Here is a 72,089-nt window from a genome sequence, read left to right as displayed (position 1 = left end):
TGCGGAATAGACGAAGGCTGGCGAAAGATGAAGTGACGATGCGCGTAGGAAATGGTTCCAAGGTTGATGCAATCGCCGTCGGCACAGTTTCACTTCAGTTACCATCAGGATTAGTTATGAACTTAAATCATTGTTATTTAGTGTCTGCGTTGAGCATGAACATTTTATCTGGATCTTGTTTATTGCGAGACGGTTACTCTTTTAAGTCAGAGAATAATGGTTGTTCTATTTCTATGAGTAACATCTTTTATGGTCATGCACCCAATGTGAGAGGATTGTTCATACTGAATCTTGATAGCGATACACACATACATAACATTGAGACCAAAAGAGTTAGACTTAACAATGATAGCGCCATATTTTTGTGGCACTGCCGCTTAGGTCATATTGGTGTAAAGCGCATGAAGAAACTCCATGCTGATGGACTTTTGGAGTCACTTGACTTTGATTCACTTGACACGTGCGAACCATGCCTCATGGGCAAGATGACTAAGACTCCGTTCTCCGGAACAATGGAGCGTGCAAGTGACTTGTTGGAAATCATACATACCGATGTGTGTGGTCCGAAGAGCGTGGAGGCACGCGGCGGATATCGTTATTTTCTCACCTTCACTGACGATTTGAGTAGATATGGTTATGTCTACTTGATGAAGCACAAGTCTGAAACATTTGAAAAGTTCAAGCAATTTCGGAATGAAGTTGAAAATCATCGTAACAAGAAGATCAAGTTCCTACGGTCTAATCGTGGGGGTGAATATCTGAGTTTCGAGTTTGGTGCTCACTTAAGACAATGCGGAATTGTTTCACAGTTAACACCGCCTGGAACACCACAGCGTAATGGTGTGTCTGAACGTCGTAATCGTACTTTATTAGAGATGCTGCGATCTATGATGTCTCTTACCGATTTGCCGTTATCATTTTGGGGTTATGCATTAGAAACAGCTGCATTCACTTTAAATAGGGCACCATCAAAATCCGTTGAGACGACGCCATATGAACTATGGTATGGCAAAAGGCCGAAGTTGTCGTTTCTTAAAGTTTGGGGATGTGAAGCTTATGTCAAAAAGATTCAGCCTGAAAAGCTGGAACCCAAAGCGGAAAAGTGCGTCTTCATAGGTTACCCAAAAGAGACAGTTGGGTACACCTTCTATCTCAAATCCGAGGGCAAAGTGTTTGTTGCTAAAAACGGAGCTTTTCTCGAGAAGGAGTTTCTCTCGAGAGAATTGAGTGGGAGGAAGATAGAACTTGACGAGGTTATCGAACCTCTCATCCCTCTGGATGGTGGCGCAGGGCAAGGGGAAACCTCTGTCATTGCGACGCCGGTTGAGGAGGAAGTTAATGATGATGATCATGAAACTCCGGTTCAAGTTTCTGTCGAACCACGCAGGTCGACGAGACCACGTGCTGCTCCAGAGTGGTACGGTAATCCCGTCTTGTCAATCATGTTGTTGGACAACAATGAACCTGCAAATTATGAAGAAGCAATGGTGGGCCCAAATTCCAACAAATGGCTAGAAGCCATGAAGTCCGAGATAGGATCCATGTATGAGAACAAAGTGTGGACTTTGGAGGTACTGCCTGAGGGCCGCAAGGCTATTCAGAACAAATGGATCTTTAAGAGGAAGACGGACGCTGACGGCAATGTGACCGTTTATAAAGCTCGACTTGTGGCAAAGGGTTTTTCACAAGTTCAAGGAGTTGACTACGATGAGACATTCTCACCCGTAGCGATGCTTAAGTCTGTCAGAATCATGTTAGCAATAGCTGCATTTTTCGATTATGAAATCTGGCAGATGGATGTCAAAACGGCGCTCCTTAACGGTTTCCTTAAGGAAGAATTGTATATGATGCAACCCGAAGGTTTTGTCGATCCTAAGAATGCTAACAAGGTGTGCAAGCTCTAGCGATCCATTTATGGACTGGTGCAAGCATCTCGGAGTTGGAACAAACGCTTTGATGAGGTGATCAAAGCATTTGGGTTTATACAAGTGGTTGGAGAATCTTGTATTTACAAGAAAGTGAGTGGGAGCTCTGTGGCGTTTCTAATATTATATGTGGATGACATATTGCTGATTGGAAACAACGTGGAGTTTTTGGAGAGCATAAAGGATTACTTGAATAAAAGTTTCTCTATGAAGGACCTAGGAGAAGCTGCTTACATTCTAGGCATTAAGATCTATAGGGATAGATCAAAACGCCTGATAGGACTTTCACAAAGCACATACCTTGATAAAGTTTTGAAGAGGTTCAAAATGGAACAGTCCAAGAAAGGGTTCTTGCCAGTTTTACAAGGTACGAGATTGAGTAAGACTCAGTGCCCAGCAACTGATGAAGATAGAGAGCATATGCGCTCCATCCCCTATGCTTCAGCCATAGGTTCTATCATGTATGCAATGCTGTGCACTAGACCGGATGTTAGCCTGGCCATAAGTATGGCAGGTAGGTTCCAGAGTTATCCAGGAGTGGATCACTGGACGACGGTCAAGAATATCCTGAAGTACCTGAAAAGGACTAAGGAGATGTTTCTCGTATATGGAGGTGACGAAGAGCTCGCCGTAAAAGGTTACGTCAATGCAAGCTTTGACACAGATCCGGACGACTCTAAGTCGCAAACCGGATACGTATTTATTCTTAATGGGGGTGCGGTAAGCTGGTGTAGTTCCAATCAAAGCGTCGTAGCAGATTCTACATGTGAAGCGGAGTACATGGCTGCCTCGAAGGCGGCTAAGGAGGGTGTCTGGATGAAGCAATTCATGATGGATCTTGGAGTGGTGCCAAGTGCACTGAATCCAATAACCTTGTTCTGTGACAACACGGGTGCCATTGCCTTAGCAAAGGAACCACGGTTTCACAAGAAGTCCAGACACATCAAACGACGCTTCAACCTCATCCGCGACTACGTCGAAGGGGAGGACGTGAATATATGCAAAGTGCACACGGATCTAAATGTAGCAGACCCGCTGACTAAACCTCTTCCACGGGCTAAGCATGATCAACACCAGAACTGTATGGGTGTTAGATTTATTACAATGTAATTCGCATGATGATGTGAGGACTAGATTATTGACTCTAGTGCAAGTGGGAGACTGTTGGAATTATGCCCTAGAGGCAATAATAAATATAGTTATTATTATAATTCCTGTATCAAGATAATCGTTTATTATCCATGCTATAATTGTATTGAACGAAGACTCATTTACATGTGTGGATACATAGACAAAACACTGTCCCTAGCAAGCCTCTAGTTGGCTAGCCAGTTGATCAAAGATAGTCCGTGTCTTCTGATTATGAACAAGGTGTTGTTGCTTGATAATTGGATCACGTCATTAGGAGAATCACGTGATGGACTAGACCCAAACTAATAGACGTAGCATGTTGATCGTGTCATTTTGTTGCTACTGTTTTCTGCGTGTCAAGTATTTGTTCCTATGACCATGAGATCATATAACTCACTGACACCGGAGGAATACTTTGTGTGTATCAAACGTCGCAACGTAACTGGGTGACTATAAAGATGCTCTACAGGTATCTCCGAAGGTGTTAGTTGAGTTAGTATGGATCAAGACTGGGATTTGTCACTCCGTGTGACGGAGAGGTATCTCGGGGCCCACTCGGTAATACAACATCACACACAAGCCTTGCAAGCAATGTGACTTAGTGTAAGTTGCGGGATCTTGTATTATGGAACGAGTAAAGAGACTTGCCGGTAAACGAGATTGAAATAGGTATGCGGATACTAACGATCGAATCTCGGGCAAGTAACATACCGAAGGACAAAGGGAATGACATACGGGATTATATGAATCCTTGACACTGAGGTTCAAACGATAAGTTCTTCATAGAATATGTAGGATCCAATATGGGCATCCAGGTCCCGCTATTGGATATTGACCGAGGAGTCTCTCGGGTCATGTCTACATAGTTCTCGAACCCGCAGGGTCTGCACACTTAAGGTTCGACGTTGTTTTATGCGTATTTGAGTTATATGGTTGGTTACCGAATGTTGTTCGGAGTCCTGGATGAGATCACGGACGTCACGAGGGTTTCCGGAATGGTCCGGAAACGAAGATTGATATATAGGATGACCTCATTTGATTACCGGAAGGTTTTCGGAGTTACCGGGAGTGTACCGGGAATGACGAATGGGTTCCGGGAGTTCACCGGGGGGGTAACCCACCCCGGGGAAGCCCATAGGCCTTGAGGGTGGCGCACCAGCCCTTAGTGGGCTGGTGGGACAGCCCAAAAGGGCCGTATGCGCATCGGAAGAAAAATCAAAGAGAAAGAAAAAAAAGGAGGAGGTGGGAAGGGAAGGAAGGACTCCCACCCACCAAACCAAGTCCAACTCGGTTTGGGGGGGGGAGACCTCCCCCCCTTGGCTCGGTCGACCCCCTTGGGGCTCCCTGAGCCCCAAGGCAAGGCCCCCCCTCTCCCACCTATATATACGGAGGTTTTACGGCTGATTTGAGACGACTTTTCCACGGCAGCCCGACCACATACCTCAACGGTTTTTCCTCTAGATCGCGTTTCTGCGGAGCCCTGCTGAGACGAGATCATCACCAACCTCCGGAGCGCCGTCATGCTTCCGGAGAACTCTCCTACCTCTCCGTCTCTCTTGCTGGATCAAGAAGGCCAAGATCATCGTCGAGCTGTACGTGTGCTGAACGCGGAGGTGCCGTCCGTTCGGTACTAGATCGTGGGACTGATCGCGGGATTGTTCACGGGGCGGATCGAGGGACGTGAGGACGTTCCACTACATCAACCGCGTTCACTAACGCTTCTGCTGTACGGTCTACAAGGGTACGTAGATCACTCATCCCCTCTCGTAGATGGACATCACCATGATAGGTCTTCGTGCGCGTAGGAAATTTTTTGTTTCCCATGCGACGTTCCCCAACAGCATTTGCCTCTGATGTTGGATGGTTTGGCCAGGGCATGTGATACGTCCATTTTGCATCAGGTTTTCATGTTGAAATTTATCGCTTCTTGGGCTGTTATTTCACTTCACGGTACAATTCTTATGCCTTTTCTCTCTTATTTTGCAAGGTTTACATGAAGAGGGAGAATGCCGGCAACTGGAATTCTGGCCTGAAAGTGGAGCAAAGTTGAGATACCTATTCTGCACAACTCCAAATGCCATAAAAATCAACGAGGATTTTTTTCGGATTTATAAAAAATACTGGGCCGAAGAAGTGCCATAGGGGCGCGTGCAGGTGGCCACAAGCCTGCACGATGCGGCCACCCCCCCCCCCCCAGGCCGCACCATGAGGGCTTGTGGGCAGCCTGCTGGCCCACTTGCCCCCCTCTTCTGCTATATGAAGGGTTTCGTCTGGAAAAAAAATCAAGGAGGAGATTTTTCGTGGATTTGCCGCCGCCACGAGGCGGAACTTGAGCAGAACCAGTCTAGAGCTCCGGCAGGACGATCCTGCCGGGGAAACTTCCCTCCCGGAAGGGGAAATCGTCGCCATCGTCATCACCAACACTCCTCTCATCGGAGGGGACTCGTCACCATAAACATCTTCATCAGCACCATCTCATCTCCAAACCCTAGTTCATCACTTGTAACCAATCTCCGTCTCGCGACTCTGATTGGTACTTGTAAGGTTGCTAGTAGTGTTAATTACTCTTAGTAGTTGATGCTAGTTGGATTATTTGGTGGAAGAGTTTATGTTCAGATCCTTGATGCTACTCATTACCTCTCTAGTCATGAATATGATTATGCTTTGTGAGTAGTTACTTTTGTTCCTGAGGACATGGGATAAATCATGCTAATAGTAGTCATGTGAATTTGGTATTCATTCGGTATTTTGATGTGTTGTATGTTGTTTTTTCCTCTAGTGGTGTTATGTGAACGTCGACTACATAACACTTCACCATTATTTGGGCCTAGAGGAAGTCATTTGGAAGTAGTAAGTAGATGATGGGTTGCTAGAGTGACAGAAGCTTAAACCCTAGTTTATGCATTGCTTCGTAAGGGGCTGATTTGGATCCACTAGTTTAATGCTATGGTTAGGCTTTGTCTTAATTCTTCTTTCGTAGTTGCGGATGCTTGCGAGAAGGATTAATCATAAGTGGGATGCTTGTCCAAGTAAGGGCAGTACCCAAGCGCAGGTCCACCCACATATCAAACTATCAAAGTAACCAACGTGAATCATATGAACATGATGAAACTAGCATGACAGAAATTCCCGTGTGTCCTCGGGAGCGTTTTTCCTCCTATAAGACTTTGTCCAGGCTTGTCCCTTGCTACAAAAGGGATTGGGCCACTTTTCTGCACCGTTGCTACTTTTGTTACTTGTTGCTTGCTATGATTCATCTCACCACACAATCACTTGTTACCGATAATTTCAGTGCTTGCAGATATTTCCTTGCTGAAAACCACTTGTGAGATCCTTCTGCTCCTCATTGGGTTCGACACTCTTACTTACCGAAAGGACTACAATCGATCCCCTATACTTGTAGGTCATCAAGACTCTTTTCTGGCGCCGTTGCCGGGGAGTGAAGCACCTTTGGTAAGTGGAACTTGGTAAGGAAACATTCATATAGTGTGCTGAAATTTATTGTCACTTGTCACTATGGATACTAATCCTTTGAGGGGCTTGTTCGGGGTATCTTCACCTCGAACGGAAGCACAAATAGTTGCTCCTCAACCTTCTGCACCTACTGAAAATATTTGCTTTGAATTTCCTTCGGGTATGCTTGAGAAACTGTTGGCTAGTCCTTTTACAAGAGATGGAACATGACATCCAGACTTGCATCTAATCTATGTAGATGAAGTTTGTGGTTTATTTAAGCTTGCAGGTTTGCCCGAGGATGAGGTCAAGGAGAAGGTATTTCCGTTATCTTTGAAGGATAAGGTGTTGACATGGTATAGGCTATGTGATGATACTGGATCATGGGACTACAATCGGTTGAAATTGGAATTTCATCAAAAGTTTTATCCTATGCATTTAGTACATCGCGATCGGAATTATATTTACAATTTTTGGCCTCGTGATAGAGAAAGCATCGCTCAAGCTTGGGGGAGGCTTAAATCAATGCTATATTCATGCCCCAATCATGAGCTCTCGAGAGAAATTATCATTCAGAACTTCTATGCTCGGCTTTCTCATGATGATTGCACCATGCTTGACACTTCTTGTACCGGTTCTTTTATGAAGAGAGATATTGACTTCAAATGTAATTTATTGGAGAGAATTAAATGCAACTCTGAAGATTGGGAGCTTGAATAAGGTAATGAGTCAGGTATGAATTTCACGTTTGATTGCGTTAAATCCTTTGTTGAGACAAATACCTTTAGTGACTTTAGCGCTATGTATGGACTTGACTCTGAAATAGTAGCTTCATTGTGTGAATCCTTTGCTACTCATATTGATCTCCCCAAAGAGAAGTGGTTTAAATATCATCCTCCTTTAGAAGTTAATGTAGTTAAACCCACTCCAGTTGAAGAGAAAGTCATTGCCTATAATGATCTTGTTGTTCCCAATGCTTACATTGAGAAACCACCTTTCCCTGTTAGGATAAATGATCATTCTAAAGCTTCAAGTGTGATACGTAGAGGCTATATTAGAACACCTACACCCCCTGAGCAAATTAGAGTTGAACCTAGCATTGCTATGATCAAAGATCTTCTGTCCGACGATGTTGAGGGACATAATATTCACTTTGTAACATCCCAATTTTCCTAATTGGGAATGTTTTACATTGTAGCTAAGCATCTATGCATGTTGATTAAAATAAATCTAGCACGTGAATTTCTTTCGTCTTTTGATTCGCATTTTCCATTTTTCCTCGCACGAGAAAAGCCCGGAGAAATACTCTCTTGCACGCAAGAGAGAGAGCGGAGGAAAATGACCCTCCAAAGAGCGGGCAATTTTTGAAATGTTGGAGCCAAGAAAATCCAAGGATTATTTGCAAAAATATTCGCAAAAAGAAAATAAAGCAAATTGGGAATTACTGAAAAACATTTTTTTAAAGTTTTTATTTTTACTTTGGAAAAATGTTATTCGGAAAGAGGATATTTTTCTGATTTTTTGGTATATAATACCCTATATTAATATTTTGATTTACTTTCCTTTTATTAGTTTTTATTTTCTGTCTCGGAAAAAGTTAGATATTAGGAAACTTTTTTTTCTTTAGAAACCGCCGCCCCCGAGCGCCTTATAGCCTGGGCCGAATCTCCTGCCCCTGGGAATCAATCCCTTAAATGTAGGGCGATCGCCCCATCCCTCCCCTCCCTCCTCTCTCTGCCCGAAGGGCCCCACCTGCCCGAGCCTCCCTCCCCCGTCGGCCATCTTCTACCTCCCCCTTCCTATTCTACTGCGAGACCGAAACAGAGCCCAGTACCTCGGGATTTCCTTCCCCGAGTCCTCTCCCTCCCCTTCCTTATCTCTCCCCCTCCTAGCCTATATAAACCCCCACCCCGAGCCGCCCCCGTTCCCACCCTTACTTCGCTCCGCGCCGCCCGAAGCCCCTGCCACCGCCCTCGCCGGCAGCCCGAGCTGCTTCCACCACCGCCTCCTGGAGCAGCACCACCCCAGCGCCCTCTCCGCTCCGCCTGAGGCCCCCCTTCGGAGGAGGACCACCCCGCCGCCGCCTCCCCGACCTCTCCACCACCCCCCGGAGCTTCCTCCCTCGCCGGTGACCACCACCCCGCCGGAGTACTGCCCCAGCCACGGTAGACTTTCCCCCACCTCTCTGTTATTTCTCTTCTCTTGATTGTAGCCCTTAGATCTCTATTTAGTGGTATAGATTAGATCCTAAAGTACCTGTTCAGTTTAGCTCAGAAAACCAGTGGTTTTTTAGTTCACTTATGTTTTAACCAGTAGTTTTACTAGAGCTAGGCCGTTTGCTCAAAGCTTAGAAACAAACAACCCTCTCGGCCAATAGTAGCCTGCCACGTGTACCCTCTTTTAGTACCAGTTAGCTTTATATTTTTCTGTCTAAATTGCAAAAACAGAAAGTTTCTGTTTTGTTTTGGCCACAACTTTTTATCCCGAAGTCCAATGACATTGATTCTTTTTCCAGTAGACTCCAATTTTCCTGTAGTTTTTAAAAACATATAATTTGTCTATGTTTGAAATTTTCAAATATAAGTTAGATAAGATTTAGTTTAAATCTTGTTTTGCCTATTCCAGGATTTTAAAAAATGATTTTGAGTTGATTCTTTTTGCTACTGCTTCCTAGTGATAAAATCTTACTGTGGTAGAAGTTTCAAAAAACATTAAAGTATTTTTACTGGTGTTTTGAACAGAACCAAGTTTCTGCCATACCGGCACGTGATGAATTCTTTTGCTTAGACTTTAGCAAATCCTTACTCGTGATGTTATTTCTATTTGTTGCTTGATTGAAGTGCTTATGGTGTTTTGTGTTTGTATCGGTAGATCATCCGGAGTGCGAAGCGTGTTACTTAGAAGCGCTCGAGCAAGACAACTATCATCAAGGCAAGTCATTTTGATCATGTTATTTTACCTATGTTTTCGATGCATGGTAGATCACCTTCTTTGCCCAATTGCATGCTGCCTAGGTACTTGGAAACTTTAGCATAAGTTGTAGTATCATGTGGTAGGCACACAACAACCCCGATACTTGGCCCCCGGGACGACAATTTCTTAATGCTATGCTTGAGTAGACGGGTTTTCGGTTGAGTGTATATCACGAGTGATGCGAGGTTGAATAAATAATCAAGACCGGCTAAGACAAGATTTTCAAGACCTCGGACGCAATGCAACTCTGGGTGAAGGACGGTTGATCGGCTCCCTGGAGAACCCAGTGGATGCCCGGGATGCTGGAGAGGCCATGTCATCCTGCGGAAAGCTTCACCCAGGCTCGAAGAGACGGATGGAGACTTCAAGACTCAAGGCTTACCTGCACAGCCACAAGTCATTATGGGCTCTGGCTTGGTTGGACAACGCGGCGACTCTGGACAGGCGGTGCTAGCAGATGTAGAAGAACGGTAGGAATGGATGGGCACCGACAGGGATTCAGAGGGACCCGTTGAAAGACCATGTTTTGATCATCTGGTCTTCAAACACCCTGAAGTGCGAGGACAAACCCGGAGGCGATCAAATCTTGTGGGGAACGTGTGCAAAACTCTGCAGAGTACTCAAACCGAATCGATTAGCCGTGTCCACGGTCATGGACAACTTGAGCCGAAGGCATTGAATTTCCCCTAAACTCTCGACACAACTTATTAATGATGTGGGTGTTAACAACTATTCGGGTACGAGAACTGGTTGGCGGAACCATCTCGTTAACAACAAACATTGTAGTAATATTTTGCTTCCAACCGCTCTTGTTGTAGGATAAAACTGGCTTTATGCAAAACTTAGCTCCACCGGCCAAATATGCATGTAGAGATAGTTGATTATTATTTTTTCCCCCTCTCTTTGATGACTTGCCGGCATATTCAATATGCTGACCTACACGGCTGCAACGTATCATGTTGCAGAGTACTTTTCCGACCAGGAGTGAGGCTACGATCTACGCTCAGCGACATGCCCTTGGAGTTGGATGGACTCGTCTACCTGATGCTTCCGCTAGTCTTCGTTAGATATCTCATGAGTTGGCCTTCAGCCACTTTATTGTAATCCTTTATTGTAATAAAGTACTCTTTATGAGATTTCGATTAATAAAGCTGTGTGATTGCACTCATGAATATATACATTATGTACTGTGTGTGTACCAGCATGATCTTGGGATGGTACAGAAACACCAGAGACTTGACTCGTCTAGGGTCGGGTCGCTACAGAAATGGTATTCAGAGCACACGCTGACCTTAGGACGTAACCTCTAGGAATGGAAAAGCCTTAGGAAGAAAACTATTTTCTCTTATGTCTATAAATCTTCTATTTCCTCTTCTGATCATTTCTGACTTCTCTCCGATTTTCCAATGTTTAGATGGCCACCTTCATCCGTGTTAAGTTCACGGAGTTTTGCCAGCCCAACACCACTATGCCGTTCGGAAAGGAGCTGGTGCAGATCACCAAGGACTTGAGGATTGCTCTGCCGACTATCACAGGGAAGCCAACTTCGTATTACCCGGAGGATTCACGCTACAGGATCGAGGTGCATATTCCCGGAAGGACATTCCAGCCGCGCACTGAGCCGATGGATTTCAAGTTCATCGCACCCAACTGGATTCTCGGAAGGGACATGGCGATCCATTGTGCACTCGGACGTATCAAGGAAGAATACAAAGGCTGCCCTATTTCTCCAGACCTATTCACCGTATCCCGGAGAAACGAAGATGGAGAAATCATCTCAAGCAAGACGAAGGACGCCCTCTTGTCTTATGCCCAGACCTTGGAGAAGTACAACGGGACTCTGGAGCATCATGTGATCAAGGACGCCAGGAAGATCAAGCAACTGCCACTCCGCGAGCTTGAACTAGAAGAAGCAGCCCGGGAAGCCCACTATGAACATGAACTGGAGGTGAAGGACTTTCTGGAGCGGATCGAGAAGCTGAAGACTCGAGTTGCATATCTGGAGGAGGAACTGGACATGGGCGAGAACCTTCATCCGGAAGGAGACGTAGCCCCCTTGATCAGCAACGACGAGAACTATGAAGAAAGCTCCACCGAAGGACCCGTCACCATGCTTTTCTGAGGAGGACACTTAGACTAGACCACCAAATTTACTTTATCGTTATACGTTTTAGGCCGATGTTTAGGATTATCGAATTTTGTATCCCCGTGTGAACCTTGTGATGATATTGAATAAATCTGTGGTGTGATACTTGAGTGTTGCATTCATATGGGTAGTGTAATTACTCTTAGACCATGGCTCTATGCTAATCTCACCCCTCCACAAACATGAGATGCCCCCGAGACGCGCCCCTGAGTCCAACTTTCCGCCGGAACTCACCCAGTTGATCCAGCAACAAAACACCCTGATGCAGCTGATCATCCAGAACGAGAACAATAACAACAACCGTCACCCACCCAGGCCGACAATCTCACCCGTTTCCTGAGGTTGAACCCTCCAACTTTCTCCAGCAGCATTGAGCCCATTGTGGCAGATGATTGGCTCCGCAAGATGGAGCGTGAACTTATCATTGCTGGTTGTACTGAAACTGAGAAGGTGTGTTTTGCCGCGCATCATCTTGAAGGCCCTGCAGCTGCTTGGTGGGAGAACTACACCACCACTTATCCCATTGCTGGAGTCACTTGGGAGCAATTCAAGCAAGCCTTCCGCACCGCGCATGTCTCAGCTGGTGCAATGAGTCTGAAGAAGCGTGATTTTCGCAACTTACGCCAGGGGAATCGCTCTGTGGCCCAGTACGTCGATGAATTCAGCATGCTCGCCCGTTATGCACCTGGAGATGTGGCCGATGATGCGGCCAAGCAGGAAAAGATCTTGGAAGGACTCAATGATGAGCTGAGCATTCAGTTGACTGTAGCCACCTTCAACAACTACCAGGAGCTGGTTGATAAGGCCCTCATCTTGGAGGGGAAACACCAGCAGATGGAGAACCGCAAGCAAAAGTATGGGGTTGGAAAGTTCAACTCCGGCACTCAGCAGAAGCCTCGCTACACCCCCTATTCAGGGAATACCGGGATTGGATCTGGTAAGTTTGGAGGACACGTTCAGCATAACCACCCAGTGCACAACCATGGAGGCCACAACCATGGAGGAAATGGAAACCACCGCAACAACAGCAACTTCAAGAATGGCGGTACTGCCACTCAGCAGCATTCAGCTCCAGCTCAGAAGGATCTGACTCACATCACATGCTTCAAGTGTCAGAAGACGGGACACTATGACACTGATTGTCCCCAGAACAAGCAGGGAAATGGAAACGGCAACGGCAACTCTGCAGCAAAGAAGCCCAATCCTTTTCCACGAGCTTAGGTGAACCACATTGATGTTGAAGAGGTCTATGATCACCCCGATACTGTGGTTGGTAAGTTTTTGCTAAATTCACGTCCAGTATTGGCACTTTTTGATTCTGGTGCAACACATTCATTCATATCAAGGGTAGTTGAGGAAAAGTATAGTTTGCCAACTAGAACCCTCAGCCAACCTATTAAGGTCACCCCAGGAGGCATGATGACAACCGGGATAGGATGCCATGCTTTGAGTCTCAACATTGGGAACCATAATTTTCCCACCGACCTCATCGTATTAGAGTCCCAGGGATTGTATGTAATCCTAGGCATGGAATGGTTGGCCAAGTATGAAAGGAATATTGATTGTGCCCTTAAGTCTATTTTGCTCACCACCCCCGAGCAGAAGCGGATTAAGTACGTGTCTTAGCGCCCGACACGGAGTAAGCGAGTAAACTCTCTCACGGGAGTAGTCCAGGAGGAAGTACCGATTGTACAGGAGTATCCAGATGTATTTCCGGAGGAATTGCCGGGCATGCCACCCGATAGAGAGATTGAGTTCTTGATTGAGCTATTACCCGGAACAACCCCGATATCCAAGAGACCTTATCGGATGCCCGCAAATGACTTGATAGAAATCAAGAAGCAAATTAAGGAGTTGTTGCACAAAGGGTATATTCGCCCAAGTTCTTCACCTTGGGGAGCCCCAGTGCTCTTGGTTGAAAAGAAGGACAAGTCCTTGAGAATGGTTGTCGATTATCGTGCATTAAACGATGTGACCATCAAGAACAAGTACCCCTTGCCGATGATCAATGATCTGTTTGATCAGTTAGTTGGAGCTCGCGTATTCTCAAAGATCGATCTTCGATCCGGGTATCATCAGTTGAAGATTCGTGAACAGGATATACCCAATACAGCCTTCACCACTCGGTACGGCTTGTATGAGTACACGGTCATCTCATTTGGACTGACTAATGCTCCGACATACTTTATGAATCTGATGAACAAGGTATTTATGGAATACTTGGACAAGTTTGTTGTGGTGTTCATCGATGACATACTGATATTCTCCAAGAACGAAGAAGAACACAAGGAACATCTGTGTCTAGTTCTGGAGAAGCTTCGAGAGCATAAGCTATACGCAAAGTTTAGCAAATGTGAGTTTTGGTTGAAGGAAGTCGGATTCCTCGGACACGTCATCTCAGGAGAAGGAATAGCAGTGGACCTGCCAAGGTCACAGCAGTCACCGAATGGGTAGCACCCACTTCAGTCAAGGAGATCCGCAGTTTCCTCGGACTTGCCGGATATTACCGGAGGTTCATTGAGAATTTCTCAAAGATTGCCAAGCCCATGACAGAGTTGTTGAAGAAGGAATCCAAGTATATTTGGACCGAGGAATGTGAAACCAGTTTTCAAGAGCTGAAGAAATGTCTTGTTACAGCCCCAGTGCTGATATTACCGAACAATCGGAAGGATTTCCAGGTTTACTGTGACGCTTCTCGTCAAGGACTCGGAGGAGTGCTCATGCAAGAAGGCAAAGTTGTAGCCTATGCATCCAGACAGCTCAGACCTCATGAGTTGAATTATGCCACACATGACTTGGAACTAGCAGCCGTAGTGCACGTTCTCAAGACCTGGAGACATTTCCTGATCGAAAATAGTTGTGATGTTTACACTGATCACAAGAGCCTGAAGTATATCTTCACGCAGAAGGAGTTGAACCTCAGAGAGAGACGATGGCTAGAGTTGATCAAGGACTATGACATGAGATTGCATTATCACCCAGGCAAGGCAAATGTTGTAGCCGATGCGTTGAGCCGCAAGAGTTATGTGAACACGCTCACAGCGGGAGGATTACCCCAGGAGTTAGTCGATGACCTCCGAGAGCTCAAATTGGAGATAATTCCAAGAGGATTTGTTGCCACACTAGAAATTCAGTCCACCTTGACCGAAAAGATCCGCGAGGCACAGAAATTAGACAAGGAGATAACTGAGATTAAGCAGAAAATGGAAGACGGGAAGGCTAAAGGTTTTCGTTAGGATGAACACGGAACCTTATGGTTTGAGGATCGCATCTATGTGCCCAATGATCCCGAACTCAGGAAGTTGATACTTCAGGAGGCCCATGATTCCCCGTACTCGATACACCCCGGCAACACCAAGATGTATCTGGATCTGAAAGAAAGTTTCTGGTGGACAGGATTGAAGAAAGACATTGCCGAGTACGTAGCAATATGCGATGTTTGTCAGCGAGTAAAAGCCAAGCATCAGAAGCCAGCAGGTTTGCTCCAACCTCTGCCGGTACCCGAGTGGAAATGGGAAAAGCTTGGTATGGACTTCATCACAGGATTACCCAGGACCCGTTCTGGCTATGATTCTATTTGGGTTGTGGTCGATCATTTGACCAAGGTAGCTCACTTCATTCCGGTGAAGACTACCTACACGAGTGCCAAGCTGGCCAAGATATATATGACAAGGATCGTATGTCTGCACGGAGTACCAAAGAGCATTGTGTCCGATAGAGGGACTCAGTTCACATCAAAATTTTGGCACCAACTGCATGAAACCTTGGGAACAAGATTGGAGTTTAGTACAGCTTTTCACCCGCAGACAGATGGACAGACCGAGAGAGTTAATCAGATTCTGGAGGACATGTTGAGAGCTTGCGCACTAGACTATGGGTCTAGTTGGGATGACAATTTACCGTATGCCGAGTTCTCATACAACAACAGCTACCAGACCAGTCTGAAGATGGCCCCTTTCGAAGATCTATACGGAAGGAGGTGCAGAACACCGTTGATGTGGGATGGAGTTGGAGACCGACAACTTTTTGGTCCCGACCTTATCCGAGATTCTGAAGAGAAGGTCAAGCTAATTCGTGACCGACTCAAGATAGCTCAGTCCAGGCAGAAGAGTTATGCCGACAGCAAATGCAAGGAAGTAACGTACGAAGTGGGAGATCGAGCATATCTTCGGGTGTCTCCACTTCGAGGAATCAAGAGATTCGGAGTGAAAGGAAAATTAGCACCTCGTTTCATTGGCCCCGACAAAATTCTTGAACGTAGAGGCGAAGTTGCATACAAACTGGAACTGCCGGAAGGATTGTCCGGAGTTCATGATGTCTTCCATGTTTCCCAGTTGAAGAAATGCCACGCTGAGATGGTCGATGTTCCGTTGAGAGATACAGTGCCCCTAGAGGCCATACAGCTTGACAGAAACCCGTCAGGATTCTCGAGACTGCCAACAGAGTTACCCGCAGCAAGATCATCAAGTTCTGCAAGGTGTTGTGGAGCCACCACACCGAGGAAGAAGCCACCTGGGAACGAGAAGAGGATCTTCGTCGAGACCACCCGCACCTGTTTTCTAGCCAACCCGAATCTCGAGGGTGAGATTCATCTTAAGGTGGGTAGGTTTGTAACATCCCAATTTCCCTAATTGGGAAAGTTTTACATTGTAGCTAAGCATCTATGCATGTTGATTGAAATAAATCTAGCACGTGAATTTCTTTCGTCTTTTGATTCGCATTTTCCATTTTTCCTCGCACGAGAAAAGCCCGGAGAAATACTCTCTTGCACGCAAGAGAGAGAGCGGAGGAAAATGAACCTCCAAAGAGCGGGCAATTTTTGAAATGTTGGAGCCAAGAAAATCCAAGGATTCTTTGCAAAAATATTTGCAAAAAGAAAATAAAGCAAATTGGGAATTACTGAAAAACATTTTTTTTAAGTTTTTATTTTTACTTTGGAAAAATGTTATTCGGAAAGAGGATATTTTTCTGATTTTTTTGGTATATAATACCCTATATTAATATTTTGATTTACTTTCCTTTTATTCGTTTTTATTTTCTGTCTCGGAAAAAGTTAGATATTGGGAAACTTTTTTTTTTCTTTAGAAACCGCCGCCCCCGAGCGCCTTATAGCCTCGGCCGAATCTCCTGCCCGTGGGAATCAATCCCTTAAATGTAGGGCGACCGCCCCATCCCTCCCCTCCCTCCTCTCTCTGCCCGAAGGGCCCCACCTGCCCGAGCCTCCCTCCCCCGTCGGCCATCTTCTACCTCCCCCTTCCTATTCTACTGCGAGACCGAAACAGAGCCCAGTACCTCGGGATTTCCTTCCCCGAGTCCTCTCCCTCCCCTTCCTTATCTCTCCCCCTCCTAGCCTATATAAACCCCCACCCCGAGCCGCCCCCGTTACCACCCTTACTTCGCTCCGCCGCCGCCCGAAGCCCCTGCCACCGCCCTCGCCGGCAGCCCGAGCTGCTGCCACCACCGCCTCCTGGAGCAGCACCACCCCAGCGCCCTCTCCGCTCCGCCCGAGGCCCCCCTTCGGAGGAGGACCACCCCGCCGCCGCCTCCCCGACCTCTCCACCACCCCCCGGAGCTTCCTCCCTCGCCGGGACCACCACCCCGCCGGAGTACTGCCCCAGCCATGGTAGACCTTCCCCCACCTCTCTGTTATTTCTCTTCTCTTGATTGTAGCCCTTAGATCTCTATTTAGTGGTATAGACTAGATCCTAAAGTACCTGTTCGGTTTAGCTCAGAAAACCAGTGGTTTTTTAGTTCACTTATGTTTTAACCAGTAGTTTTACTAGAGCTAGGCCGTTTGCTCAAAGCTTAGCAACAAACACCCCTCTCGGCCAATAGTAGCCTGCCACGTGCACCCTCTTTTAGTACCAGTTAGCTTTATATTTTTCTGTCTAAATTGCAAAAGCAGAAAGTTTCTGTTTTGTTTTGGCCACAACTTTTTATCCCGAAGTCCAATGACATTGATTCTTTTTCCAATAGAATCCAATTTTCCTGTAGTTTTTAAAAACATATAATTTGTCTATGTTTGAAATTTTCAAATATAAGTTAGATCAGATTTAGTTTAAATCTTGTTTTGCCTATTCCAGGAGTTTAAAAAATGATTTTGAGTTGATTCTTTTTGCTACTGCTTCCTAGTGATAAAATATTACTGTGGTAGAAGTTTCAAAAAAAATTAAAGTATTTTTACTGGTGTTTTCAACAGAACCAAGTTTCTGCCATACCGGCGCGTGATGAATTCTTTTGCTTAGACTTTAGCAAATCCTTACTCGTGATGTTATTTCTATTTGTTGCTTGATTGAAGTGCTTATGGTGTGCTTTGTGTTTGTATCGGTAGATCATCCAGAGTGCGAAGCGTGTTACTTAGAAGCGCTCGAGCAAGACAACTATCATCAAGGCAAGTCATTTTGATCATGTTATTTTACCTATGTTTTCGATGCATGGTAGATCACCTTCTTTGCCCAATTGCATGCTGCCTAGGTACTTGGAAACTTTAGCATAAGTTGTAGTATCATGTGGTAGGCACACAACAACCCCGATACTTGGCCCCCGGGACGACAATTTCTTAATGCTATGCTTGAGTAGACGGGTTTTCAGTTGAGTGTATATCACGAGTGATGCGAGGTTGAATAAATAGTCAAGACCGGCTAAGACAAGATTTTCAAGACCTCGGACGCAATGCAACTCTGGGTGAAGGACGGTTGATCGGCTCCCTGGAGAACCCAGTGGATGCCCGGGATGCTGAAGAGGCCATGTCATCCTGCGGAAAGCTTCACCCAGGCTCGAAGAGACGGACGGAGACTTCAAGACTCAAGGCTTACCTGCACAGCCACAAGTCATTATGGGCTCTGGCTTGGTTGGACAACGCGGCGACTCTGGACAGGCGGTGCTAGCAGATGTAGAAGAACGGTAGGAATGGATGGGCACCGACAGGGATTCAGAGGGACCCGTTGAAAGACCATGTTTTGATCATCCGATCTTCAAACACCCTGAAGTGCGAGGACAAACCCGGAGGCGATCAAATCTTGTGGGGAACGTGTGCAAAACTCTGCAGAGTACTCAAACCTAATCGATTAGCCGTGTCCACGGTCATGGACAACTTGAGCCGAAGGCATTGAATTTCCCCTGAAGTCTCGACACAACTTATTAATGATGTGGGTGTTAACAACTATTCGGGTACGAGAACTGGTTGGCGGAACCATCTCGTTAACAACAAACATTGTAGTAATATTTTGCTTCCAACCCCTCTTGTTGTAGGATAAAACTGGCTTTATGCAAAACTTAGCTCCACCAGCCAAATATGCATGTAGAGATAGTTGATTATTATTTTTTCCCCTCTCTTTGATGACTTGCCGGCATATTCAATATGCTGACCTACACGGCTGCAACGTATCATGTTGCAGAGTACTTTTCCGACCAGGAGTGAGGCTACGATCTACGCTCAGCGACATGCCCTTGGAGTTGGATGGACTCGTCTACCTGATGCTTCCGCTAGTCTTCGTTAGATATCTCATGAGTTGGCCTTCAGCCACTTTATTGTAATCCTTTATTGTAATAAAGTACTCTTTATGAGATTTCGATTAATCAAGCTGTGTGATTGCACTCATGAATATATACATTATGTATTGTGTGTGTACCAGCATGATCTTGGGATGGTACAGAAACACCAGAGGCTTGACTCGTCTAGGGTCGGGTCGCTACACACTTCGGTGAAGATGCTGCTAGAATTGCTAAACCTCACGTTAGAGACAAACATAGGCCTGTTGTTGGCATGCCTGTGGTTTCTGTTAAGATAGGAGATCATTGTTATCATGGCTTATGTGACGTGGGTGCTAGTGTTAGTGCAATACCTCAATCCTTATACGATGAAATCAAAGACGAGATTGCACCTGTTGAGATAGAACCTATTGATGTCACTATTCAGCTTGCCAATAGATATACTATCTGCCCTTTGGGAATTGTTAGGGATGTTGAAGTCTTGTGTGGTAAAACGAAGTATCCTACTGATTTCCTCGTTCTTGCTACTGCACAAGATAGCTTTTGTCCCATCATATTTGGCAGACCCTTCCTCAATACTGTCAATGCTCATATTGATTGTGAGAAGCAAGCTGTCACCGTTGGCTTTGAAGGTGTGTCACATGAGTTCAATTTCTCTAAGTTTGGTAGACAACCTCATGAAAAAGATTTGCCTAGTAGGGATGAAACTATTGCCTTAGCCTCTATTGCCTTAGCCTCTATTGTCGTGCCTTCTACTAATCCCTTGGAGCAATACTTTCTTGAGCATGAAAATGATATGCATATGGATGAAAGGGATGAGATAGATAGAGTTGTATTAGAACAATATCCTATCCTTAAGAATAACTTGCATGTTGAACTGCTTGGGGATCCACCCCCACCAAAGGGTGATCCTGTGTTCGAGCTTAAACAGTTGCCTAATACTCTTAAGTATGCCTATCTTGATGAAAAGGAGATATATCCTATCATTATTAGTGCTATCCTCTCAGAGCATGAAGAAAAGAAGTTGCTAAAAACTCTGAGGAAGCACCATGCTGCTGTTGGATATACTCTTGATGATCTTAAGGGCATTAGTCCTACCCTATGCCAGCACAAGATTAATACTGATCCTGACTTCAAACCAGTTGTTGATCATCAAAGGAGATTAAATCCTAAGATGAAAGAAGTAGTGAGAAAAGAAATACTAAAGCTCCTGGAAGCGGGTATTATCTATCATGTTGCTCATAGCGATTGGGTGAGTCCGGTGCATTGTGTCCCTAAGAAGGGAGGCATTACCGTTGTCCCTAATGATAAGGATGAATTGATCCCACAGAGGATTATTACTAGCTATAGGATGGTGATCGATTTTAGGAAATTAAATAAAGCCACTAGGAAAGATCATTACCCTTTGCCTTTTATCGACCAAATGCTAGAAAGGTTGTCTAAACACACACACTTCTGCTTTCTAGACGGTTATTCTGGTTTCTCCCAAATACCAGTTGCACAATCTGATCAGGAGAAAACCACTTTCACCTGCCCTTTCGGTACCTTTGCTTATAAACGTATGCCTTTTGGCTTATGTAATGCACCTGCCACCTTTCAAACATGTATGATGGCTATATTCTCTGACTTTTGTGAAAAGATTGTTGAGGTTTTCATGGATGACTTCTCCATTTACGGGTCTTCCTTTGATGATTGCCTCAGCAACCTTGATCGAGTCTTGTAGAGATGTAAAGACACCAATCTTGTCTTGAATTGGGAGAAGTGCCACTTTATGGTTAATGAAGGCATTGTCTTAGGACATAAAATTTCTGAAAGAGGTATTGAAGTCGATAAGACTAAGGTTGATGCAATCGAGAAAATGCCATACCCCACAAATATCAAAGGTATAAGAAGTTTCCTTGGTCATGTTGGTTTCTATAGAAGGTTCATCAAAGACTTCTCTAAGATTTCTAGGCCTCTTACCAATCTCTTACAAAAGGATATTCCTTTTGTTTTTGACGATGATTGTGAGGAAGCCTTCGGAATACTTAAGATGGCTTTGATAACTGCACCTATTGTTCAACCACCTGATTGGAACTTACCTTTTGAGATCATGTGTGATGCTAGTGATTATGTTGTTGGTGTTGTTCTAGGGCAAAGAGTCGATAAGAAGTTGAATGTTATTCACTATGCTAGTAAAACTCTAGACAGTGCCCAGAGAAACTATGCTACCACGGAGAAGGAATTTTTAGCAGTCGTGTTTGCATGTGAAAAGTTCAGGTCTTACATAGTTGATTCCAAAGTCACTATTCACACTGATCATGCTGCTATTAAGTACTCCCTCTGTAAACTAATATAAGAGCATTTAGATCACTATTTTAGTGATCTAAACGCTCTTATATTAGTTTACGGAGGGAGTACCTCATGGTGAAGAAATACGCTAAACCTAGACTTATCAGATGGGTTCTCTTGCTACAAGAGTTTGATTTGTACGTTGTCGACAGAAAGGGTGCTGATAACCCAGTAGAAGATAACTTGTCTAGGTTGGAGAATGTTCTTGATGACCCACAACCTATTGATGATAGCTTTTCTGATGAGCAATTGAATGTCATCAATGCTTCATGTAGTGCACCGTGGTATGTTGATTATGCAAACTATATCGTTGCCAAATATATACCACCTAGTTTCACGTACTAGCAAAAGAAGAAATTCTTCTTTGACTTGAGACATTACTTTTGGGATGGTCCTCACCTTTATAAGGAAGGAGTAGATGGGGTTATTAGACGTTGTGTACCTGAACATGAACATGGACAGATCCTACAAAAGTGTCACTCCGAGGCATACGGAGGACACCATGCGGGAGATAGAACTACACACAAGGTATTGCAATCAGGTTTCTATTGACCCACTTTCTTCAAGGATGCTCGTAAGTTTGTCTTGTCTTGTGACAAATGTCAAAGAATAGGTAATATTAGCAAACGTCAGGAAATGCCTATGAACTATTCACTTGTCATTGAACCATTTGATGTTTGGGGCTTTGATTATATGGGACCTTTTCCAAAATCCAATGGGTATACTCACATCTTAGTTGTTGTTGATTACGTCACTAAGTGGGAAGAAGCTATCCCCACTAGTAGTGCTGATCACAACACTTCTATCATGATGCTTAAAGAAGTTATCTTCCCTAGATTTGGAGTCCCTAGATATCTAATGACCGACGGTGGTTCACACTTCATTCATGGTGCTTTCCATAAAACGCTTGCTAAGTACGATGTCAACCATAGAATTGCGTCTCCCTATCACCCTCGGTCCAGTGGTCAAGTAGAGCTAAGTAATAGAGAGATTAAACTGATTCTGCAAAAGACTGTCAACAGGTCTAGAAAGAATTGGTCTAAGAAGCTCGATGATGCACTGTGGGCTTATAGAACTGCCCATAAGAATCCCATGGGCATGTCTCTGTACAAAATGGTGTACGGTAAAGCATGTCATTTACCACTTGAGCTAGAGCATAAAGCTTACTGGGCAATCAAAGAGCTCAACTTTGATTTCAAACTTGCCGGTGAGAAGAGGTTATTTGATATTAGCTCGCTTGATGAGTGGAGAACTCAGGCATATGAGAATGCCAAGCTATTCAAAGAGAAGGTTAAGAGGTGGCATGATAAGAGGATACAAAAGCGTGAGTTCAATGTAGGTGATTATGTCTTGCTATATAACTCTCGTTTAAGATTCTTTGCAGGCAAGCTTCTCTCTAAATGGGAAGGTCCCTATGTTGTTGAGCAAGTATATCGTTCTGGTGCTATCAAGATCAACAACACGGAAGGTAATTGTCCGAGAGTGGTAAATGGGCAGAGAATCAAGCATTATATCTCAGGTACTCCCATAAATGTTGAAAGCAATATTATCAATACCATAACTCCGGAAGAATACCTAAGGGGTATTTATCAGCCTGTTTCAGACTCCGAAAACAAAGAGGTATGTGATTCGGTAAGAAAACAGAGTCCAAAACTTTTCCAGTAGGAAATTTTCTCCATTTTGGAATATTTGAAAAAATACAAAAAATGGAAGTAGTCCGGAAAGTGCGCGAGGAGGCGACAAGCCTGCACGGCATGGGCCCACCCCCTGGCCGCGCTGTGAGGGCTTGTGGCCACCTCGTGCGCCTCCCGGACTCCGTTTTCGTGCAGGGTACTCCATCTGGTCTGGAAAAAATCATTATATATACTCCCGTTTGGTCTGACCCCTGCATCACGCAGATTTCCTCTGTTTTTCGTTTCGAGCCTGTTTTCTGCCGCAGATCTAGGTCAAGATGTCGTCCCACGAATCTGTGGGGGAGAACAACCTCCGTCAAATCTATGGAGAAGTTCATGCTGATCTGAAAAGGATGGAGGTCATGGAGGCTAAGGAGAGCCTACCTAAAGAAACCAAGGGCAAAGCTAAGGAGAAGGATCAGGCATGGGACGAAGTGCAATCTGTGCTCAACAGAGAAGAAGTCGAAGAAGTGGATTTCCTCCAACCTTACCTCCACCTACCGTCTCCATCTTTGATTGAACTCTTGAGGTTTTGTAAAACAACTCGTGCTCACAATAGTTGTCTCACTCGTGAAGTTGTTTTGCTGGAGAAACATATCAAAGATCTCCAAGGTACAAATCAAAGACTGATGGCCCTCTTGGAATCAAAGGTTGCAACAACTCCATCACCATCACCACCAAAGGAAGACAACTGAGCATTGGTATGGGCAATCCCCTTGGCTTGTGCCAAGCTTGGGGGAGTTGCCCCGGTATCGTATCACCATCAGATCTTTTGCCTTTACCTTTGTTTTAGTTTGTTCCTTTTCAGTTTTCACTTTATCTAGTAGTTTAAAAGTCTTAGTGTTTTAGTCTTGAGTTTTGCTTTGCGTCACCCCCGATGTATTCTTGCTCGTGAGCCATATAATAAAGAGTGTCTTAGTTGAAGGGCTTTGCCTCTTGCCATGATCAAAAGAGTGAGAATAGAACAAAAGCATGAAAGATCATGTAATGATCTTATGGGAAGTGATGGCTTCACATATAAAAAGAATGAGGATTGAAACTTGTTGAGGGTAGGCAAACGTAGACCTTGGTCATTGTTGCAATTAATAGGAAGTGATAAAGAAGGAGAGGTTCACATATAAATATATAATCTCTCACACCATCTATGATTGTGAACACTCACTAAACTATTACATGCCTAGAAGTAGATGTTGGACAAAGAAGACAACATAATGAATCGTGTTTGCTTGGTTCTGAACAATGTTATATGATTAGAGATCCCTTAGCAAGTGACGATTGCTTCCACCTCGCATTAGCCAAAACTCCCGCACCAAGTAGAGATACCACTTGTGCATCCATAAACCATCAACCCAGTTTTGCCATGTGAGTCCACCATACCTACCTATGGATTGAATAAGATCCCTCAAGTAAGTTGTCATCGGTGCAAGCAATAAAAAATGCTCTCTAATATGTATGATCTATTAGTGTGTGGAAAATAAGCTTTGTACGAACCTGTGATGACGAAGACATAAAAGCGACAGACTGCATAATAAAGTTTTTTATCACAGGAGGCAATATAAAGTGACGTTCCTCCGCACTAAGAGGACACGCATCCAAACCTCAAAAGCGCATGACAACCTCTACTTCCCTCTGCGAAGGGCCTATCTTGTACCTTTACTTTTTTCCCTTGAAAGAGTCATGGTGATCTTCACCAATTCCCTATTTCGCCTTTGTCTTGGCTAAAGTCATATGCTTGGGAAAGATCTATATTCATATGTCAACTTGGAGGTAAGTATTCATGAATTATTAGCGTGGTTGAATCAGTTGGTTCGTTCTAGCATCTACCGCTGGGAGGATCTCACCCAAGTGTTCATCAAAACATTTGAAGGCACGTGCAAGCGTCCTGCTGGTTTGTCCGAGTTGCAACTTTGTGTGTAGAAGTCAAATGAATCTTTGAGAGATTATATTCAGCGGTGGACCACCCTTCAACACACGATGGAGAACGTTTCTGAGCACCAGGCAGTACGTGCCTTCAAAGCTGGTGTCAGGTACAGAGAGTTGTATTTGAATTCCGGTCGTACAGGTGACATGTCCATGAGCAAGATGATGGAGATTGCTGCCCGATACGCCAATGGTGAAGAAGAAGACCGCATCCGCAGCGGTAAAGGTAAAGCAGTCGACAACGATGTTGGCGCCAATTCCAATCGAAAGCAGAAGCGTAAGGTTGATGGTTCCACTCTGGCAGAAGTAGCCGCCCCGGCGGCACAAGGAAAATTCAAGGGAAAACCCAGAGGGCAATTTCCCCCCCAAGAAGTTTAAGGGTCAGACAAATGTTTTGGATCAACCGTGTGTACTCCACATGAAGAAAGATGAAGATAGCAATTTGATATTGCCCAAGCGCACCACTCGTCAGTGTAGGCTATTGATCCAACAGTTTAAAGAAGATCTGTCGAGTGGAAAGGATCCTGAAAGGAAAAATGATGAAGAGAAAGATGATTTCCCAGAAGTTCAAGCAACCTTGATGATTTTTGCTGACATGGAGAGCAAAAGTCAATTAAAGGTCATTAACACAAAGATCAACATGGTCGTTCCCACCACTACCACATACCTCAAGTGGTCGCAGACCCCCATAAAGTTCGATCAGTCGGATCACCCTGCTCATGTCGCCACTCCTGGTCGACAAGCTCGGGTGGTTGATCCAGTTGCGGAAGGTGTTCGGCTCCGCAAAGTTCTGATGGATGGAGGAAGCGGGTTGAATATTTTGTATACGGAGACTCTTAAAGGGATGGGCATTCCGATGTCCTGCCTCAACGAGAGCAATATGTAGTTCCATGGAGTCATTCCTGGAAAAAAGGCCAAGCCACTCGGCCAGATTGCGTTGGACGTCGTTTTCGGTTCTGACAAATACTTTCGCAAGGAGAAGTTGGCATTCGAGGTGGTTGATTTCCAGAGTGCTTATCATGCCATCCTTGGTCGTCCAGCCTATGCTCATTTCATGGCCCGTCCATGTTACGTGTATCTGAAGATGAAGAAGCCAGGGCCCAAGGGAGTCATCACAGTCAGAAGCAATCGACAAAGAGCTGAAGAGTGCTTGCAACAAGGCTCTAAGATTGCTGATCAACAGATGGCTATGGTCGAACTGGAGGAATATCGGAAGAATTCTGACCCTGCTGACCTGATGCGCTCTAAGAAGCCCGCTTCTGAGTCCGCTTTTTAGTCGGCATGCGAAGTAAAACCAGTGAACATCCACCCGACAGATCCTAATGCTGCTCCGACCAACATCTCCACAACACTCGACAGAAAATAGGAAGCCGAGCTCATCCAGTTCCTCTGTGAGAACCGGGTCATCTTCGCATGGAAGCCTGCTAACATGCTAGATGTACCTAGGGAACTGGCTGAGCACCAACTGAGAGTGGATCCGAACACAAAGCATGTCAAAGAGCATTTGTGTCGGTGTGCAGCAGAAAAGAGAAAAGCAATCGGCGAGGAGGTGGCGTGACTCTTGGAGGCGAAGTTCATACGCGAGGTCTACCACTCCGAGTGGCTCGCGAATGTCGTCATGGTCCCCAAGAAGGACAAGTCCCTTCGTATGTGTCTCGATTTCAAGAACATAAATAAGGTCTGCCCAAAAGATCACTTTCCGCTCCCCCGCATTGATCAAATTGTCGATTCGACTGTGGGGTGTGGGCGTTTATCTTTTCTTGATGCTTATTCTGGCTACCATCAGATGCGTCTGTTTGGCCCAAATGAAATAAAAACGGCGCCATCGTCCGGATGCAAAGCCCTATGCGTGTGCACGATGTCCAGAAGATCACAGGCTGTCTGGCGGCGTTGAGCCGATTCATCTCTCATCTCGGTGAGAAGGCATTGCCTTTATACTGACTCATGAAAAATTATTATGTGTTCGAGTGCAATGATGAGGCAGAAGCAGCATTTGTCGAGCTAAAAGCCCTGCTTTCCACCTAGTCGGTGCTTGCTACTCCGCACAACAAAGAACCTATGCTCTTATACATCACAACTACTAATCAAGTTGTCAACACGGTTCTGACCGTTGAGTGAGAAGAAGAAGGCAAAGCTTGCAAAGTCCAGCGCCCAGTCTATTACATTTTTGAAGTATTGACCCCTTCGAAGCAAAGGTATCATCATTACGAGAAGCTCCTTTATGGAATATATTTATCAGTGAAGAAGGTGGCGCATTACTTCCAAGATCGTTCGATATCAGTCGTCAGCGATGCCCCATTATCACAGATTCTTAACAATCGCGATGCATCCGGTCGTGTGGCTAAATAGGCCATCGAGCTGTTATATGTTGACATCAAGTTCGAGGCAAAGAAAGCTATCAAGTCTCAAGCCCTTGCCGATTTCATGGCCGAGTGGGTGGAACAACAACAACCAGCTCAAATTCACTCGACGCAATGGACTATGTTCTTCGATGGCTCCAAAATGTTGAATGGGTTCGGTGCTGGTGTGGTATTGGTGTCCCCAAAAGGCGACAAGCTCAACTATGTTCTCGAGATTCATTTTGATTCCTCCAACAATGAGGCTGAATATGAAGCCCTCCTCTACGGGTTGTGTATGGCCATCTCACTCGATGTTCGACGTTTGATGGTATACGGCGACTCAGATCTGGTGGTCAATCAAGTGATGAAGGAATGGGATGTCAGAAACCCCGCCATGACTGGATATTTTCATGCAGTAAGGAAGCTTGATAAGAAGTTTGAAGGTCTAGAACTCCACCATGTTCCCCGATTGAAAAATCAAGCAGCTGACGAACTGGCCAAGATTGGGTCCACTCGGAAACCTGTCCCCAGCAATGTGTTCCTGGAACACTTACATACTCCTTTGGTGCAAGAGGGTCCTTTCACTGAAGAGCCCCCACAACCGATAAGCACCTCCAATCCGACTAAGGTCGATGTTCTAGTAGTCGTTGATTTAGTTATGGAAATCCTGGCGATCACACCCGAGTGGACAGTACCATACATTGCATACATCTTGAGGCGAGAACACCCTGAAGACGAAGCTGAAGCTAAGTAGATTGTCCGTAGATCAAAGGCTTTTACCGTGATGGGCGATCATGCGTCCTCCCGGGCCATTGTCACCAAAGCATACCGAGTTGGGTTCTTCTGGTTGCACGCTAATGAGATGGCTAAAGATATAGGTGATCACTGTGAAGGTTGCCAATTTTATCATAACTCATCTCACAAGCATGCGTCTGCCTTGAAGACCATCCCACTCTTCTGGCCATTTTTTGTTTGGGGTTTGGATATGGCCGGTCCTTTCCGAACATGTCAGAGTGGATTCACACACTTGCTTGTTGCAGTCGACAAGTTTACTAAATGGATTGAAGCCAAGCCGATAAAGAAGTTGAACTCACGCACCGCCATCGAGTTCATGAAAGATATAACATTTTGGTACGAAGTTCCTCACAGCATCATAACAGACAATGGTTCTAACTTCGATTTGGAAGAATTCAAGCGCTTTTTCTCTGCTCAAGGCACTCGGATCGATTATGCGTCCGTCGCACACCCCCAAATGAATGGACAATCTGAGCGGGCAAACGGCCTTATCCTTCGAGGGCTGAAACCGCGACTCATGCGGGATTTGGAACATGCAACTGGAGCCTAGGTAACTAAACTACCATCTGTTTTGTGGGGCTTGAGAATAACTCCTAACCGGTCGACTGGACGCACACCCTTCTTCTTGGTGTATGGAGCTGAAGTTGTCTTGCCGAGTGATTTCCTTCATAATTATCCCCGTGTGGATTTATATTCAGAGGCTGAAGCTGAACAGGCGCGTCAGGACGGAGTGGATCTCTTGGAAGAAGAGCGTGAACTGGCCTTAATTCGGTCGACTGTATACCAACAGGATCTTCGGCGCTTCCATGCGAGGCATGTCAGGAGTCGAGCATTCCACAAAGGCGATCTGGTGCTCCGAGTGGATTAACAGAGACCTCACAAGCTAGCCCCTATGTGGTAAGGACCATTCGTCCTCACCAAGGTACTGAACAATGGAGCTTACCATCTTTACAACCTCAAGAAGAGAGCCGACGATCCACGTGCTTGGAATTTGGATCTACTATGAGGTTTTTATGCTTGACAACCGATTGGCTTGATGTAATAAGAGAGTTTACTGAACAATGTTCTTGTCAAAGTCATAATTCCTACAATCTTTTCGATTCCGATCGACCGGCTTCACACCCAAAATATACTCCGAGTGAAGAGCAATCCTCTCACTCGGGGGCTTAGCTGCGAATATGTTTTCGCCTAAGTTAAAAACCCTTCCGAGTGAATAGCAACCTATTCACTCGAATTCTTAGTTGTGAATCACTCTTCGCCTAAGTATAGAAACTACTCCGAGTGGAGAGCAATCCTCTCACTCGGGGGCTTAGCTGCGAACATGTTTTCGCCTAAGTTAAAAACCCTTCCAAGTGAATAGAAACCTAGTCACTTGGATGCTTAGCTGTGAATCAGTCTTCGCCTAAGTATAGAAACTACCCCAAGTGAAGAGCAATCCTCTCACTCGGGGGCTTAGATGCGAACATGTTTTCGCCTAAGTTAAAAACCCTTACGAGTGAATAGCAACCTATTCACTCGGATGCTTAGCTGCGAATCAGTCTTCGCCTAAGTATAGAACATACTTCGAGTGAATACCAATCCTCTCACTCGGGGGCTTAGCTGCAAACATGTTTTCGCCTAAGTTAGAAACCCTTCCGAGTGAATAGCAACCTAGTCACTTGGATGCTTAGCTGCGAATCAGTCTTCGCCTAAGTATAGAAACTACCCCGAGTAAAGAGCAATCCTCTCACTTGGGGGCTTAGCTGCGAACATGTTTTCGCCTAAGTTAAAAAACCTTCCGAGTGAATAGCAACCTAGTCACTCGGATGCTTAGCTGCGAATCAGTCTTCGCCTAAGTATAGAAACTACCCCGAGTGAAGAGCAATCCTCTCACTCGGGGGCTTAGCTGCGAACATGTTTTCGCCTAAGTTAAAAACCCTTCCGAGTGAATAGCAAACTATTCACTCGGATGCTTACCTGCAAACCAGCCTTCGTCTAAGTATAGAAAGTACTCCGAGTAAAGAGCAATCCTCTCACTCGGGGGCTTAGCTGCGAACATGCTTTCCCCTAAGTTAAAAACCCTTCCGAGTGAATAGCAACCTATTCACTCGGATACTTAGCAGCGAGTCAGCTTTCACCTAAGTTATATTCTCCGAATGTCGAGAACATTCAAAAACCAAACAAACTCACCCAAATGCAGATAAATTCAAAGAAATCTAGCACGGATTAAAGTCCTCCATGCAGACGAATGTACTCGGGTTCAACACTCGAACGTAGTTTTAATGGATACAGTAACACTCGGCATACCAAGGTGAATTAAAGTTTGGCGGTAATCAAAGTTGCTTCTCAATGCTCACCAGGACTTGCATGCTAAAATAAGGTGTCAAGGTCGATCCCATCAACAATGCGAGTCGTCGTGTCGATGAAGGTCTCCATGAAATCTTCAAACTGGAGCTTCTTCGTATTAGCCACCTGGAGCGCCTTCAACTTATATTCCCTAGCTTCTTTACAATGGACTCGAACGAGCGAAAGGGTCACGTCAGCTCCGCATCGCGCAACAAACTTCTTCCACGCCTGCACCCTGTTGGGAATCTGGTCCTAGCGGCTCATTATGGACTCCAGATCAGTCTGGAAAGTATCTTCAGGCCACAGCTCCTTGTCAATCTTCCCCAATGCAGCTCGCAGTCGGGCAACATACCCCTGGACCTTCAATAGATGAGCGTTGAGGCGAAACATATCTACGGCCACGGCAACTGAAACATGTGACTTGGTGGGGTCCAAATACGGCTCCACCTCTTTAGTCTCATTATCAAAGTTTAGGCAGAATTCTGTGCGAAGGAAAAACGAAAAGTCAGTCATAATTCATTCGGTAAAAGTTTGAAGAGATTCACTCGGCGAAAGAAGCATACCAGTAAGGGTCCCGAGCATTTTGGTCAGGAAGTCCTTCACATACTTTTCCATGGAATTTCCCTCTTCGCCATTTGCTCAAGCTTTTCCCCCCCATTCGAGTCGTTCTTTCATCAGCTTCGTGTTTTCTTCTTCCAACTTGCCGATTTCCAAGAGCTTCTTCTCAGCAGCCTCAGACCTCTCCTTAACTTCCGCAAGGACCTTGTCCTTGTCCTTGAGTGCTTTCTTCAAGGCGTCCAAGTCATTGGTCTTCACTTCTAGATCCAGTTGAAGCTGGTTCTTCTCTGATGCCAAGCTAGCATACCTGACTTCAATCTCACAGGCTTCTGAAAAACATCAAGGAAATAGTTCAGTCGACACTAATATTTTTCCGCTCCCGAGTGGGGAAGTATAGTTCGGTCGACTGAATGGCGGCCCGCCACACCCATCCACAATTGTTATATATGCGAAAAAGGATCCTGCGTCCAAGTTCTTAAGACTACTGCCCTTCATAAACGATCAACAATAGTCTCGGGGACTACACCAAGTGGGTGCACTAAGCGTGCCCTCACTCAATACAAAACCACTCAACCAGGTCCATCCTGGTCGAGTCACAAAAAAGGAACAGAGTGTGTCTTCCAGTTAGACCCCTACCGATGCAAGCACTCGACAACAGTCTCGGGGACTACACCTAGTGGGTGCACTCAGCGTGCCCCCACTAGATACAAAACCACTCGACCAGGTCCGGCCTGGCCGAGTCAAAAAAAAGACTTCAAATCAGACCCCTGCCGATGTAAGCACTCGACAACGGTCTCGGGGACTACACCCAGTGGGTTCACCCAGCGTGCCCCCAGTGGATGAGAGACAAACAGCCACACAACACAGGAAAACACAGCCATGCACGTCGACCATATGATACAAATTGTCCGAATTTAATAGTTTTAAACAAAGCAAATGATATCATAGTTCAACCAACAAACATGCCAAAATGAAATCAATGTCTAGCCGACAAGTGCCGATTGTTGGATGAGTGGCCGGATGAGTTCATCCATGCTTCCTGCGACCCGCTGGGCATCCATCTCCGCCTGCATCCGAGCTGCCTCCTCCGCGTGCATCCTGGAAATAATCGCCGCCTGCATCCGGGCTGTCTCCTCCGTCTGCATCCTGACCGCCTGCTCCGCTGACGCAGCCGTAGCCGCCCTGGCCGCCTCCAACGCTCTATGGTCATTGATTTCCTTCTTCTCCACAAGCCATTTTTTGGCATGTTCATCCAACGTGGATTCATACGCGAGCATGATTTTTGCACCCTTCGTGTCACGTAAAAGTTGCAACCTCTCCTTCTCGAGCTTAATCTCTCCAAATGTCTTGGCCTTTTGGAGTTTTCATTTGATCGATGTCTCTTGCTTCTCCAACTCGATCTTTTCCCTTTCAATTTCATGCCGCCAACTCCGCCTCCCTCTGTCGCTGTTGGCGACGGCTCATCTTACGGGCGATGTTCTTCGGCTTGCAAGACGAAGCGGAGGAAGGGTCGACGATGGATGAGGCGGACTACGTCTCCATCGCGGCGGTTGGGGACGGGGTGGAAGACATCATGGCGATGGATCGACACAGGTGATGCGGATGGAGAGCAAGGGTGCCGGATGATGAGGGGTCGGGCATGGGAAATGTTGGAGGGCGGCGAGAGGAGGAGGAAGGGTTTGAAGGATTTGGTGCAATTTTAGGTAGGGTCGGGTTGTCGGTTCCGACGTGGCGGGAGTGCCCGGATGAGTCCGAGCTCCCCCATATTCGTTCCATATTTTTGTGAAATGGGGGGGGGGTTGCTCAGCTTGGGTGTTTGAGGCCGGTTCGAAAGACCCGTCTGGGTCGAATTTCTGTAAACGGGGAGTGACCCGACGGCTTGCGTGGGCGTTTGAGAAAGATTTGAAAGGTCCGATTGTAAATGCTTTTAAGGTGGTTGTTCTTCGTAACAATGCCCGCTCCCTCTGACTGCTACGTTAGTTTAGATAATTTGAAGGGGAAGTTAGAGTTTGTGTTATTCTCGCTTTTGGTACTTGATGCTACTAATAGCTATGTTAGATGCTTTAGGTTTGGAGTTGTGAAACTTGTAGTCTTGAGCTGGTTGATCCCTTTATATTTCCTCCGTCCGTAAATATAAATAATTATAGTTGGTGATAACTAGTCTAGTTCTCTTAAAAGTACATAGAAAATAGCACATCCTTCATCCAAAATACTTGTCATAGGAATAGATGTATCTAGATGTATTTTAGTTTTAAATAAATCTATATTTTATCTATTTATGCGACAAGTAATTTCGAACGAAAGGAGTAATAGAAGTCGGAAGGGATGAAAATCCTTGTTTAACTTAAAAATGCCTCTACTCCGTGCCACTCATGGAACGGAGGCTTGCCGATGGGACAAGATTGGGTGCACCCTCATGGACGGGGATTTTTTCACTGTTTTGATCCTTAAGACGCAAGTTCATCACGTAACGAACTCGGTTCGAAAGTATTTCACGTTTTGACCCTTTTGGAAACGCCATAGGCCGTGGCGTTGCAGGCCTTATGCCAAACGCCAGTCTACTGGACGTTGCAGGCCTCATGTGCAACGCCAGTCTACTAGACGTTGCAGCCCTTAGCAGAAACGCCAAGGAGGCTGGCGTTGCAGGCCTCATAAGTAACTGCCCCGCGTCCCTTCGTCCACCTCCAGATCTTTCTTCCTCTTCCTCCACGAAAAAGCTCTCCCTCCTCCTCCAGACCCCCCCCTTCGATCTCCCTCCTCCCCCAACCGTTTTGTTGGTTCTTTGGGGCAAATCGAAGAGGCCGGTAAGCTCCTCCAATCCCTCCAATTAGTTTTTGCAATGATTTTGTATTTGTGTAGATTTGTTTTGCACTAGGTGTACGTATGTTTTGAAGTAAAATTTATTTTGTGATTGTTAATAGGTGTAGTTTATGGTGTGTAGGTGTAGTTTTTGGTGGCTATATGTATAACCTAGGTTTTGTTCATATTATCCGCATTAGGTTTATGCCTAGGTTTAGTTCATATTATTCGAAGAGGCCGGTAAGAATTTTGTTCATATTATGTAGGATGTTTCGGCCCGATCAATATCCGGGTCTTGATGACTACTACGAGCAGAAGCATCGTGCGGTGCTAGTTGAAAGAGGAGAGGTAATTATGATTTTGTTGATGATTATTTTTATATACTCCATGATTTTTATATTTTGACAAGTTGAGTCAATTAACAAATTATGCCTTTGTTTGTTTAGGTTCCTCCACTACTTCGTTTGAGGGAGCACAACCCCAATGAAACTCTTGTATATGACCCTCGTTACGAGCCATATTTTAGAAGAATGGATCTTCTTCAATTTATGCTCAACTTTAAAGGCACACCACCATGGTTGACCGCCACGGCCCTAACAGCACTTACGGATCGATGGAGGCCGGAGACGCACTCTTTTCACCTTCCTCTTGGTGAGATGAGCATAACCTTGGAGGATATTGCTATGATCTCCGGGCTTCCTATCGAGGGCAGGGCTCTTACAGGGAAGGTTAGGGCCGCCGGGTGGCGACAACGGGTTGCAGCATTGGTTGGTGTTGAACCCGAGCCATGGATTGATGAAACTAGGAAGGATCCTAGGCCATCCGGTGTGTTGTTCTCTTGGATCCTAGACGGGTTGCAGCACACTAGCGGCTTTACTTTCTTGCCACGGTGTTTCGTCCACCGATGTGAGGACACGTGCGCAGTACACGATGGATGTGCAGTCTTCCGCTTGTCCGTCTGCCAGCCGGCCACGGGCCTCTTCCGCTCGTCCGTCTTCGAGTCGAGCACATGTTTCTTCTAGCTGAGCACATGAAGAGGAGATTGAAGAAGAAGATGAGTCCGACAACGAGGCCGCGGATAGGACTTCATTGAGTTTGGGGCTTCGCAGATGGAAGATGCTCCGCAGCCAAGTCAACCCACTCAGCTGACGGAAGAAACACGTCGAGCTAGCTCAAGGAACATCAAACGTCGTGGCTAGCAGAACACTCTAGAGGGCTACGTTACTAAGGGCAAGATGGCTGCAAAGAGAGGGATGAAGTGAAGTGTTATGACCTATGTCGTATTCTGAGTGTTATGATGTTGTCTGTTGAACTATGTTGTCTGTTGAACTATGTTTTCTGTTGAACTATGTTGTTTGTTGAACTACGTCTGTTGAACTATGAACTATGATGTTATGCTGAGTCTTATGATTTAAATTATGGTGTTATGCTTTGAATTATGGTGTTATGTTTTAATGAATGGTGTTATGCTGTGAATTATGGTGTTATGTTTTGATGAATGGTGTTATGTGTTGGGTAACGTAGCATAAATTCAAAATTTTCCTACGCTTATTCAGATCTTCCTATGGAGAGACCAGCAACGAGAGAGGGGTAAGAGCATCTTCGTACCTTTGAAGATTGCTAAGCGGAAGCGTTGCTAGAACGCGGTTGATGGAGTCGTACTCGCAGCGATTCCGATCTAGTGCCGAACAACGGCACCTCCGCGTTCAACACACGTGCAGCCCGGTGACGTCTCCCGCACCTTGATCCAGCAAGGAGGAGGGAGAGGTTGGGGAAGAAGACCAGCAACACGACGGCGTGGTGTTGGTGGAGAGACGAGGTCTCCCGGCAGGGCTTCGCCAAGCGCCGGCAGAGAGGAGGAGGAAGAAGTGCAGGGCTGCGCCGAGAGAGAGATTAAACCGTATCTCAAACAGCCCCGAAACTCATCTATATATAGGGGGAGGGGAAGGGGGCGCAGCCCTTAGGGTTCCCACCCCTAAGGGGTGCGGCAGCCCTTAGATGGGAGAGGGGTGGCGGCCAGGGCAAGGGGGAGGGGTGGCGCACCCCTCTGGTGGGCCTAAGGCCCACCTGAGTTAGGGTTCCCCCCTCTTTTCCTTTCCCCTGCGCCATGGGCTGAGTGGGGAGGCATACCAGCCCAACTAGGGGCTGGTTCCCACCCCCACTTAGCCCATCTTACCTCTTGGGGTCGCAGCCCCCCTTCGGTGGCCCCCCGGGACCACCTCCGGTGGTCCCGGTGGTCCCGGTACGTTACCGGTGATGCCCGAAACACTTCCGGTGTCCGAAACCATCCGTCCTATATATCAATCTTTACCTCCGGACCATTCCGGAGCTCCTCGTGACGTCCTGGATCTCATCCGGGACTCCGAACAACTTTCGGTAATCTCGTATAACAATTCCCTATAACCCTAGCGTCATCGAACCTTAAGTGTGTAGACCCTACGGGTTCGGGAGACAGGCAGACATGACCGAGACACCTCTCTGGCCAATAACCATCAGCGGGGTCTGGATACCCATGGTGGCTCCCACTAGCTCCACGATGATCTCATCGGATGAACCACGATGTCAAGGATTCAATCAATCCCGTATACGATTCCCTTTGTCTGTCGGTATAGAACTTGCCCGAGATTCGATCGTCGGTATACCTATACCTTGTTCAATCTCGTTACCGGTAAGTCTCTTTACTCGTTCCGTAGCACGTCATCGTGTGACTAACTCCTTAGTCACATTGAGCTCATGATGATGTTCTACCGAGTGGGCCCAGAGATACCTCTCCGTCACACGGAGTGACAAATCCTGATCTCGATTCGTGCCAACCCAACAGGCACTTTCGGAGGTACCCGTAGTGCACCTTTATAGTCACCCAGTTACGTTGTGACGTTTGATACACCCAAAGCACTCCTACGGTATCCGGGAGTTGCACAATCTCACGGTCGAAGGAAAAGATACTTGACATTAGAAAAGCATTAGCATACGAACAATACGATCTAGTGCTAGGCTTAGGATTGGGTCTTGTCCACCACATCATTCTCCCAATGATGTGATCCCGTTATCAATGACATCCAATGTCCATGATCAGGAAACCATGATCATCTATTGACTAACGAGCTAGCTAACTAGAGGCTTGCTAGGGACACATTGTGATCTATTCATTCACACATGTATTACTGTTTCCTGTTAATACAATTATAGCATGAACGATAGACGATTATCATGAACAAGGAAATATGATAATAACCATTTTATTATTGCCTCTAGGGCATATTTCCAACAGTCTCCCACTTGCACTAGAGTCAATAATCTAGTTACATTGTGATGTATCGAACACCCATAGCATCATGGTGTTGATCATGTTTTGCTCGTGGAAGAGGTTTAGTCAACGGGTCTGCAATATTCAGATCCGTGTGTACTTTACAAATATCTATCACTCCAGTTTGGACATGGTCCTGGATGGAGTTGTAGCGGCGCTTGATGTGCTTCGTCTTCCGGTGAAACCTGGGCTCCTTGGCTATGGCAATGGCTCCAGTGTTGTCACAGAAGAGTGTCATAGGACCCGACGCGCTTGGAACCACTCCAAGGTCGGTGATGAGCTCCTTCATCCAAATTCCTTCATGAGCCGCTTCTGAAGCAGCTATGTACTCCGCTTCACATGTAGATGCTGCCACGACTTCTTGCTTGCTGCTGCACCAGCTCACTGCCCCACCATTCAACACATATACGTATCCGGTTTGTGACTTAGAGTCATCCGGATCTGTGTCGAAGCTAGCGTCGACGTAACCCTTTACGACGAGCTCTTCGTCACCTCCATAAACGAGAAACATTTCCTTAGTCCTTTTCAGGTACTTAAGGATATTCTTGACCGCTGTCCAGTGTTCCGCACCGGGATTACTTTGGTATCTCCCTACCAAGCTTATGGCAAGGTTTATATCGGGTCTGGTACACAGCATGGCATACATTAGAGAGCCTACGGCTGAAGCGTAGGGGACAGAACTCATCTTCTCTCTATCTGTTGCCGTGGTCGGCGACTGAGTCTTACTCAATCTCATACCTTGCAAAACTGGCAAGAACCCTTTCTTTGAGTTTTCCATATTGAATTTCTTCAATATCTTGTCAAGGTATGTACTTTGCGAAAGACCTATGAGGCGTCTCGATCTATCTCTATAGATCTTGATGCCTAATATGTATGCAGCTTCTCCAAGGTCCTTCATTGAAAAACTCTTGTTCAAATAGACCTTTATGCTCTCCAAGATCTCTATATCATTCCCCATCAATAATATGTCATCCACATATAGTACGAGGAAAGCTACAGAGCTCCCACTCACTTTCTTGTACAGACAGGCTTCTCCGTAAACCTGTATGAACCCAAACGCTTTAATCACCTCATTAAAGCGAATGTTCCAACTCCGAGATGCTTGCACCAGCCCATAGATGGAGCGCTGGAGCTTGCATACTTTGTTAGCACCTTTAGGATCGACAAAACCTTCTGGTTGCATCATATACAACTCTTCCTTAAGATTCCCGTTAAGGAACGCTGTTTTGACGTCCATTTGCCAAATTTCATAATCATAAAAGGCGGCAATTGCTAACATGATTCGGACTGATTTCAGCTTTGCTACGGGAGAGAAAGTCTCTTCGTAGTCAACTCCTTGAATTTGTCGAAAACCCTTTGCGACAAGTCGAGCTTTGTAAACGGTTACATTACCGTTTGCATCAGTCTTCTTCTTGAAGATCCATTTATTTTCTATGGCTCGCCGTTCATCGGGCAAGTCCACCAAAGTCCATACTTTGTTCTCATACATGGATCCTATCTCGGATTTCATGGCCTCAAGCCATTTGTTGGAATCCGGGCCCGCCATCGCTTCTTCATAGTTCGAAGGTTCACCGTTGTCTAACAACATGATTTCCATCACAGGGTTGCCGTACCACTCTGGTGCGGAGCGTACCCTTGTGGACCTTCGTGGTTCAGTAGTAACTTGATCCGAAGCTTCATGATCATCATCATTAACTTCCTCTTCAGTCGGTGTAGGCACCACAGGAACAACTTCTTGCGCTGCGCTACTTTCCTGTTCGAGAGGGGGTGTAATTACCTCATCAAGTTCTACCTTCCTCCCACTTACTTCTTTCGAGAGAAACTCTTTCTCTAGAAAGGATCCGTTCTTGGCAACAAAGGTTTTACCTTCGGATCTAAGATAGAAGGTATACCCAATAGTTTCCTTAGGGTATCCTATGAATACGCATTTCTCCGCTTTGGGTTCGAGCTTTTCTGGTTGAAGTTTCTTCACATAAGCATCGCAGCCCCAAACTTTAAGAAACGACAACTTAGGTTTCTTGCCAAACCATAGTTCATATGGTGTCGTCTCAACGGATTTAGACGGCGCCCTATTTAAAGTGAATGCTGCAGTTTCTAATGCGTATCCCCAAAATGATAGCGGTAAGTCGGTGAGAGACATCATAGATCTTACCATATCTAATAAGGTGCGATTACGACGTTCAGACACTCCGTTGCGCTGCGGTGTGCCAGGCGGCGTTAGTTGTGAAACGATTCCACACTTTCTTAGGTGTGTGCCAAACTCGTGACTCAAATATTCTCCTCCACGATCAGATCGTAGACATTTAATCTTTCTGTCACGTTGATTCTCAACCTCACTCTGAAATTCCTTGAACTTTTCAAACGTCTCAGATTTGTGCTTCATCAAGTAGATATACCCATACCTACTCAAATCATCGGTGAGAGTGAGAACATAACGATAACCACCGCGAGCTTCAACGTTCATTGGACCACACACATCAGTATGTATTATTTCCAATAAGTCGGTGGCTCTCTCCATTATTCCTGAGAATGGAGTCTTGGTCATCTTGCCCACGAGGCACGGTTCGCATGTGTCAAATGATTCGAAGTCAAGAGACTCTAGCAGTCCATCAGTATGGAGCTTTTTCATGCGCTTAACGCCGATATGACCAAGGCGGCAGTGCCACAAGTATGTGGGACTATCATTATCAATTTTGCATCTTTTGGTACTCACACTATGAATATGTGTAACATCACGATCGAGATTCATCAAGAATAAACCATTCACCAGCGGAGCATGACCATAAAACATATCACTCATATAAATAGAACAACCATTATTCTCTGACTTAAATGAGTAGCCGTCTCGCATTAAGCAAGACCCTGATACAATGTTCATGCTCAAAGCTGGTACTAAATAACAATTATTAAGGTTTAAAACTAATCCCGACGGAAGATGTAGAGGTAGCGTGCCGACGGCGATCACATCGACCTTTGAACCATTCCCGACGCGCATCGTCACCTCGTCCTTGGCCAGTCTCCGCTTATTCCGCAGTTCCTGCTTTGAGTTGCAAATGTGAGCAACAGCACCGGTATCAAATACCCAAGAGCTACTACGAGCGCTGGTAAGGTACACATCAATAACATGTATATCACATATACCTTTAACGTTGCCGGCCTTCTTGTCCGCTAAGTATTTGGGGCAGTTGCGCTTCCAGTGACCTTTTCCCTTGCAGTGGAAGCACTCAGTCTCAGGCTTGGGTCCGTTCTTTTTCTTCTTCCCGGCATCTGGTTTACCGGGCGCGGCAACAGCTTTGCCGTCCTTTTTGAAGTTCTTCTTACCCCTACCTTTCTTGAAACTAGTGGTCTTGTTGACCATCAACACTTGATGCTCCTTCTTGATTTCTACTTCTGCAGACTTGAGCATCGAGTACAACTCGGGAATGGTTTTCTCCATCCCTTGCATGTTGTAGTTAAGCACAAAGCCTTTGTAGCTTGGTGGGAGAGACTGGAGGATTCTGTCAATGATAGCATCATCCGGAAGTTCGACTCCAAGTGAAGTCAGACGACCGTGTAACCCAGACATTTTGAGTATGTGCTCACTGACAGAACTGTTCTCCTCCATCTTACAGCTGAAGAACTTGTCGGAGACTTCATATCTCTCGACACGGGCATGAGCTTGAAAAACTAGCTTCAGCTCTTGGAACATCTCATATGCCCCGTGTTGCTCAAAACGTCTTTGGAGCCCCGTTTCTAAACTGTATAACATGCCACACCTGACCAGAGAGTAGTCATCACTCCGCGCTTGCCAGACGTTTAGAACGTCCTGCGCTGCTGCGGGAGCGGGAGGGTCACCTAGCGGCGCATTAAGGACATAAGCCTTTTTAGCTGCTTCAAGGATGAGCTTCAAGTTGCGAACCCAGTCCGCATAGTTGCTACCATCATCTTTCAGCTTGTTTTTCTCTAGGAATGCGTTGAAGTTGAGGTTGACGTTGGACATCTACAATATTTATAAAGACAACTTTTAGACTAAGTTCATGACAATTAAGTTCATTTAATCAAATTAAGTATGAACTCCCACTTAAATCGACATCCCTCTAGTCATCTAAGTGTTACATGATCCATGTTGACTAACCCGTGTCCGATCATCACGTGAGACGGACTAGTCACCATGGTGAGCAACTCATGCTGATCGTATTCAACCATACGACTCATGTTCGACCTTTCGGTCTCTTGTATTCGAGGTCATGTCTGTACATGCTAAGCTCGCCGAGTCAACCTAGGTGTTTTGCGTGTGTAAATCTGGCTTACACCCGTTGTATGCGAACGTTAGAATCTATCACACCCGATCATCACGTGGTGCTTCGAGACAACGAACCTTCGCAACGGTGCACACTTAGGGGAATACGTTCTCGAAATTTTAGGAGGGATCATCTTATTATGCTACCGTCGTTCTAAGCAATAAGATGTAAAACATGATAAACATCACAATGCAATCATATAGTGACATGATATGGCCATTATCATCTTTGCTCATTCGATCTCCATCTTCAGGCATCGCATGATCATCATCGTCACCGGCGTGACACCATGATCTCCATCATCATGATCTCCATCATCGTGTCTCCGTGAAGTCGTCACGCCAACTAGTACTATCACTACTACTATGGCTAACCGTTAGCAATGAGGTAAAAGTAGCAAGCACATGGCGTTGCATCTTATACAATAAATTAAGACAACTCCTATGGCTCCTGCCGGTTGTCATACTCATCGACATGCAAGTCGTGAAACCTATTACAATAACATGATCATCTCATACATCATACATGCAACATCACAACTTTGGCCATATCACATCACATGTCAAACCCTGCAAAAACAAGTTAGACGTCCTCTAATTGTTGTTGCAAGTTTTACGTGGCTGATTTGGGTTTCTAGCAAGAACGCCTTCTTACCTACGTGACAGCCACAACGATGATATGCCAAAGCTATTTACCCTTCATAAGGACCCTTTTCATCAAATCCAATCCGACTAGAGTAGGAGAGACAGACACCCGCTAGCCACCTTTATGCACGATGTGCATGTCTGTCGGTGGAACCTGTCTCACGTAAGCGTACGTGTAAGGTCGGTCCGGGCCGCTTCATCCCACAATACCGCCGGAAAAGAATAAGACTAGTAACGGCAAGCAAATTGACAAACCATCGCCCACAACTTTTGTGTTCTACTCGTGCATAGAATCTACGCATAGAAAACCTGGCTCGGATGCCACTGTTGGGTAACGTAGCATAAATTCAAAATTTTCCTACGCTTATTCAGATCTTCCTATGGAGAGACCAGCAACGAGAGAGGGGTAAGAGCATCTTCGTACCTTTGAAGATTGCTAAGCGGAAGCGTTGCTAGAACGCGGTTGATGGAGTCGTACTCGCAGCGATTCCGATCTAGTGCCGAACAACGGCACCTCCGCGTTCAACACACGTGCAGCCCGGTGACGTCTCCCGCACCTTGATCCAGCAAGGAGGAGGGAGAGGTTGGGGAAGAAGACCAGCAACACGACGGCGTGGTGTTGGTGGAGAGACGAGGTCTCCCGGCAGGGCTTCGCCAAGCGCCGGCAGAGAGGAGGAGGAAGAAGTGCAGGGCTGCGCCGAGAGAGAGATTAAACCGTGTCTCAAACAGCCCCGAACCTCATCTATATATAGGGGGAGGGGAAGGGGGCGCAGCCCTTAGGGTTCCCACCCCTAAGGGGTGCGGCAGCCCTTAGATGGGAGAGGGGTGGCGGCCAGGGCAAGGGGGAGGGGTGGCGCACCCCTCTGGTGGGCCTAAGGCCCACCTGAGTTAGGGTTCCCCCCTCTTTTCCTTTCCCCTGCGCCATGGGCTGAGTGGGGAGGCATACCAGCCCAACTAGGGGCTGGTTCCCACCCCCACTTAGCCCATCTTACCTCTTGGGGTCGCAGCCCCCCTTCGGTGGCCCCCCGGGACCACCTCCGGTGGTCCCGGTGGTCCCGGTACGTTACCGGTGATGCCCGAAACACTTCCGGTGTCCGAAACCATCCGTCCTATATATCAATCTTTACCTCCGGACCATTCCGGAGCTCCTCGTGACGTCCTGGATCTCATCCGGGACTCCGAACAACTTTCGGTAATCTCGTATAACAATTCCCTATAACCCTAGCGTCATCGAACCTTAAGTGTGTAGACCCTACGGGTTCGGGAGACAGGCAGACATGACCGAGACACCTCTCTGGCCAATAACCATCAGCGGGGTCTGGATACCCATGGTGGCTCCCACTAGCTCCACGATGATCTCATCGGATGAACCACGATGTCAAGGATTCAATCAATCCCGTATACGATTCCCTTTGTCTGTCGGTATAGAACTTGCCCGAGATTCGATCGTCGGTATACCTATACCTTGTTCAATCTCGTTACCGGTAAGTCTCTTTACTCGTTCCGTAGCACGTCATCGTGTGACTAACTCCTTAGTCACATTGAGCTCATGATGATGTTCTACCGAGTGGGCCCAGAGATACCTCTCCGTCACACGGAGTGACAAATCCCGATCTCGATTCGTGCCAACCCAACAGGCACTTTCGGAGGTACCCGTAGTGCACCTTTATAGTCACCCAGTTACGTTGTGACGTTTGATACACCCAAAGCACTCCTACGGTATCCGGGAGTTGCACAATCTCACGGTCGAAGGAAAAGATACTTGACATTAGAAAAGCATTAGCATACGAACAATACGATCTAGTGCTAGGCTTAGGATTGGGTCTTGTCCACCACATCATTCTCCCAATGATGTGATCCCGTTATCAATGACATCCAATGTCCATGATCAGGAAACCATGATCATCTATTGACTAACGAGCTAGCTAACTAGAGGCTTGCTAGGGACACATTGTGATCTATTCATTCACACATGTATTACTGTTTCCTGTTAATACAATTATAGCATGAACGATAGACGATTATCATGAACAAGGAAATATGATAATAACCATTTTATTATTGCCTCTAGGGCATATTTCCAACATTATGCTGTGAGTTATGGTCTTACGATTTAAACTATATTCTATGAAATATGTTTGTTGATCAAAAAAGTGAAAAAATCCTGTTTTGGGGTACTGGACTAAGGAAACGCGAGGGAGCCTGGCGTTTCTGGTTCGGTCTGCAACGCCAACAGGTCTGGCGTTTATGCGCTGGGTGCAACGCTGGCAAGGACCCCAGCACTGCGGTACTGGACTAAGGAAACGCTAGGGAGCCTGGCGTTTCTGCTTTGGTCTGCAACGCCAGCAGCTTTGGCGTTTCCGCTAAGGGCTGCAACGTCCAGTAGACTGGCGTTGCATATAAGGCCTGCAACGTCTAGTAGACTGGCGTTTGGCATAAGGCCTGCAACGCCACGGCCTATGGCGTTTCCAAAAGGGTCAAAACGTGAAATACTTTCGAACCGAGTTCGTTACGTGATGAACTTGCGCCTTAAGGATCAGTGGCGGAGCCAACTATATGGCAAGCCTTGGCGTCCGCCACACCTAATTCTTCCGGAAGTACTTGGTACATATACTTTTCTTAAACAAAGTATAGACGCAAATGTTTATATGCACGTGCATGCACTCATCTCCATATATAAATGCACACACGCAAATCTTATCTCTATGAGCACAGATTGAACTGGCATATCATCTTGGAATTTACGGAGTCACTGTAGATGTGTTGTCATCGACGAAAACGTCTTCGTCCACTAAATGCGCATCGCCGGAATTATAGAAATAAATTCAAAAATAATACGAGCATTAGGATTTGAACTCTCACGGGTTGAGGATACAACTCATATACTAATGCGCCTACGTGTTGCATGCTAGTGGAGCTGATGTATTATGTATAGTAGCCTACAAGTACTTCACATTTATACAATATTGCCTGTGTGTTGGGTGTCTTCTTGACGGGCTTGATGTAATGTGCTTGCAACTTACCTATACCGAACTAAAACACAAATGCACAACAATGATCTAACCGGCCGGCTGCGAGTTGCATCGGCTTCCCCGTTTCAAACTTCCGGTGATTTTGAGTGTCAATGCTTCAATTTTGGATTTTGTGGTTGTATTTGCAGAACTCTAATTAATATATATCTGGTACTTTTCTGAGCTGTTGCATAGTTACATCATAGATGATTTTCTCTTTCATAAATCTTGCCACACATATAATGTTTTTCTGCCTTCGCCACTGTTAAGGATCAAAACAGTGAAAAATCCGCATGAACGGTGGAAGGGCGCCGGACTCGGGTCTCGTCGGACACTCTGCACTGCAGCCCGGTCGCGGCATCCGGAACAAACCCCAACAAATTTGCAATCATGCAACGCTATCCGGTACCCGGAGCACCGATGGACCTTTCCCGTGACCAATCACCAACCCACAAAGAGCACGCGAGAGATGGAAAATATCTTGACGCAAACGGCGCGGGAGCCACCGCGCAGCCACTTCGCGCGTACACGTAGGCACAGGAACGGTGGAGAAAAAAAGCAACGGGGACGTTCTTTCTAGAGCCGTCGCGAGCGCGAACCCCCGAACCTTCTCCAAGCCTCCGTCTCCCCTCTTCTTCTTAGTTCTTAACACTCGCCGCCCGGCATCGCCGCCGCAGAATCCCCAGACTACAGACAACCAACCGCTCCCCTCGCCCTGCCCTGCTCTGGATTGATTGATTAGCTCCGGGGACCTGCCCATCGACGGTCGGTCGAGGGATTCGTCGCTCGTGAATCGGATCGATGGACGTGGACGCGGCGCCGGCGCTCAAGAGGAAGGGCGCGGACGCGCCGGAGCTTTGGGTGGACGACGACATCGGCCCCGGGTTCCCCGTCGCCTCCCGCGCCACCAAGCTCCGCCGCCTGGTACGTCTCCCCTAGCAACCCAACCCAAGTACACAACCCGACTCGCTCCTTGCTCTCCCCTTCTCGGATTTGCTAATTAAGCGGCGGCTGTGCTTGTGTGTGTTTGGTTGTGGGTGTGCGCAGGACCCGGACGTGATGCCTGTCGTGCCCGGCGCGGTCGTGCTGCCACCGGGGACGCAGCCGCCGGTGGCGGGCTTCGGGGTGGTGGAGGAGGCGCCGATGTGCGGCGACGTGGCGGTGGTGCCGGTGGACGTGGCGCCGCCGGAGGTGGCGGCCAACGAGGAGAGGGCGATCGTCTTGTACCGGCCCGCCGAGGCCGAGCGCAGGCTGCTGCTCGGTCCGCTCCGGCCCGGCGGCCATCTCCGCGTCAGCCCGGAGTGGATCCAAGCGCTCGATGGTACGTGTGCCTCCGCGCTTTCCTCCGTTTCCCCGAGTTTCGTCGTTCATTAATCTGGGATCATCCCGTTCGAACTTCGGGTTCAATCTCATTGCTGTGATGTTCCCTGCTGGTTGGAACGACGAATCTAATCTGCGAATTGGTATGTTATAACGCAGGTATGATGCTGCAAGAGGCGAGAAACCACCGCGCGCTGTTCGAGGGGCTTGCCGGAACCGAGACCTCCAACCTGGCCATGGTCCCGTGGGCGCCGCCCCGCGCCGAGGGGGCGCCCACGGCCGCCGAGATGATGGAGGCCGAGGACGGCCAAGGCGCGTCCATGGAGGTCGAGCAGGACAGGGCCGACCAGCAGCTCCCAATGCCCCAGTGGCCGCAGCAGCCGCACTGCATGGTACAGCAGCAGCCGATCCCGGCGGCGAGCTTCCAGCCGAGCCCGGTGACGTGGTCATGGTGAAGCACGCGTAGTCTTGGCGTAGGAGGGAGCAGAATCCGTAGGTGCAGGTGTTGGTGTGCTTCCATGGTGGTTTTGATCAGCGCGATGATCTTCCTGCGCTTCGGCCTTCAGTGGCGGCGAACGAGCAGACAGGATGGGAGGTGACGACGCCGTCCGTTTTTGCTGGAGTGGCACGGAGGCGTTCTCGTCTGTGGATCCCAGCAGTACAAGAGACAGAGAGCCTCGTCTGCAAATGCCCGTCGTCTTCCATTTTGGTTTTGGACCAGCAGAGCAGAGGAGAAGAGAGGTTTATGGCTGTATCCATGGCGATTGCTTTTTTCAATCGAGCCCCAATGTTCCAAAAAAAAGAAGTTACACTGCCAAAAAAAGTAGAGTCTCCTAGCTCTGTGCATTTCGCCTTACTCTTTTCCAAGTGCTCGAGATAGAGGATTTTCTAGTTCCAATTTTGACGAGTAGTATGACGTCAGGCAATCTACGAAGAAATTTACACCTCCTCCTTACTCGAGCTAGTAAGCTTCCGCTTATGCCAATGCAACGAGCTTATACGGGTATAAAGCATTAGATCATTACAAAACCTACAACTAACACACAACTTAACGCACCGCATCAAAGTTCATGAAGTAACCAGCTCCTGTACTACCTTTGTCAGCTTCTCCGTTGCGGTCTTCAAGTATGGACTTCAAAGGGCATGTGAATGTAATGCTTTGAACTGAGGTTGCTTGCACAGATTCAGTAGGGTAGAAAAAATCGATTTCCGTTTCAATAGAGGCACGCGGTGGATTCCTGTTGATGCACACGCAAACATATCTGATCTTCTATTGATGCTCACGCCCAGAGAACAAATTAACTCATCTGTTGGTGCACTGCCAAATAGACATGATCTCTGTTACATCAAACAGCCTGACCAGGCTCTACATTTCGAGGGGGGTACTCCCTGTAAGACGTTTTTTCAAGCTTGATAGGTTCAGTTTCCAGATCAAGATTATTATTATGCACAACCTCCGTCCAGCTTAAAAATACAGGAAAGATGCACATGGCCAGTCCATGCTATACCCCCTAAGGCTTCTGGATGGTAACGAGGTTCAGCAAATAAATATACGCATACAAAGTAAAGCAATCACAAGCAACCAACAAAGACACGCGGCATTTGTTAACGAGGTTCAGCAATGTGCCTACATCCCCGGGAGCCGAATTTCGGCGGCTCCATCCGTATATTATCTTATCCACATTTTAGGCAGTACATGAGCGGTATTACATACCCAGGAACTGTATTTAGCATGTTTTCTGTACACACAGCACGGCTGTCTCCCTATATGAGTAGGACCATATTCCAGTTCAAGAGATTGATTGTTGGCATTGTTCGTCTTATCGGATATGTTTGAAGCTGTTGAACATGCCGGTGTGGGAAGCCTTGGGCGCAGGCTTGGCCACCTCAGGAGTGCCAAACACGTCCCAGAAGCGGAGGGTCTCGTCCGCAGAAGCCGATGCTACCGTGCAACCGTCAGGACTCTGCAGTTTCACAGCGCGAGAAGACGATCAAACAACCAACAGGTTTAACATCTCAATTAGCATCTGCCAAGAAAAGAACTGGTGATGGGAGCGTACCTGTGCCATGAAAAGAACACGGGAGGTATGGCCACTGAGTTCGGCCATCTTGACCATCGAAGGGTACTTCCACAATGTCAGCTGGTTGTGCGTGAACCCGTGTGAGCTCAGCAGCTCCCTCTCGTTCTTGTTCCACAGAAGAGAGCACACCTGCGACCCGGTATCAACCGAGTTGAGGCATGCGCCCGTGTGCGTGTTCCAGAACTTGATGCACCGGTCGCTAGCGCCACCGCCGGTCGCCAGCAGGTTGCTCTGGAATGGGCACCATGCAAGCGCCTTCACGGCGGCCATGTGGTCCTCCAGCCTGTGCAGCCACTGGTTGCGGCCTGGGGATGGCATAGAGGATGCCATCGACGCATCCCAAATGTGCAGAAGGTTGTCGTTGCCACCGCTCGCCAGCTGCTGCCCTGAGCCAGACCACTTGAGCCCGCACACCTCCTGGCTATGCCCCTGGTACGTCTGCACGGCATGGTCCCTGATCCTCACGTCGTTGTTCACGATCCTGCCGTCCATGCAGCCGGTCGTCAGGATGTTGTCGTTCCATGCCAGCGAACCCACCCTTGACTCGTGCACACCTTTCAGAGTTCTCAACTGCATACAAAGAAGGATATTAGGCATCTGATCAAGCTGGTTAGGACATAGTTAGACAACATTCTGGGATGCTGGAAGTGTATGTTAACCAGGCGGTTGGAGCTGGTGTCCCAGAGCTGGATGTCAGACGAGTTGAGCCCAATAGCAAGATGCTGGCCATCAGGAGCCCAGCTGACGCTGGTGATGGGGCCGTTGTCCTCCTCGACTGTCATAAGCTCAGATGTGGATCCACTTGAGGCGTCCCACAGGTACATGGTGTCGCCCAGCGCAATGGACAGCACGTCCCTGCTCCCCCAGTCCATTAGGTTGAGGTAGTAGTCGTCGACGAGGTCCGGTGCATCAAGAGTCCTCTCGGCAGACTGCATTTGTCAAGTGACATACATCAGTAACCACCACCAAATGCCACTACATCTGTGGCTTCAGTGTGCATTAGTAGAACCACCGAGTATGCGCATACCTGGGGAATGTAGCGCCTCTGCTTGGACGGCTTAGCCTGGTGAGAAGAAACCGTGTCGGCAGCGAAGACCTTCTCCGGCTCCGGCGGCTTGTTCCTGAAGGCGAGGATCCGCGTCCGGTTGTTGAGCAGCTTCTCGGCGAGCAGCCTCCGGTAGGCCTCCTTGGACGGGGATGCCGCCGCGTTCTCCTTGTCCTTCTTTCCCTCCGTGAGCAGGTAGTGCGCCACGTCCATGTCCATCGCCGACCGGTCCGGGATGAACCTGTCCCCCTGCACGCACGCACGCGCCGAAAGGGAAAACAACGGGTCAGGCGTTCCATCGAACACCTTACGCGCAAAACGCATCTGCGGGAGGCTCGGATCTAGGGACTTACGTAGCACTTGGCCGACGGGTTGCGCGTGCTCAGCGACGGCATGTAGGGGCGGGATCCGGCCTCCTGGAGCGGTGGCCGCTGCACGGCGCCGGCGCGGTTCTTGCCGGAGGAGATCGAGCGGGAGCCTGCATCCATGGTTAGAACAGAAGAAACAGAACAGGCAAACAAATAACAGTAATCGCGACAGGAGTAAACGCGGATCGATGGATCGATCGAGCAAAAAAATAGCACAAGAACAGGATGCTGCAATTGAACGACGAGCGGATTGGCGAGCAGAGACGGGGATCTTGCGAGGGCGAGAAGGATTCGTCTCCCCCGGATCGGCGAGGGAGGCGGCGGCGGCGAGCACGAGAGCGGAGGACCGGAGGAGAGAGAGGAAGTCGCAGATTGCTCGATGGCTTGTGAGATTTGGGGATTTGATTGCTAGCGGTATTTGTAGGGATCGACGACGGGCGGCCGCAGGCTCGCAACGGCTAGTCGCCAGGGAAGAGGCAAGGGAAGTGTTCTTTTTACTATATGGCCCTTAGAGGATCTTACGTTGTCGAGTGACCCTTAAAAAAACTTATTTTATGGTATGATCCCCCGCAAACTGGGAAACACATTGGGCGATACACTGTGTGACGGTAATAAATCCCCGTCGTCAGTCACGTCTATGTGGCAAAAGTCAAACTCGTCAAATATACCGGTGTGTATCCCATTCCCCATCATCTCAGATTATTAACGTAGAGGGGCTAGGATATAAATGTGATATTTCAGGGGCTCACGTTCAAAAGAGCAAAGAGATAAGGAAGCACTAGGGGCGTGTTTGGTTCCATTAGTGAACATCATTGTTCAAGAAATCGGTAACTGGTAGCTACTCAGTTCGGTGAATCGGCCTATTAACTGGATTAATCTGTTGACTATTAATCGGTATATTAAACAGAAGCTTGCCAACTTATATCTAAATTATTTATGTATCATACCTTAATTCCATGCACCTAGCTATCTAATATATCAAAATATTCTATTGTAGGCATATAAAAAATAGATAAGAGGTAAAATTCATAATCGTTATACATCCAAATATATAAAATCTCAAAATTCAAAATGAGCAATTAAACATTTAAAATTATCCATATACTTGCTAACATACATCACATAATATACTACAGATAACAGCCAAACCCAAGAGTTTCATCCATCCATCTACGAAATTGTAATTCATAATCTACTAATATATGAATGTTGGACTCTCCACTAAGATATGGGGGGGGGGGGGGGAAGATGGTAGTACCTTGCCTGCTGGTGACGCCATTGAGGAAGAGATTGGGGAGCATCCCATGGGAGAGGATGGTGGGGTCGAGGCAAGCGACCAGAATGGCGGAGCAACTAGATCTTGCACGTATAGTGTGCAGACTGGCACCAATGAGAACACGACTAGCCACCAGTCAGGTTAGGAGGGGATGAAAGGAGCATGAGGAAGCGTGAGGAGGGCCAAACCCTAGGTATTTAGTAGAAAGAGGGGGTGGGAGGCATTATGTGTCAAAATTTTGGGATTTGTTTGCCCACCAGTTAATAGGCAATTAGTGATTAATCGGTATGGCAACTAATTAATCGGTATGACAACTCATTAATCGGTCTAACTGGCCAAATAATCGACATGGCAAGTTAACACGATGAATAGGTGTTATTCGATTCGGTCACCCTAAGAGTAGCGATTAACTGGTAAGTTAACTGGTTAATCGGACGAATTCTTGAACATTGGTGAACAGTAGCTGCATTGCATACACATCTCAAACCAGCTTGGTTGAGCAAAAACAGCCCCAAATGTGTGATCTGCAAGTTGTTTGGTTGCCTGCATCTAGGGTCCTTGCATTAGGTAATACGCAAGTGCACTTTGTTTGGTTGCTTGCATTGGCCAAAGCGGCACATGAAAATGGTGTTTGGTTGCATATGGCGTACATGGTGTGCTTACCTTGTATCCTATTTGGTGAGCTTACCCACAATGAGCATACCTAGCACATCAACGCCACAACACAACAATTGCGATGGAAAGGGCGAAGATGATGAAGTTCTTCAGCTTCAGCACCAACTGACGATCCGTCATAGCACCTTCCACCTTGACACCTCCAACCTTGCCACTGTCAACACTGCTGCCTCCGTGCTTTCGCACCCAGTCGGAGTAAGCTTGTTCTGCTGCCTGCCTAGTTTTGAACCCTCTATGGCTGCTGTTGCTATACGATGCCACTTGTGCACTGGCTTCTTCACATGAACTGTAAACCCCTGAAGCCTTACCGGCATACCACTTGCCCTAGCAATGCACACGAGCAAGAGTTGAAGCAGCAAATCAATGTAACACACAAGTACTCCCTCCGTTCCTAAATATAAGACCTTTTAGAGATTCCACTATAAACTACATACGGATGTATGTAGTCATATTTTAAAATGTAAATTCACTCATTTTGCTCCGTATCTAGTCTATAGTGAAATCTTTAAAAGGTCTTATATTTAGGAACGGAGGGAGTACAAGACAAGAAGTAAAGCATGCATGATCATACAACATAGCAAGTTCTACCTAGCACTACCATGATGTTATCCTACCACCACATCCAAAAGAGGGTGTCGTCCTACCACCGCAAGCTCACCATCATCGCAAGGGGTTAGTATATACCACTTCATTAAAATATATAGACCATCAAATAGTTTTCCAGCTCTAGCTACACAAAATGTACATCGTCGTCGTCGTCGCCACCATCATCGCCATCGTCGTCGGGGATCATGCACGCTCACAGGCAGCACTACTCTAGTAGTAATGCTTGCCCAGCCAGCTCCTGAGCCACAGCACCCTGTGAGCGTCTGCCATGGCAACGAACCCAACACCCTAGGCCTTGTTGTTAAGCAGGTGGTTGAGAGCTGCCATGAGAGCCTCGTCACTGAAGCTACCCTGGGTCATGACAATGCCATACAGGTCAGGGTTGACGTCGAGGGGCTTGCACTCCCTGATGACTGTTGCCACCTCCTTCACCGCCTCAGTCATGCTGCAAAAGACATTGATCTCCTCCTCCATCAGGCCTCCTCTCTTCCTCTTCCTATCATGGACGGTGTCAAAGGGCTTGTCGAAGGGCTTCTCGAAGTGCTTGTCAGGGCCATCAATGACCTTGACATCCCGGGTCGCAGGGAAGTCTGGCATGGAAGAACCAAGAGGCTCCCCCGAGCCCATGGCATACTTCCCAGTTGCCAGCCCGAAGGAGAAGATGTGTTGCATCTGGTTGTAGTTCTGTATGGGTGTGTTGAGGAACTCAGCGTCCCTTGGGTGGTCCTAAGAGTGAAACACAAGTGTTGTTAGTCGCGATTAGGAGTAGGCAATGGTGGACAGTATAAAAAGGAAGAGGGTTATGAGCTAATCGTGACATGGCCGGCGTAGTGCTCTGCCTCCAGAACTGTGGAGCAAGTGTTCTCATCCCATGAGGCGCCGCTAAGGTCTCTTAGCTTGGACACTTTGATCCATCGACCTTTCCACTTCCTCAGGTGGTTGTACACCTGGATGGCGGACACGCCCTGCCCATAGAACTCGAACACCTACTTCGCAACGGTGTTCAAGTGCACCTCCTTGAAGCCCTTACCAGTCCTAACTCCACTAGAGATGAGCTCACACATCTTGTTCAGCACGAACGTGGACATGAACGGATGCCACTTCATGTTGTTCGATCTAGCATCCTTCTTTGTCTTTGTTGTTGCAGCGACAGCAACAACAATAGGAGTTTGCTGAACGAGCACTACTAGCACATAGACAAAATCAGACGCGAACACCTCTAAATCAGGTGCCATCTCGGACATAGGTTGCGAGTCCTGGACAAACGATGAAGGAAACTGGATGTCCAACAGAAGAAGGGCCTCACTAAGATTTTGCGTCTGCGTGGTCATGTCCTACAATCGTAGCACGCATTGACAGTAAGCATAACACACAACATACCAGACAATCCATGAAAGCAGGATCATACATGTACATGGTTCATCACTATCATACCAAGCACATGCTTCATCAGTATCATATTAAGCACATGGTTCATCGCTCTCATACTAAGCATACCGCACAATCTACGAGCAGGAACATACATCTAGAAAAAACAGCTACAAATCACAGATCTAAGCACGAATCAACAGAAGCACAAGGTTCAACTTCAAACTCTACTACAAATCTAGCCTACCACATGCTTGAACATCTAACCCTACCACAAATTGCAACCGTAGCATAGCAATCAACGATATGAGCTCACAGATGAGAGCACTAATCAACCATGCATCTACATCAAACCCTATCTACAACTCAGATCTAGCTAGAAGGAATAGAGATAAAGGGGGATTGAACTCACAGAGGCCATGGATGCTCGGCGGGAGTTGGGGCGGTGAGAGAGGGGCTAAATAGGGACGGACTTGACGGGAGGTGAGCCAAAATCCTCCCATCGATTTTTTGGCGACGCGGGCGAGCTCACGCCATCTCCCTGGTCGCACAAGGAGAAAAGCGCGCCACCCTCCTCTGCATCGCCCGATCCAGGCTCGCGAGCTACTGCCGATTCGGACGTTTCCCCTGGGCCTGGCCACGAGATGCTTTAAGGTTTCTGACATGTGGGCCGCAAAGTATACACAGGCAACCAAACAGGCCACTTCCTTCCCGCGCGGGCCAGGCTAGGCCTAATGTAGGGAACCGAACGCGTCCTAAAAGTATTGTTGTTTTTTCTCTCGTCGGTACGAATTAGTTGGCATGCTCCATGGACATAGCAACCGCTGCTCGGAGGAGGATCTTGGCCTCGTCGTCTTTAGCCCGTCGGAACGCTGGTAGCCGCACTGTAGAGAGGACTAGGGCCATGGTGACCTAGCCCCCTAGCTGGCGGCCGGACAAGACCACGTCATGGCCTTCGTTGCTATGACAAACGAGAAGAAGACGACATGATCAGCGGGGCAGCATGGGACTGCGCAATGGTGGCCGTCATATTCAGAGAAACTATAATAGGTTCAAATCTAAAATCATGACACTCGGGCCTTGATGGCAAGTGTTGGAATTATGCCCTAGAGGCAATGATAAATAAGTTATTATTATAATTCCTGTATCAAGATAATCGTTTATTATCCATGCTATAATTGTATTGAATGAAGACTTAGATACATGTGTGGATACATAGACAAAACACTGTCCCTAGCAAGCCTCTAGTTGGCTAGCCAGTTGATCAAGGATAGTCAGGGTCTTCTGACTATGTACAAGGTATTGTTGCTTGATGACTGGATCACATCATTGGGAGAATCATGTGATGGACTAGACCCAAACTAATAGACGTAGCATGTTGATCGTGTCATTTTGTTGCTACTGTTTTCTGTGTGTCAAGTATTTATTCCTATGACCATGAGATCATATAACTCACTGACACCGGAGGAATACTTTGTGTGTATCAAACGTCACAACGTAACTGGGTGGCTATAAATATGCTCTACAGGTATCTCCGAAGGTGATCGTTGAGTTAGTATGGATCAAGACTGGGATTTGTCACTCTGTGTGACGGAGAGGTATCTCGGGGCCCACTCGGTAATACAACATCACACACAAGCCTTGCAAGCAATGTGACTTAGTGTAAGTTGCGGGGTCTTGTATTACGGAACGAGTAAAGAGACTTGCCGATAAACGAGATTCAAATAGGTATGCGGATACTGACGATCGAATCTCGGACAAGTAACATACGAAAGGACAAAGGGAATGACATACGGGATTATATGAATCCTTGGCACTGAGGTTCAAACGATAAGATCTTCGTAGAATATGTAGGATCCAATATGGGCATCCAGGTCCCGCTATTGTATATTGACTGAGGAATCCCTCGGGTCTTGTCTACATAGTTCTCGAACCCGCAGGGTCCGCACACTTAAGGTTCGACGTTGTTTTATGCGTATTTGAGTTATATGGTTGGTTACTGAATGTTGTTCGGAGTCCCGGATGAGATCACAGACGTCACGAGGGTTTTCGGAATGGTCCGGAGATGAAGATTGATATATAGGATGACCTCATTTGATTATCGGAAGGTTTTCGGAATTACGGGGAATGTACCGGGAATGATGAATGGGTTCCGGATGTTCACCGGGGGGCAGCCCACCCCAAGGAAGCCCATAGGCCTTAGGTAGGGGTGGGCACTATAAAACCGAAAACCGAAAAACCAAGCCGAACCGAACCGTATTAACTGATTTGTCGGTTTATTTGGTGGTTTGATTTTTGGTTCGGTTGGAAACTTTAAGGTTGTTCGGTGTTTTGTTTTTGTTCGGTTTTTGGTGCCTAGAAACCAAATAGACCCAATAAACCGATATGTCAGATACCCTATGTAATACCTTATTTTTGAAAGTGCAACAGTATGAGGGCATCACACATTTTTCCATACATAATACATTTCACGTTTCATGTGATTTTTCTACTTAATTATGGTTACTAGTTTGCATGATCGAATAAACCATAGAATGATATTAAGGTTGCTAGAACTTGTGTTTATCTTTTTGCATATTATACAATCCAAATCAGTGCTCTCAAGTCGTTCCACTTATACTGACAAGTGCATGAATTTTGGTTTTTCGGTTAACCGAACAAACCGAACCGATATATTATGGTTAATATGGTTCGGTTTCTAAAGTTTGAATGATTATTTCGGTTTCTATTCCTCCAAAACCGAAATTATATAGAACCGAATAAACCGAACCGTATTAACCATATAAACCGAACGCCCAACCCTAGCCTTAGGGGTGCCGCACCAGCCCTTAGTGGGCTGGTGGGCAAGCCCAAAGAGGCCCCTGCGCACGGAGATAAGAAAAACAAAGAGAAAGAAAAAAAAGGGGAAGTGTGTAGGAAGGGAAGGACTCCACCTTCCAATCCTAGTTGGACTAGGATTGGAGGAGGACTCCTCCTCCCCCCCTTCGGCCGAACCCCTTGGGGCTCCTTGAGCCCTAAGGAAAGGCCCCTCCTGTCACGCCCAAGATGCGACCCTATCCTCAATTTGGCACGAAGGCCTCGTTAGGGATAGAAGCGCATCTCGTCGTGTCGCAAGAATGGATATCGTTACAAGTACATGTACTGAAAAGAAGATATATATATATATTATATATATATATATATATATATATATATATATATATATATATATATAATTGGCTTACACTCGCCACAAGCTACATCAGAGTCACAACAGTACAGTACATAATCATCATGAATAAGAGCAGCGTCCGACTACGGACGAAAACAAACAAGAAAAGAAGAACGACATCCATCCTTGCTATCCCAGGCTGCCGGCCTGGAACCCATCCTAGATCGATGATGAAGAAGAAGAATAAGCAACTCCAAATGAACAATCAACGCGCTTGCGTCAAGTAACCTTTACCTGTACCTGCAACTGGTGTTGTAGTAATCTGTGAGCCACAGGGGACTCAGCAATCTCATTTCCAAAGGTATCAAGACTAGCAAAGCTTAATGGGTGAGGTAAGGTTAAGTGGTGAGGTTGCAGCAGCGGCTAAGCATATATGAGGTGGCTAACTTACGAGTACAAGAATGAAGAGAGGGATGATCTATGCAAATCGGACGTGAACTACTGATGATCAACTGAATGATCCTGAACACCTACCTACGTCAGACATAACCCCACCGTGTCCTCTATCGAAGAAGGAACTCACGAAAGAGACAGTCACGGTTACACACACAGTTGGCATATTTTAATTAAGTTAACTTCAAGTTATCTAGAACCAGTGTTGAACAAAGCTTCCACGTTGCCACATAACCGCAGGCACGACTTTCCGAAAGATTTAACCCTGCAGGGGTGCTCCAACTAGTCCATCACAAATTACCACAAGCCGCATAGAAATCCTCAATCACGAAGCTCGCGATCTCGTCAGATTCCCTAGTGGAAAACCTCAACTCTGAGATTACCCAAAGCATCACCGGAATCCCGATGCACAAGATATTTCATCAAAGGTAAAACTAATCCAGCAAGGCCGGCCGACGTGTCGACGATCCCGATAGGAGTCACGTACCTCGTTCTCAGGACACGACGGATGGGTCACACTAGGTGATACCAAACCTCGGGTTGCCCCGCGGTGGCCCCGTAGTCTGCCAATTTGGACCAACACTCATGAGGAGCACTGGCCCGGGGGTTGATTAAATTATCCTCGGGTTAATTACTCCCTATGCGGTTCATTAGTTATTAGGCAAATGTAGTACCAAAGTTGGGCCTTGCCAGACCAGCTTTAATCTAAAACGAATTATCAAGGGGGTCCCCATCATAACCCCGATCGTGTTAGGAGCGCTCATTTATGGAACATAACACCAGTAGCCGAAACTAAGGGGGCAAAGGTGGAACAAAACACCAGGCTAGAAAGGCCGAGCCTTCCACCTTTTACCAAGTATATAGGTGCGTTAAATTTAAATAGCATTAGTATATGGTGATATGAAAAGGCACCCATGTTATCACATGGAAGCAACTGCACCTGCAACTAGCAACGCTAACAACATGGTTAAGCAAGCAGTAACATAGCCAATCAGTGGTTTGCTAGGGCGTACAAGTTGAAGGTGATCATGGCATTGTTGAGAGGCTGATATTTAACATGTGGTAGGCAACGAGACATAATCGATAGCATCGAAATAACTAGCATGGCAATGATAGTAATGGTATCTGGGGAAATGGTCATCTTGCCTGAGATCCCGCTTGGAAGAAGAACAACTCCATGAAGTCGGCGAACCAACGTAGTCGAACGGGTCCTCACATTCCGACACGCTTGCGGAACTCTATCGAGACGGGCAAACCGGAAACAACATCAACACAAATATTCACCACACGATGCACAACATGATGCATAACCTACTATGATGCATGATCAGATCAAAATGCAAGGGATGGCATGGCAATTCACCTCACGCAAACACTACACATTAAATGAAGCTCGATATGCAACGGGTTGCATATCGACGAAACTCCATGATTAATTATTTAATTCACTCCCGATTACTTACACGACAATATTAAATTGTTGTTATCATGGCAAGGGGTGAAGCGGTGATCCTACATGGCATCCTAGACGGTTAACACGCGGAGCATGGAACGGAGCTATGGCACAAGAGGCATGCAACACAAGATTTATATGCCATGAATGCGTCATGCATGCAAGTTCAACATCACGGGCAAGAAGAGAAAGAAGCAGATGTCGCCACGGCGAGCGAGAGGGAACCATGGCGGCAAAACGGAGACGAAGCCACGGCAACGTTCCTACCACGATACTCGTCAAGATATCGTGCCAACGTATAAGGAGCGCGTGCGGGAATGGTAAATAAAGATGGGGTGATCCCGGTTACCGGGTTCCCATGTGTCGAGGCACAACAAAAGAGGTACACGTGCAACGGGCAACATATGACGCAAACATACATACATCTCATGCATCACATGCACACGGTCACGACAATGTCTCAACGTTATACCTTCGGAGCGTGCACATCGGAGCGGTTCGGTTCGGTGAAGGAGTACAATGGTCGTCGTGGAAGTCGAGGTCGTCGAGGAACTCGGATCTCGTCGACGGTAGTCGTTCTCTTGTCGTCGGCACAGGGTCTTCGGCGTCGGTAGTCGAACCACGGTTTTCGGCGACGGTAGTCGAACTCGTTTTCCGAAGACGTCCGGGGGTTGTCGAGGACGTCGTGGTACTCGCTGATCTTGTCGACGACCCACGGTGGCGGGGATGGCGCACGCGGCGACGACATCTAGCAGGCAACATCTAGCAAAATCTACCTAGCAGCAGCAAAGCAAGCAACCAACTAGCAGCAACACGCAAGCAAGCATAACGCAGCCAAGCAAGCTAGCAAAGCAAGCTAGCTAAGCGGCATGCAATAGCAGCTAACAGTAAAAGCTACCAACAACTACTAGCTAGCAAAGCAGCAGCATCTACGGCAGCCTAATAGCAAAAGCTACACGCAACACAGCTATGGCGACGGCAAACTAGCAACCGGCTCGGCACGGGGAGGACGACGACGCGTGGAGGACCAGGGAGGCTGCGGGATCGTGCTGGCTAGGGTTGGGGGGTCTTGGGCCTGGGCCGGCTGGCCTAGGCAGGCTCCCCTTTCTCTGTTTTGACTCTTTTTTTAAAAAAAAATCAGAAAGCAACACAAAAGAAAAAGGGTTTTAACAAAATAAAAAAATGCCTCTTTTTTACTCCTTTAAAAATACACCCCAACTTAAAAAAAATAGGTTGGCATTTTTTAAACGAATAAAATAACCTTTTGAAGAATTAAAATAAACCCTTTTACAAAAGAATAAAATCTAAACCCCTTTTGACAAGAGAATAAAATAAAACCTCTTTTATTTAAAGAATAAAATAAAAGCTCTTTAAAAGAGAAAAGAAAATGAGAGGGTTTTAAAATAAAACAAGAGGAGAAAAAAAGATAAACCGAAGGGGTTGCCCCCACATTTAATAAAATGTTTTTCTTTAAAAGAAGACGAACCCTTTTCTTTTTTAATAGGGGTTAAAACGGAAACTTTAGCAAACCGCAAAAACAAATAAAAGAGGAGAGGAGGGGAGAGAAGGTTTTAGGTCCTTGGTGCAACAGGGTTTGAAGCGGCTCTGTTGCACCCACTCTCATCATGCCAACGAACAACGCAACACTCACAAAGCACTCACAAGCAACACCGACAAATAACACAGTTGACACGATGCCATGCATGATGCCATGATGCAAACTACATGATGATGCAACAAACAAAATAATAATCACACGACGGAAACGGAAAAGAAGGGGGAATAATCTTCTGGGGCGTCGGTCTCGGGCTGTCACACCTCCCCTCCCCCCTATATATACGGAGGTTTTAGGGCTGATTTGAGACAACTTTTCCACGGCAGCCCGACCACATACCTCCATGGTTTTCCCTCTAGATCGCGTTTTTGTGGATCTCGGGCGGAGCCCTGCTGAGATTAGATCACCACCAACCTCCGGAGCACCGTCACGCTGCCTGAGAACTCATCTACCTCTCCGTCTCTCTTGCTGGATCAAGAAGGCCGAGATCATCGTCGAGCTGTACGTGTGCTGAACGCGGAGGTGCCGTCCGTTCGGCACTAGATCGGAGCGGATCGTGGGATGGATCGCGGGACGGTTCGTGGGACGGTTCGCGGGGCGGATCGAGGGACGTGAGGACGTTCCGCTACATCAACCGCATTTGTTAACGATTCTGCTGTGCGATCTAGAAGGGTACGTAGATCTGAAATCCCCCTCGTAGATGGACATCACCATGATAGGTCTTCGTGTGTGTAGGAAATTTTTTGTTTCCCATGCGACGTTCCCCAACAGTGGTATCAGAGCTAGGTTCATGCGTAGATGTCATATCGAGTAGAACACAAAAGTTTTTGTCGGCGGTGATGTGCGATTTGCTACCCTCCTTAGTCTTTTCTTGATTCCGCAGTATTGTTGGATCAAAGCGGCTCGGACCGACATTACACGTACGCTTACGAGAGACTGGTTTCATCGCTACGAGCAACTCCGTTGCTCAAAGATGACTGGCGAGTGTCGGTTTCTCCAACTTTAGTTGAATCGGATATGACCGAGGAGGTCCTTGGATGAGGTTAAATAGCAATTCACATATCTCCGTTGTGGTGTTTGCGTAAGTAAGATGCGATCCTACTAGATACCCATGGTCACCACGTAAAACATGCAACAACAATTAGAGGACGTCTAACTTGTTTTTGCAGGGTATGCTTGTGATGTGATATGGCCAACGATGTGATGTGATATATTGGATGTATGAGATGATCATGTTGTAATAGTTAATATCGACTTGCACGTCGATGGTACGGCAACCGGCAGGAGCCATAGGTTTGTCTTTAAACTAATGTTTGTGCTTGGAGATGCGTTTACTATATTGCGAGGATGTATTGTTGGAATTATGCCCTAGAGGCAATAATAAATATAGTTGTTATTATAATTCCTGTATCAAGATAATCGTTTATTATCCATGCTATAATTGTATTGAATGAAGACTCATTTACATGTGTGGATACATAGACAAAACACTGTCCCTAGCAAGCCTCTAGTTGGCTAGCCAGTTGATCAAAGATAGTCAGTGTCTTCTGATTATGAACAAGGTGTTGTTGCTTGATAACTGGATCACGTCATTAGGAGAATCACGTGATGGACTAGACCCAAACTAATAGACGTAGCATGTTGATCGTGTCATTTTGTTGCTACTGTTTTCTGCGTGTCAAGTATTTGTTCCTATGACTAGAGATCATATAACTGACTCACACCGGAGGAATACTTTGTGTGTATCAAACGTCGCAATGTAACTGGGTGACAATAAAGATGCTCTACAGGTATCTCCAAAGGTGTTCGTTGAGTTAGTATGGATCGAGACTGGGATTTGTCACTCTGTGTGATGGAGAGGTATCTCGGGGCCCACTCGGTAATACAACATCACACACAAGCCTTGCAAGCAATGTGACTTAGTGTAAGTTGCGGGGTCTTGTATTACGGAACGAGTAAAGAAACTTGCCGGTAAACGAGATTGAAATAGGTATGTGGATATTGACGATCGAATCTCGGGCAAGTAACATACCGAAGGACAAAGGGAATGACATACGGGATTATATGAATCCTTGGCACTGAGGTTCAAACGATAAGATCTTTATAGAATATGTAGGATCCAATATGGGCATCCAGGTCCCGCTATTGGATATTGACCGAGGAATCCCTCGGGTCTTGTCTACATAGTTCTCGAACCCGCAGGGTCTGCACACTTAAGGTTCTACGTTGTTTTATGCGTATTTGAGTTATATGGTTGGTTACCTCATATTGTTCGGAGTCCCGGATGAGATCACAAACGTCACGAGGGTTTTCAGAATGGTCCGGAGACAAAGATTGATATATAGGATGACCTCATTTGATTACCGGAAGGTTTTCGGAATTACCGGGAATGTACCGGGAATGACGAATGGGTTCCGGATGTTCACCGGGGGGGGGGGGGGGGGCAGCCCACCCTGGGAAGCCCATAGGCCTTAGGGGTGCTGCACCAGCCCTTAGTGGGCTGGTGGGCAAGCCCAAAGAGGCCCCTGCACAGGGAGATAAGAAAATCAAAGAGAAAAAAAGGGGAAGTGGGAAGGAAGGGAAGGACTCCACCTTCCAATCCTAGTTGGACTAGGATTGGAGGAGGACTCCTCCTCCCCCCTTCGGCCGAACCCCTTGGGGCTCCTTGAGCCCCAAGGCAAGGCCCCTCCCCTCCCCCTATATATACGGAGGTTTTAGGGCTGATTTGAGACAACTTTTCCACGGCAGCCCGACCACATACCTTCATGGTTTTTCCTCTAGATCGCGTTTCTGCAGAGCTCGGGCAGAGCCCTGCTGAGATTAGATCACCACCAACCTCCGGAGCATGGTCACGCTGCCGGAGAACTCATCTACCTCTCCATCTCTCTTGCTGGATCAAGAAGGCCGAGATCATCGTCGAGCTGTACGTGTGTTGAACGCGGAGGTGTCGTCCGTTCGACACTAGATCGAAGCGGATCATGGGACGGATCACAGGATGGTTCGTGGGACGGTTCGCGGGGCGGATCGAGGGACTTGAGGATGTTCCACTATATCAACCGCGTTTATTAACGCTTCTGCTGTGCGATCTACAAGGGTACGTAGATCTGAAATCCCCCTCGTAGATGGACATCACCATGATAGGTCTTCGTGCACGTAGGAAAATTGTTGTTTTTTCTCTCGTCGGCACGAATTAGTTGGCATGCTCCATGGACATAGCAACCGCTGCTCGGAGGAGGATCTTGGCCTCGTCGTCTTTAGTCCGTCGGAATGCTGGTAGCCGCACTGTAGAGAGGACTAGGGACATGGTGACCTAGCCCCCTAGCTGGCGGCCGGACAAGACCACGTCATGGCCTTCGCTGCTACGACAAACGAGAAGAAGACGACATGCTCAGCGGGGTAGCATGGGACCGTGCAATGGTGGCCGTCATATTCAGAGAAACTATAATAGGTTCAAATCTGAAATCATGACACTCGGGCCTTGATGGCAAGCACTAAGCGTAATAAAGTCATAGCAACATCAATCTGAAAACATAGTGGATACTAGGGATCAAGCCTATCAAAATAACTCGATTATATGATGAATCTCATCCAATTTCGTCACCGTCTAGCAAGTATACAAAGGAATTACTCACCCCTGGTGGTGAGCATCATGAAATTGTTGATGGAGAAGGGTTGGCGGTGACAACGGCGACGAATCCCCCTATCCGGAGCCCCAAACGAACTCCGGATCAGCCCTCCCGAGGAAGAATAGGAGGTGGTTGTGGCTCCATCCCGTAAAACGCAATGCAAACCTCTCTCCTATTTTTTCTCCGTAATTGTGAATTTATAGGACTGAAATTAGGGTCGAAGGAGCCATGAGGTGGCCCCAAGCCATGAGGGCGCGCCCAGGGGGATGTATCCTGTTGGCTTGGCACAAACGGGGTGCCCCCCTATGATGGGGTGTTCGCTCCAATAATTCTTATATTTCTCAGAAAAAATCATAAAAAGTTTTGTCCGATTCCGAAATTTTTTATTTCTGCACAAAAATAACACCATGACAGTTCCGCTGAAAACAACGTTAGTCATGGGTTAGTTTCATTCAAGTCATAAAAATTAGTGTACAAAACAAGAGTAAAAGTGTTAGGAAAAGTAGATATGTTTGGGACGTATCAACTCCCCAAACTTAAGTCATTGCTTGCCCTCAAGTAATTCAGTTGATAAACTAAAAGTGACAGAGAAAATTTTTACAAACTCTTTTGTTCTCGTTGCTATATATATGCTTAGCTAGTGTTTGGGTTTTGAACATAAATCATAAATAGCCATATCCATGATAATAATTAAACAACATATTTAATTATTGCAATACATAACCAACTAGCGAGCAAAAATAGAATATCTCACATGCTAACAATTTATCAAAACAATCATGATATAATACGATGATATGGTATCTCGCTAACCTATTCTAAGACTGCAAAACATAAACGTGGAGCATCTTTGGGATTCAAGCAACGACTAAACATTGTAATTCAGGGTAGAAAAGATCTAGCCATGCTCACATACAACATTAACCATACTCAATGCATAAGAGTGACAATAGTCTTTGAGGTCTCATACTTTTAGAAAGAAGATGATGACTCAAATAAAAGAAAATAACATGAAGGTAAATAGAAAGGCCCTTCGCACAGGGAAACATTGATTTGCAGAGGCACGAGAGCTCAAGGTTTATAACTGAGATGAAAATGTAATTTTGGATGGTGTGCTTTTGTTGTCAACGTCATAATAGAGTTTTTAATATCTTCCATGCTAAACACATTATTGGATGTTCCCAAACAGAGATATAAAGTTTACTCCTATCCGCCATCCATACACAAGCCATGGCTGACTGAATCCATGGGTGCCCTCCAACATATCAACAGTCCTAGAAGTTTTGTTTTATTTATTTTTTATTATGCATGATTGGGCATCCTTTTTACTAGGCTCTCTCGTGCAATGACAGGCGAATAAACGCTCATCTTGAGAATAGCCCGCTTAGCATGAAAGATACGGACCACCACATCACTCCATGAGCGGTACGAGCACACAAAACAGATGTTTATTTGGATGTTTAGAGGTGACACGTGCAAATTTACTTGAAACGGAAGGGTAATACCGCATATAGATATGTATGATGGACTCATTCACTGGTGCAGTGACGTGCTATACAAATGGTTGTTAACCCCTTTCCGCGACGAATGTTTAAACTGTTGCCTTGCATGTGTGGGTGACAGGGGGTCCATCCCACATGACACAGAAAATCGTCGACAATGGTGAATGATGAACACAGACGATCAACCAAACATAATCGTGTGCGGTGTAGGAACATATCGCACACACTATATTTTGGGCTTACGTGTGGGATTTGGGATCAATCACACGTCTATAACGAGTCAAACACGTCTAATTTCTCATGGAAAATGAAAGGTGTTTAACCTTTCACCGTTTGTGAAATATTACCTAATCCACACGGGCCATGGTAGAAACAGTGTGTGATATCTTCATCATCACACACACGATTTTCCTCGCAACTCTCTTCCATACATGATATCGTTGCACACGTTTCTGAAAAAATTACAAATGGGATCATATTTGCATCAATCACGGTTTTCTTATGGCTCATGTGTGGGATAAGGTGCTATCGCAAACGATTCAGGAGCTCCTACGCACATGTACAAGTGTTGTAAATCTTCTGTGATTTCTTATATATCACCAGCATTTCAATTTATATCTTGTGTATTTTTCTTGTAGATCACAAGTGGTTTCTTTATGAGTTGCGTGTGCTTTCCGTTCTGGATCACACACGCTTGGTTTCTTGAACCGTGTGCGTTGAAATGATCATATTATTGTAAAATAGCGCATTTGAGTCACCCTGTGAATAGCAAATTTTTCATAATATGGAATCAGACAAATAGTGTCCACATGAAGAACATTCATCATAATTCGCCATAATATGAAATTGAACAAATAGTCTGTGCAGGAAGAACATTCATCATAATTCGCGACAATATGCAATTGATCAAATGCTAGATAAATTCCACAGATGTATGACACAATACATAATCATGTTGTATGAAATACGAAGACATGATCATATTGAAAACAATGCATCCATGTGTATATGTTTAGTTGATAACAATATATGAATGCATACTTATTCTTGGGGGATATGAATAGTGAAGTCTTTGACGTCTTTAGTGGGCTTGATATAGTGCTCACAAAGAAGGTGCTGATAAATTTTGTAATAGACGCCAATTCATCTACGACGAGCGGTTGAAAGGTCATCGATCCAAAGATCAACTCCAGGATTTTTATATCAGAATGTGGCATACGTGTGGAGTAGAAGATAGTAATTAAGAAACAGACTTACTGGAATCTCCGTGTCGTCAGAAGGACATAATTGTGTTAATTGAGAATTTGCTGGATCAAGAGGAAATTTTTTGGCTACAAAGAGGGCGGGCAAACTGGTTGATGCATCGGGGTCAAAATACATCTTTTTTTCATAATGCAGCCATAGCCAGGAAAAAAAGAAACAATATTAAGAAACTACCCGATGATTCAGGGGTCTGAAAAAAGACAAAGAGTTGAAGGATTATGTCACTAAATATTTTTCTCAGCTCTTCACATTGGAAGTGTAGCATACGAATCAAGAAATGTTGTCCCTTGTCCATAGGAGGGTGTCAACTGAAATGAACAATGCTCTTTGCGCCCCATATACTGCTCAAGAAGTTTGGAAGGCAGTATTTGATATTGGGGACGTGAAAGCTCCACGGCCAGATGGTCTCCATGCTATTTTCTACAAGAGGTTTTGGTCACTGTTAGGGGATGATCTAATTGAGGAGTGTCTACAAGCAATTAATACATGCTCGATACCCGGGGGCTGGAATGACACTGCAATTGTGTTGATCCCAAAGGTCGATAACCCGACGAAGGTGACACAATTTAGGCCGATCAGCTTATGCAATGTGGTATATAAAATTATTGCAAAAATGGTGGCATCTCGTTAAAAGGTTTTCTTCGTGCGTGGTAGACTCATAACAAACAATATTCTAGTGGCTTATGAATGCTTTCACACTATCAAGAACAGAAGAGAAGGTAGAGAGGGATTATGTGCTATAAAACTAGATATGCACAAAGCTTATGACAGAGTTGAATGGCCTTTCTTGGAGGAGATTATGTTAAGATTGGGCTTCCGTCAAGATTGGGTGAATCTTATTATGCAATGTGTCTCTACTTTTGAATATACAAAAAGGATTAATGGGGAGGAAAGTGAGAGAGTCAAGCCTACAAGGGGTTTGAGGCAGGAAGATCCGCTGCCACCATATCTATTCTTATTGTGCACAGAGGGGCTGGATGCTTTACTTACACATGCAGAAGAAAATGGGGATATTTCAGGAGTAAAAGTATGTAGAGATGCCCCTTCCATCACAAATATTGTCTTTGCGGATGACTCCTTATTTCTCATGAAAGCAAACCAACACAGCGCGACAGCATTGAAGCTGGCGCTGGATTTATACTGTTCGGCATCGGGGCAATTGGTAAGTGTTGAGAAATCCAGTATTTTCTTTAGCCCAAACATGAAGGTTGGTATTAGAGAACAAATGTGCATAACGTTTAATTAATGACCGAGGCCATTAGCGATAAATGTCTGGGTCTACCAGCAATTGTGGGATTAGATAAAAGAGAATGTTTCCAATTTCTGATTGAACGAATTGTGAAGAAAATTAGTGGTTGGAAGGAAAATTTATTATCAGTAGGGGAGGAGATCCTTCTCAAGGTTGTTATCCAAGCCATAACCACCTATGCAATGACGGTCTTTAAAATTCCTAAAAAATTGTAAAGGAATCATTAACGCGATAGCGCATTTCTCGTGGGGAGACGAGGAGAACCATAGGAGGATGCATTCGATTGCTTGGTGGAAAATGTGTGTACCTAAAAATCAAGGAGGGATGGGATTTCACGATATTCAGTGTTTCAACTTGGCATTACTAGCCAAACAGGCATGGCGTGTTATTTATAAACCAGACTCTTTGTGTGTATAATCCTAAGAGCTAAGTACTATCCAGATGACGATTTGTTGAACACCAAGCTGAAAAAGGGCTCTTCCTTTACATGGCAAAGTATCATGGCAGGCATAGAATCTGTAAAACATGGATTTATTTGGCGTGTGGGGAATGGGAAGAATATTAATATTTGGGACCATGCCTAGATTCCCAATTGTGTCACAAGGAAAATTGTAACGCCTAAGGTGGGATGACTATTGACTAAGGTAGGTGACCTGATCAATCCTGTTTTGAATACTTGGGATGAAGACCTCATTACACAAACAATGTGGCCCATTGATGCAAAATGGATTCTGTCTATCCCACTACCACAATATGATATGCCAGATTTCATTGCTTGGAGCTTTACGAAAAATGGTATGTTCTCGGTTCGGTCTGCCTATTTAGTGGAGTGGGATTACCAATATGGAAATAAATTAAGATATTCTAATGGCATGGGACAAACCATAGCAAACCCCATTTGGAGTAAAAATCTCGCATTTATCGTGTCCAACAAAAGTTCAAATCTTTATATGGCGCACGCTTCATGGAACGCTTCCATGTTGGGTTACACTTGCAAATAGACATATGAAGATCTCACCCATTTGTCATGTTTGTTCAGAGGGCTTAGTAGACGCAAAACACATGCTTTTCCTATGCAGTAAAGCCAGGGAGGTGTGGAAAATGCTGGGGTTGGATGATATTATTGATAAAGCATGCAAGGTCGATCGAGCTGGAGAAGAGGTGTTGGCATATTTGTTGCTTCTGCCAGATCAAGAATTGTTGCTTCTGCCAGGTCAAGAATTATCTATTTTGGGTCACCAGAATGTACGTGAAATGATGGCTATTACTGCGTGGTACCTTTGGTTGGAGAGACGAAAATTGGTACATAACGAGATAACGCAAAGTGAGCGCAAAAGATTTCAATGGGGATTCTTTCCCATACGTCAAACTATGTGAATGCATCGTCCACAAACTCTTCTATGAGAAAAGGGGGTTGGTCATGTCCCCCTAGGGGGTTTGTTAAACTTAATGTTGATGCTTCTTTTTACCATGAGAATCTTAAGGGAACGATGGGGGCGGTTTGAGACATGACAAAGGTAGGTTCATTGTTGGAGGAAACGGGAAGATTGACTATTGCGCAGATGTTTTAACGACGGAAGACTTAGCTCTCAAATTTGGTCTAACACTAGCGCAGAGGAGAGGATGTAATCGCCTCATTATTAACTCCGACAACCTTGATGTGATTGAGACCAGGCAGGACGGAGGGCAGTCAGCAGGAGTGGCGACAACGATTTTTGATGATTGTTTCCATTATGCTTGTGATTTCATAATTTTGAGATTTGAACATTGTACTAGAGAAGCAAATAAAGTACTCATGAGCTTGCAAGATTAGCTAGATTTTCCTTCACTTAGGAGTGGTTTGAGAAACCTTTACATGAAATTGTAACGATCCTCACAAACGATGTATTGGTTATCTCTAATGAATAAAGTTGGGGTTTAAAAAAAAGAAACAAACTTACTGGTTCAATGTTGTTAGCATCGAGTCCACAAAGAATACGTACGCATAGGTTCATCATGTGTGCGTACATGTAATATCCACATAGGTTGGTCCCTTGTTGTTGTTGAGGACACTGAAACTTTTTGTACAATATTAGTCATGTATTTGCCCTGTTAGGAACAACCTAACTCGTGTAAGTTGTTCTTTTTTTCTTTGGAGTGAAATACAAAGAGGTTTATTTAGAAACTTGAACATCTCACTGGAATTTTTCTGAAAATAACGAATTTCGTTGTCTTACTGGAGAAACGATCACGTGCTCCACAGGTAGTTGGCGGTCGAACCGTCTCCCTCGTAAAGTTATTTTCTTCGACAATACAATGCAAATGAAGATGCAATTTCACATACTCAATTCTTGAACCATATATGAACACAACATATTAACATCAAAGAATTTAGTACATATCCGTTAAATCCTGAATATCATTTAGATCCGGAGGCTTATTTAAATCTCTTAAAGAATTCAAGTAGTAAACTGTGTTGCCTTTTGGTACAGTGACCACCAAGATCTGGTCATGGCTATAGTTTAAGAAAACCTTGAACTTATAAACTATGTCAAAAATCAAAAGACGATCAATGTATGTGTGGTTGTATATTAAACTTATCATTCATGATATGGCCACATGAAGAATTCTCCTATCTGTAAGTCAAACAAGATCTTGGCGACATGATAAATGTAAGCCTTGTTTGTCTCATTATGACTTAACAAAATGTCTTTGCTAAATGAGGATCTATGAAATACGCATACACCCTTAATGTTCTCTGCACCGTAAATCCCCTGAGAGGAATACAATATAGTTAGCTTTTTTTTCATTTACATCCTTGTATGAAGAAGTTGATGAGAGTTTATGAAGTACTTACAACATCAAGCATTTGACAAGAGTGGCAGCAAACTCATCAAAGTTGAAGAAGAGATGAAAGTCCTCAAATTCCACATTGATGGTACGTGCAAGATGATTGAAATGCGTACTGTCGCAGTGCACTTGCAAAATGTTAGTATCTTCTCCTTCTAACATTCTGTCCATGTAATATTTATACAACTTGCCACAACTGGAATTGCACTCCTCAGAGTATTCGCCAACAAGAAATGGCTGGCCATGCTTGTACTTGCATGCTTCAAATGGGTTTTCATCGGCCATGCCATGGTTTTGATCAAAGAGTCTTTGTACTACGATGCTCTGGTTCTTATCCCTCCTATGTTTCTGTCATGTGTAATAACAAATTGCCAATTTTACGAGGAAGCGAAATATAAATGCAATAGTGTTTGTAATACACGATGCACATCGGTAGTATTTGAATGAGATCAAATTAATAGTGACATGTATGTACATTCTGTTGTCAATCATGCCAATTTGTTAAAAGTTGTTGCTCTTCCATCTTGTTATTTTTTGAGAATCTGTTTATTTGAGATAGCCATGTTGTGTTGATGCTAGCCATGTTTCTGTGCATAACTAGACCTTGCTCATGTTGAATGAAATGAAGTGCATCATGTCTACTACCATGATGTAAATTTTCATACCATGATAAGTCCTGTAGCACATAGTTTTCTTGTTGTCAATGTGCCTTCAGGTTAAAACAGTTTGTGAAAAATGGCTTTTTGCATTAACTCCCTAAATGCTATGTTTTATAGTCATGTTGTGAGATTCCTACCATGTGATCCGAAGAAATTTCTAACATATTACTACTGGTGTCAATTAAAATGGCACTCACAATTGTAGAATTGTGGTAGTGTCTTAGTCACATTCAGAATAAAAAAAGCACAAGGTAAGTGTGTGAATCACACCTAATATAACAAATGATTTCTAAAAACGAGAGTTAGGCTAACCTTTTTTGCATGTCCCAAAAACTTACTCCCACTGTACCCAGATTAAAATGCTCGTAACTTCATGGATGGAAATTCATGTTGACCATGAATAGGCAGGTCTTCAGCTACCCCACTCAGTTCTTGGGAATTGACTATCTTGGGTAGCTGCAAGAGAAAGAAATGGCTAATTGGCCTACCACTTTAAAATCTCCAATTCC

General features: G+C 45.9%; 2 protein-coding genes and 1 pseudogene across 2 annotated transcripts; 1 reads left to right on the top strand and 2 right to left on the bottom strand.

Moving 5' to 3' along the window:
- Positions 1–45,614: 45,614 nt before the first annotated feature.
- Positions 45,615–47,406, top strand: LOC123399518. The gene is made up of 3 exons (XM_045093921.1): positions 45,615–46,025; positions 46,149–46,422; positions 46,581–47,406. Exons 1-3 carry the CDS (start codon positions 45,903–45,905, stop codon positions 46,874–46,876), a joined length of 693 nt encoding a protein of 230 aa, XP_044949856.1. The 5' UTR covers positions 45,615–45,902; the 3' UTR covers positions 46,877–47,406.
- Positions 47,407–48,022: 616 nt separating this feature from the next.
- LOC123399517 (cell division cycle 20.2, cofactor of APC complex-like) lies at positions 48,023–50,338 on the bottom strand. The gene is made up of 5 exons (XM_045093920.1): positions 49,901–50,338; positions 49,530–49,796; positions 49,162–49,431; positions 48,482–49,072; positions 48,023–48,385 (listed from the first exon to the last, which is right to left on the bottom strand). The coding sequence occupies exons 1-5, from the start codon at positions 50,033–50,035 to the stop codon at positions 48,242–48,244; spliced, it is 1,407 nt and encodes a 468-aa protein (XP_044949855.1). The 5' UTR covers positions 50,036–50,338; the 3' UTR covers positions 48,023–48,241.
- A 2,422-nt stretch (positions 50,339–52,760) lies between these two features.
- Positions 52,761–53,803, bottom strand: LOC123396946 (annotated as a pseudogene).
- Positions 53,804–72,089: the final 18,286 nt, after the last annotated feature.

The sequence above is a fragment of the Hordeum vulgare genome, chromosome 5H (genome assembly GCF_904849725.1).
Source record: "Hordeum vulgare subsp. vulgare chromosome 5H, MorexV3_pseudomolecules_assembly, whole genome shotgun sequence".
NCBI classification, from domain to species: Eukaryota; Viridiplantae; Streptophyta; class Magnoliopsida; order Poales; family Poaceae; genus Hordeum; species Hordeum vulgare.
Note: the sequence above shows the minus strand (reverse complement) of the source record. Positions and strands in the feature narration are given on the sequence as shown.

Coding starts and splice junctions, on each gene's coding strand:
- LOC123399518 (XM_045093921.1), top strand. CDS start 45,903: ATGGACGTGGACGCGGCGCCGGCGCTCAAGAGGAAGGGCGCGGACGCG. Junction 46,026..46,148: donor CCACCAAGCTCCGCCGCCTG/GTACGTCTCCCC, acceptor GGGTGTGCGCAG/GACCCGGACGTGATGCCTGT. Junction 46,423..46,580: donor GTGGATCCAAGCGCTCGATG/GTACGTGTGCCT, acceptor GTTATAACGCAG/GTATGATGCTGCAAGAGGCG.
- LOC123399517 (XM_045093920.1), bottom strand. CDS start 50,035: ATGGATGCAGGCTCCCGCTCGATCTCCTCCGGCAAGAACCGCGCCGGC. Junction 49,432..49,529: donor AGAGGCGCTACATTCCCCAG/GTATGCGCATAC, acceptor TGACAAATGCAG/TCTGCCGAGAGGACTCTTGA. Junction 49,073..49,161: donor ACACCAGCTCCAACCGCCTG/GTTAACATACAC, acceptor CTTTGTATGCAG/TTGAGAACTCTGAAAGGTGT.